This window comes from Arachis hypogaea, chromosome 10 (assembly GCF_003086295.3).
Source record: "Arachis hypogaea cultivar Tifrunner chromosome 10, arahy.Tifrunner.gnm2.J5K5, whole genome shotgun sequence".
In the NCBI taxonomy this organism is placed as follows: domain Eukaryota; kingdom Viridiplantae; phylum Streptophyta; class Magnoliopsida; order Fabales; family Fabaceae; genus Arachis; species Arachis hypogaea.
In genome coordinates this window covers 88135172-88207260 of record NC_092045.1, presented here as the reverse complement: position 1 = coordinate 88207260, position 72089 = coordinate 88135172, and the positions used below count along the sequence as shown (strand labels likewise).

The 72089-nt window shown below is 33.4% G+C and overlaps 3 protein-coding genes and 1 non-coding gene across 4 annotated transcripts; 2 read left to right on the top strand and 2 right to left on the bottom strand.

Annotated features, from left to right (window-relative positions):
- Nucleotides 1–1997: 1997 nt before the first annotated feature.
- On the top strand, nucleotides 1998–9014 carry LOC112715865 (cellulose synthase A catalytic subunit 6 [UDP-forming]). The gene is made up of 14 exons (XM_025767685.2): nucleotides 1998–2921; nucleotides 3675–3870; nucleotides 3952–4166; nucleotides 4277–4379; nucleotides 4473–4656; nucleotides 4955–5221; nucleotides 5365–5710; nucleotides 6127–6264; nucleotides 6356–6481; nucleotides 6594–6806; nucleotides 6889–7147; nucleotides 7241–7437; nucleotides 7540–7890; nucleotides 7984–9014. The coding sequence occupies exons 1-14, from the start codon at nucleotides 2841–2843 to the stop codon at nucleotides 8569–8571; spliced, it is 3264 nt and encodes a 1087-aa protein (XP_025623470.1). The 5' UTR covers nucleotides 1998–2840; the 3' UTR covers nucleotides 8572–9014.
- Nucleotides 9015–28880: 19866 nt separating this feature from the next.
- LOC140175693 (secreted RxLR effector protein 161-like) lies at nucleotides 28881–29582 on the bottom strand. The gene has a single exon (XM_072204227.1). It carries the CDS (start codon nucleotides 29580–29582, stop codon nucleotides 28881–28883), a length of 702 nt encoding a protein of 233 aa, XP_072060328.1.
- A 7767-nt stretch (nucleotides 29583–37349) lies between these two features.
- On the bottom strand, nucleotides 37350–39971 carry LOC140175692 (uncharacterized). The gene is made up of 4 exons (XM_072204226.1): nucleotides 39414–39971; nucleotides 38403–38828; nucleotides 37880–38281; nucleotides 37350–37637 (listed from the first exon to the last, which is right to left on the bottom strand). Exons 1-4 carry the CDS (start codon nucleotides 39969–39971, stop codon nucleotides 37350–37352), a joined length of 1674 nt encoding a protein of 557 aa, XP_072060327.1.
- A 30260-nt stretch (nucleotides 39972–70231) lies between these two features.
- Nucleotides 70232–70335, top strand: LOC112718646 (small nucleolar RNA R71). Its single transcript, XR_003160977.1, has one exon. It is a non-coding gene; the product is annotated as a small nucleolar RNA R71 (small nucleolar RNA).
- Nucleotides 70336–72089: the final 1754 nt, after the last annotated feature.

Sequence of the window (72089 nt, the reverse complement as noted above, 5' to 3'; positions counted from 1 at the left end):
AGTTATTAATCGGCAATCAACGTCATTAATCGGCAACTTACGTTACAACTCAATTTAACGGACTGCTTTCCAAAAGTGAAACGTCTAACCTAACATTTCACCTTTATTATTGCTCTTTAATACAGGCAATAAAGAAGAAGCATAACCGACTTGCACATTTCCACCCATAAAAGGTATTATCTTCCATCCTAAAAGGACACATTGAATTCTCAATACTGACTTAAGTTTCGGAGTGCCTTTGCAGGTACACTCCCCCTTGTTTCTTGCTCAAAGCTCTACGTGATTGAACATCCCCTTGGAGTAAAGCTCGGATTATCATAAAGCTCAAAGGTCGGCACCGAAGATAACAACTCGGCGTCGATTCCCAGAGACCGAGCTCTCCCTCCAGGTATCCATACAAGAACAGGAGGTATGCCCAACCATCTATCATGATGCTCTTATCGATAAGTCTGGTACACGGCTTCACATTCATTGGTTACCCTACGTTGCCAAGCTTGAGGACATGGGTTGGTATAGCTGGGGGTCTGCAGCTCTCTCATGGCTATACCAATGCATGTGTCATGTGGCGAACAGAAATGTCGTCAAGTTAGCTAGTCCATTGCAGTTCCTGCTCTCTCATGGTTTTACCAGAATGTCCTGAGAATTGAGGATTCTAGTTCAAACCTCCAGAACTACATACCACATCCACAAGCTTCGCCAACAACTTTGGGGTCCTCACCTTGGAAAACTGCTAATGACAATGGAACAGAACTTGCAAATCTTCGTCACTGCTTATGACTAATGAATCGTACTTTACATCATCGCGCAACACGGAAATTGGGATTCTATATAATAACTTCTTAACCCGTTTCACGCCATGCAGCCCCCAATTTCTGAAGTATAATATTTTGAAACTCAGTGAAACTCGTCTAAGGTTTAAGGAAAATACTCAACAGGTCCTTATCCGTAAATTTAATTCCCGATCGCATTTTCTTCTTAATCGACCCTATAGTGCACTAGAACTAAAAAACTCTCATTACTAGCAATTGTGAGTTCAACTATAGTAAAAATTCACGTTCAACTCGTATTTATATACGTTAGGATTATACTAAATCGAATTAACCCCTTTCGAATTATACATGTAACGTATTTCATAATAAAATTGAGTCTAATGCCTTCGATTTACCATAAGCCACTAATGTTAGTAAATCAATTTTAGTGGATTCGATTTACTAATGGGGCTAAATCGAATTTGATTGATTCGATTTAGTATTGACTATATAAATCGAAACTTATAACTTCGATTTACTACAAGATGCCTTAATTCGAATTCAATGAATTTGATTTACGTAGAAATATAAATGAAGATAATTACATAGTATTTTTGGATTTGGGAATTCAGGTAATTTTAAAGTTGTTTTGGTTTATAAATGTGAATTACCCGAAAAAAAACATATTTTACTCTAATTTATATATATGTTCGAAGATAATTATGACATAATATTTACTATTTTTTAGTTATTTAAGTTAATATATTTTTGAAGTTAATGATATATTTTAAAATTTATTGTGGCTTATTAAGACAAACCGACAAAGTAAAAAATATTATTTTAAAAGAAAAAAGAATTTAATTTGTATGTATTTTAGAATTTAAAAGAGAACTAAATTCATAAATTTAATCAAATAATTATATATAGTCACCAAAAAAAAATCAAATAATTATATAAAATTAGTCATACTCTGAATTCATTAAAATTAAAGTCAACAAAAAATCAGGAATTTAATCACAAGTTCTATCTAATTATGTAATGATCTATTAGTCACCAAAAAAAAAAAAGAATGATCTATTAATGATCTGTGGTTTAAAAGAGTTTCAACTAGTAGATATGAAGCTGCAGATCTGGAAAGCAGAAAGGGAGCTAATCACATTGGGCGATTAATGAATGAATAATGAATGAATAATATAGTAGATTAGTAGTAGTAATTAGTAAAGGCAAAGCACAGAGGCACAGTCAACAGAGTCCAGCTGTGGTCCGCACACCTCCCCTATCCTATTGGTTTCTGAATTGTGAAGTAGTAATGAAATGTTCATCTATAGAAGGCGCGTGAGATGGAGGGGGTGAAGGTAATTTTCACAATATTTGAAAGGCCATGAATCTACGCCGTGGGAGCAGAACATACTTCCTTTCCCTTTCATTCCAACTCCCTCTCTCTCAATAAACCCACTCACTCTTTTACATTTCATACCTCTCAAACGGGAAAACATAATTAATTTTGATCTGGAGTAGAAAGGTTTTCACCCAACTCCGGTGGGGCGATACAGCCCAGCGCCACCACCATCGCCCGGGCCCCACTTTACATCACTCACACACACTCTCTCTCTAATTTTTTTTCCTCTTCCCCTTGTATAATACTCGCTCTCTCTCTCTCTCTCTCTCTCTCTCTCTCTCTCTCTCTCTCTCTCTATACCTTCTCTGTTACGCGTATTCGCAACCTTCCACATAAACACTATCTATACTTTGTTTTACTCCTCTTTATTTCTTTCTTTTCTTTTTCCTTCTATCCCTCTTTCTCTCTCTGGCATAGATTGCGAACAGCCTGGTTACAGCTTCAAGAGGGAACTTGGCTTCTCAAGGAATCAAAGTACACTCACACACCAACTCCAAAAGCCTTGCCTTTCTTTCGCTCATTTATGTTACTTTTTTCGTCTTAGCCTCCAGAGTCACTTGCATCGAACGAAGAAATAGTCCATTTTGGTTTTCATGTATGCGTGTCTTCTAGGATCTTCTCTCAGAGCGAGTAGTGATAGCAGCATTGGGTGATTTTGGTGTTGATCTAAACAACATTGACTGGTAATAGTGATGCACACTGGTGGTAGACTCGTTGCTGGTTCCCACAACAGGAACGAGTTCGTCCTCATCAATGCCGATGACAATGCAAGAGTAAGCTCTCCCATTCAATTGCAATTAATTTTTCATCTGTTCTTTCTCATTTCCATCTCAATAAAGCATTTTTTTTCGTTCTCTTCTGGGTTTGTTGGCTGCTTCAATAATAGGGTTTGATAACTTTTTATGCAACTAATCTCTGCGTATTTTTCTTCTAATTCTTTGGCTATACACGCATATTTTACATATATTATTGTTTGCTTTATTTTATTATTCTGTTCTTCTAAACTGTCGGTGGGATATGAAGTACATGATTTCGCGTTTGGGTTTTCTTCGATGAATCAATGACAACGTGTACTTCTGACAAAACGCTTAGTTTTGATGAGGTTCTGTGCTAACCTTGGCCATTTTTGTCTCTATGCCTTCATTCATTGGTTGAGGATAAGGGTCCCGTTCCGTTTTGGTAGCTAGGAGCTAACCTTGATAAACTTTTCAAGTATTGAATTCCTATTCTTGTTTAACCCCCTAAATTGTTGGTCATAAACCAATTTGCTTGTGAGTTTCTGGTATTGGGAGTTCAGGATTGTGGGTTCTCTTGGGGTTTAAAATCAGATTAGATTGGTTTGTGGCAAAGTTGGACTCTTAGATCGTGTCAGGTTCACAAAAATGTTTAAACATTCATGGGAATTATTAGTTTAATGTAGATACTAAGATGCCAATAGGAATGGATCTTTCAATTTTCTAAAATATTGTACAACTGAAGAACTCAAAGCTAGTTACACCTTTTTTGTCTGCATTTGTTCTTATCAGATTAAGTCTGTCCAAGAATTGAGTGGACAGAAATGTCAGATATGTGGGGATGAGATAGAAATCACAGAGGACGGGGAGCCGTTTGTTGCGTGCAATGAGTGTGCATTCCCCGTTTGTCGGCCTTGCTATGAGTACGAGAGACGAGAAGGGAATCAAGCATGTCCACAGTGTAAAACCAGATACAAACGCATCAAAGGTGAAATTGTTGCTATGTTATTATCTCTCCTTGACAACTTAGTTTTACTGTGCCGAATACTAATTAATCAATGAATTGCAGGTAGTCCCAGGGTTGAAGGTGATGAAGATGAGGATGATATTGATGATTTAGACAATGAGTTTGAGTATGGGCATCATGATGCCTTTGGAACCACTTCGGATGCAGTGTCTTCCGGACATTATGCTAATTCTAATATTGCTGGCAACCCTGCAAATTTTGAACATGACTCGGCTCCTCTCAATTCTGAGATCCCACTTTTGACATATGGGGAAGAGGTGCATTTGCAAATTATCCTTTTGATGATTTTTAGATTTTACTTGAATTCAATTTGCACATTAGTACTAAGCTAACAATCTGCATATAATACTGTTTTTATTCTTTATAGGATTCAGAAATATCTTCCGATCGACATGCTCTAATTGTTCCTCCATATATGAATAATGGAAACAGAGTTCATCCCATTCCTTACACTGATCCGTTTAATCCATGTATGTCCTGGGCTACTGCTTCATTGTGCTTTTTTTACATTTCATTTTCATATAGCTGTTCATGTTGTGACTATGGTGCTTCTGTTGTCTCAGTGCAACCAAGACCAATGGTTCCAAAGAAAGATATTGCAGTGTATGGGTATGGAAGTGTGGCTTGGAAGGATAAAATGGAAGAGTGGAAGAAAAGGCAGAATGACAAACTTCAGGTGGTGAAGCATGAAGGGAACGACAATGGTGGAAACTTTGGTGATGATTTGGAGGACCCTGATATGCCCATGTAACTCTCATACTATTACTCCTTGTTCCTTACTAAATTATTCCTTTGCTTGGTTGATTGTAGTGAAATTAAGAGTTTTCATCGCTTTGTTATAATATGGTGGCAATCCATATGTAGTTGGAACATAAATGAATATCTCTTAGCTGAGCAATCTGTGTGACTGCTGTGTTGTTAGATATTGTGGTGGGGTTGTGCATAAGTTTAACTACAAAGAAATTTTGTTTTTAAATCTTGGCCATATAATTTTGTTTTGCTTAGCATTTCTTTAAACATTTCCTCCCTTGTTATGTTCTGTCAGGATGGATGAAGGCAGGCAGCCGCTTTCTCGGAAGTTACCTATCCCTTCAAGCAAGATAAACCCATACAGAATGATTATAATACTCCGTCTTGTAGTTCTTGGGCTTTTCTTTCATTATAGAATTCTCCATCCAGTTAATGATGCATATGGGTTGTGGTTGACTTCAGTCATTTGTGAGGTATGGTTTGCCGTATCATGGATTATGGATCAGTTTCCAAAATGGTACCCAATACAGCGAGAAACATACCTTGATCGTTTATCGCTGAGGTAATTGAGGCTGCTGCAACTGCTGCTTTTTATTTGTTGATCAAGTTTTAGTATAGTTGCTATGATATTGATATCTCATTCTATTTTTGATGCTTAATTTTTGGAGTATATTGCCTCAATATATAATTCATAAACAAATGCAGGTATGAAAAAGAAGGGAAACCATCTGAGTTGTCGAGTGTAGATGTTTTTGTCAGTACAGTTGATCCCATGAAAGAACCTCCTCTGATAACGGCAAACACTGTTCTGTCTATCCTTGCTGTTGATTATCCAGTAGATAAAGTTGCATGCTATGTCTCAGATGACGGTGCTGCCATGCTTACTTTTGAAGCACTTTCTGAAACATCTGAGTTTGCCAGGAGATGGGTACCATTTTGTAAAAAATATAATATTGAGCCCCGTGCCCCAGAATGGTATTTCAACCAGAAGATTGATTATCTAAAAAATAAAGTACATCCAGCATTTGTCCGGGAAAGAAGAGCAATGAAGGTTTTGAATTTTTTTCTTTGCCTACACTTTTTTCACTTTATATTTGTTGGCTATTAGATTTCCTATCCTGCATAATTTATTGGCTACATCCAGTAATGAACCTTAATCCTAATTATTTTGCATATAGTGTGACCTGTTAAATTGAGACTTTTCCTTTCTCAAAGTATGGCATCAATTCTCATTTGACCCTGCTATTTAAAAGAATTGTTTGGATGGAATATTACATTATAGACTGCCCCAATTGTGATTGTTAAAATCAAGGAGACAATTTACAAATTGAAAATTAAAGGGTTTTCTGTAGAAACTACACAGTAAAAGTGTTATGTGCATGCGTGTCTTGGTGAAATTCAGTATGAATAAGTTTGAAAAAAAGTTAAGCAATTAATTGGCCATTTTCCCCCTTTTGCATGTTACAGCGGGATTATGAAGAATTTAAGGTGAGGATTAACAGTTTGGTGGCAACTGCACAAAAGGTTCCTGAGGATGGATGGACCATGCAGGATGGTACTCCATGGCCTGGAAATAATGTGAGGGATCATCCTGGCATGATTCAGGTAAGACTCTGTTTCTCACAAAAGTGGTTTTTCATTTTTTGTGATGCTAAATTAGAAACTTCAACATCTTTGTTTTTATAAAATTTTACAGGTCTTCCTCGGTCAAGATGGTATTCGTGACATTGAAGGGAATGAGTTACCTCGTTTAGTTTATGTTTCTCGAGAGAAGAGACCAGGCTTTGATCACCACAAAAAGGCAGGGGCAATGAATTCTCTGGTAGGCCTCAAGTTACTTTTATTTTGGTTCAGGCTTAACTAAGTCAGCTAATGTTTTCTTGGTCTCAATTCTTTTCTGACATGCATTTTTGTGGTGATAATATTTTCTGAAGGTCCGGGTGTCTGCAATTATCTCAAATGCGCCTTATCTTCTGAATGTTGATTGTGATCACTATATTAACAATAGCAAGGCACTTAGAGAAGCTATGTGTTTTATGATGGACCCTCAAGTTGGGAAGAAAGTTTGCTATGTACAATTTCCTCAAAGATTTGATGGGATTGATAGGCATGATAGATACTCAAACCGGAATGTTGTATTTTTTGATGTAAGTTCTCTATAGCTTGCTTTCTGCCTATATTTCTTATGCTTTCTAATATGATTAGTACTAACTCCCAAATTGTAAACAGATCAACATGAAGGGATTGGACGGAATACAAGGACCTATTTATGTTGGAACTGGGTGTGTTTTTAGAAGGGTAGCACTTTATGGATATGATGCACCTGCCAAGAAGAAGCCCCCAAGCAAAACCTGTAATTGTTGGCCGAAATGGTGCTGTCTGTGCTGTGGATCTCGTAAGAAAAAGAATGGCAACACCAAAAAGAAGGTGAAGCACAGGGAAGCTTCAAAGCAGATACATGCACTTGAAAATATTGAGAAGATTGAAGGTAAGATTTTGTTTCTTTCAACTATTCTTGCAAATTAAAGCACTTTGGGTAATAAAGTTCATGGATAGCTTACATGTTTAGATTTCGTCACAGGATCCATGGCAGAGAAGTCATCAAATCTGAATCAAATGAAGTTGGAGAAGAGGTTTGGGCAGTCTCCTGTATTTGTTGCTTCTACACTTCTGGAAAATGGTGGGGTTCCACAGGATGTGAGCCCTGCCTCTCTTTTAAAAGAAGCCATCCAAGTCATTAGCTGTGGTTATGAAGATAAAACTGAATGGGGAAAAGAAGTAAGTACTAAAGAAAAAACTGCTTTTATTCCTTGAATAATTATTATAGTTATTAGTTCTCACATCTCTTCCCTGTGCTATTAATTTTCTGCTCCTCACCAGGTTGGGTGGATTTATGGTTCTGTGACGGAGGATATCTTGACTGGATTCAAAATGCATTGTCATGGTTGGCGGTCTGTGTATTGCATTCCTAAGAGGCCTGCATTCAAGGGGTCAGCACCAATCAACCTTTCAGATCGTCTGCATCAGGTTCTACGGTGGGCCCTTGGATCTGTTGAGATTTTCATGAGCAAACATTGTCCAATCTGGTATGGCTACGGTGGTGGGTTGAAGTGGTTAGAACGATTTTCATACATAAACAGTGTTGTATACCCTTGGACCTCCATCCCATTGGTTGTCTACTGTACTCTGCCTGCTATATGTCTCTTGACAGGAAAATTTATTGTACCCGAGGTATGCTTTTGTGCATTCTCTTTAAAGTATATCAATGGAAACCAGAGTGTTGTCATGGCTTCTATCATGCACTTATGCTTTCTAAATATGCAGATTAGCAACTATGCAAGTCTTGTATTCATGGCCCTCTTCATATCCATCGCAGCAACGGGTATCCTTGAGATGCAGTGGGGTGGTGTTGGCATAGATGATTGGTGGAGGAACGAACAGTTTTGGGTGATAGGAGGTGTTTCTTCTCATCTGTTTGCCCTTTTCCAGGGTTTGCTGAAGGTCTTGGCTGGAGTCGATACAAATTTCACTGTGACCTCGAAAGCAGCCGATGATGGAGAATTCTCAGAGCTCTATATCTTCAAGTGGACATCGCTATTGATCCCTCCCACAACTCTACTAATCATAAACATTGTTGGGGTTGTGGTTGGTGTCTCGGATGCCATCAACAATGGTTACGACTCATGGGGACCTCTCTTTGGTAGATTGTTCTTTGCATTGTGGGTGATTATCCATCTCTACCCATTCCTCAAAGGGTTACTTGGGAAACAAGATAGAATGCCAACCATTGTTTTGGTTTGGTCAATCCTTTTGGCTTCCATATTGACACTCATGTGGGTTAGGATCAACCCATTTGTGAACAGAGATGGTCCTGTTTTGGAAATTTGTGGATTGAGGTGTGATGACTCGTGAGCCTGGAGGAGTTTTTTTCCATCTATACTTGGGTTGCTTGCATCATGGAAGAAGCAATTTCAATGGATATGACGCGCTCTGCAATGGTTGCACAAAAGTTTTGGACTGTTTTGTATTTTTGGGGTACATAAAGAAGAAAGGAGGTAGGGCTGAACACATTGCTAAATGTAATAGTGGTTTTTTCTTTTATTTTTTTTTCCATCTATTCTTTCATTATTACATTTCTGTGAATTTTAGTGTTATTCTTTTCGTTATGTGTTGATATAAGAAAAGAGCATTGAATGATGAAATTCTTCCCTACACAAAATGAGGGATCATCATCAGAGTGTCAAGAAGTAGCTGTTCTGTCTTTGGACCTTAGGAACATGAGCATGTTAGTTCCTTTTCTGTAATACCAATGATCATGGATATTCTTTTTCTGAGATGTTCTATCTGGCGAAAAATGTTGTGTACTCATTCTTTTTGTACTATACTATTAACCATTTGGACGAAAGTTCACTGTATTGCAGAAAACTAGACCGAAAACCACAATCTAATTTGAAGTCTAAACGAACCCTCAAATTAAGTGATTGAAACTCCCCAACACTGCAATTTCGCTATTTGAAACCGCGTGTACAATAGTCCCGTACCAACTTAAGCTTAAGCCATTCTTTGATTCTTTCATTAGTTTGTCCGAAGTATTGGAATATTTACTTAGCGATTAGAAGGCAAGCGATATTCAAGTTTGGAGCATTACAATTTCTTTTGAGAAGTTAAAAAAAAGATGTTTATATTTATTTGATGATTTTAGAATTGATATTGAACTATTATAAAATTATAACAAAAAAAAAAAAGTTAAAAGAATTTGGAAGTAATTTTAAAAAGAATAAAATAACCCTTTAAACATAATTTTGTTTACTTCTACTAGACATTAAAATATTTAACCAACCTGGGTTGATGAAGTGGCCAGCTCACACGTCCACGTAAATAAGTGTAGTCGGATGTTCGAATCCCATCTTGTGTATCCAGCAACACATTGGCCAGTGACAGATCCTTAAATGGAGTTCAGATCCACAGTAGATTAGTTATTGGCCTCAAATGGAGTTCATATTCGCAGTAGATTAGTTATTGGCCTATCGGATTGAGGGATATCGTGAGAAAAATAAAGAGAAATTAAAAATTTTAATTTTAAAGAAGCTAGTAAACATTACAGATTTAAAATGACCAACATATTTTTTAGGATTAAAGTTGGATAAGAATATTGGAAAGAATAAAGCTTTACATCCAAACAAAATACTTAACCAAGTCTAACCAAGTTGTTATAACAACCTTTTAAATTACACTTTTCCTTCTTCTTCTTTCAAATTCGCACATGTTCTTCTTTTTCCCTTCTTCTCCTCATTCTTTTTCTTTTTCGCAGGTCCTCCTCTTCCTCCTCCTCTTTTTCCAATGTTGCGTCTTTTTCTTTTTCTTTTCCTTTTTCTTTATCGTCATCAACAATAACACCAACATTTTGCTAATATCTTTATTAGTTCTGATTTTCTCTGATGCCATCATTAAATAATTTCGGTTCATTTTTTAGTTTATTTCAGTTCATTTGTGTGTAAATTGAGGTTCACTTGATGCTGGTGATAAGTATTGACCAAATTTTTTATTCTATAAGTAATTTTTTAACTGTTTATTCAAATTTGAATCAAATTCAGTTCATTTGTGAATTGAGTTAGGTTCACTCATAAGCAAAGCTACGTATATTACAGGGGAGATAGTGGCCCTCCCAAAAAAATAATAAAAAATAAAAGAGTGCTCCCTTTAAAAAAAACATATGGCCTCCTCCTTTGAAAAATTATTTTCTTCTCCGTAATGTTCATTCAAACAATAGGTGAAGCAAAAAAAAATTTTAAAGTAGTATATTATTTGGATTATGAATGGGCCATATGTTTAGTTAAAAAAAGCCCTTATCCATATTAGAAGTGAAGAATTTGAAAGGGCAGCAACAAGAAGTCAACAAATCACTTCTTCCATTCTTCTCTCTTCTTTCAATTAGAAAACAAAACATCATTCCATATTTTCATTATCATTACAACTTAAAAGATAGCAAGTAATCTTTGGTCTTCCATTATCATCTCTCATTCTTCTTTCTTTTGTAAGTTATTTCTTTTATTTGTTTTTTGAATAATTTATATATTTATTTATTTATCTAGTTTATAATCTTATAATAATAATTTAGGTTTTAGAAAAAAATTGAAGATGATAATCATGTAATTATAATATTATCCTTGTATTGTTTTTAAATTTTTTTCTCATTATTAATTGTTTGTGACATTGATATTATTGATCTGCAAAAAATAAAATAAATTGAGTTTAGTTAAGTTGCATAATGTTTATCTTATTATCTATGTAAATTCTCAATTGTAAGAATTTAGTTGAATCATGAGCAAGATGAAAATAATAGACACTTTTTTTAAAAAGACTTGCCGGAGGAGTGAAAATGTTTCTAATGTTGTTACATCAACACCAACCTCTTCAATACTTGAGGCATCAAACATGAGTACTTTAGCTCCTCAACAAGATAGTTCAAAGTCAAAGCGCCCACGACTTAATCCTGAACAAATGGAAGTATGTCATTTGGTAAGAGATCCAGGAATTCGACCAATGATTTGGAAGTTTTATCCAAGTAAAAGAGATGAAATTCGTCGATCTTATCTTAAAGCTGGAGCAAATCAACCAATACTTGATAATTATCCTTTCTCGAGCGATACAAGTCACCGTCGTCGTTTTCAAGCTTCTTGGTTTGAATTATACTGTTCATGGTTAGAGTATTCTATTGAAGATGATACTTGATAAATCACTATTTTATGGTTTATCTTGTGCTCAATTGAGTGGATTTTATCAACTCTTTACCCACTTATTCATAATATTTGCATAGGTTTATATTTCCTTCCTGATTTTGTACTATGATTGAAAACGTGCTTCTTTGATCTTATATTTGCTTATTATTAATCCTCTCTTATTACCATTAGATGCCTTGATATGTGTGTTAAGTGATCTCAGAGATTACAGGGCAGGAATGGCTCAGAAGATGGAAAAGAAGCATACAAAAGTGGAAGGAATACAAGAAGTTGGAGAAATTGCTAAGCTGTCCAGCCTGACCTCTTTGCACTCAAACGGCTATAACTTTAGCTACAGAGGTCCAAACGACGCGGTTCCAGTTGCGTTGGAAAGCTAACGTCCGGGGCTTCGATTTGATATATAATTTATCATAGCTGCCCCAACACTAGGCGACGCGAACGCGTGGGTCACGCGGACGCGTGACCTGGCAGGAACACAACCCGCGCGGCCGCGTGAGCCATGCGGCCGCGTCACTTTTCCGTGACCTGTACGGACCAGAAAGCGCTGGAAGTGATTTCTGGGCTGTTTCTGACCCAGTTTTTGGCCCAAGGAACACAGATTAGAGGCTATAAAGTGGAGGAATGCATCCATTCATAAGAGGCTCTCATAATTCACTTTTCATGTTTTAGATGTAGTTTTTAGAGAGAGAGGTTCTCTCCTCTCTCTTAGTATTAGGATTTAGGATTTCTCTTAGTTTTAGGAGTGACTCTCAATCCCAGGTTTAACGTTCTTTTACTTTATATTCCCCTTTTTACTTTCAGATGCTTCAATGCTTGTATTAGATATGTTGCCTATTTGGCTTATGCTACATTCATGTTATGATTTTCTTAATTAATATTATTTAAGGTAATTCAGATTTAAGATTGCTTTGCTCTGTTTAAGATTGCTTTCAATTTAATTTAGATATTTTTCTCCCTTTTGGCCTTGGTTAAATAATTGGTGACTCTTGAGTTATCAAACTCATTGTTGATTGAGAATTGGAATTCTTCAAGAATTAATTCATCCACTTAACTTACCTTCATAGTTAGAGGTTAATAAAGTGGGAGAAAAATCCAATTCTCATTACAATTGATAAGGATAACTGGGATAGGACCTCTAGTCTTCATACCTTGCCAAGAGTTTATTTTACAGTTATTTATTAATTTTTATTGCTTGAAAATATACCTGTGCACATTGCCCAAACTCCAAATTTCTCAAAACCCCAAATTTACAATCTCCATAACCAATAATAAGAATATACCTCCCTGCAATTCCTTGAGAAGACGACCCGAGGTTTGAATACTCGGTTATCAATTTCAAAGGGGTTTGTTACTTGTGACAACCAAAACGTTTGTATGAAAGGACTTTTGAAGGTTTAGAAACTATACTTGCAACGAGGATTTATCCGCGAATTTATAGACCACGCAAAAGTTCTCACGCAAAGGTTTACAATCTCCTTGCGACGCGGACGCGTCGCTGATGCAGTCGCGTCGCGTGCTCGCTTTTTTTTTTTTTTTTTTGCTATCATGAATTCTCACCTCTTTGGCTATGAGTCTGGTTACAATAATGTTGCAGGAAGAAGAAATTACAATGAGAACAGGCATCAAGGTTGGAACAATCAAAGATGGGAGGAGCCACAAGGACTTGATCAATCCTCATGGCAACAACCACCTCCAATGGACTATCAACAACCGCCACCATATGCCTATAAACCCTTTCCTCAACATAACTTTGGACCACCAAACTCACAAGCCCCTTTCCGCCATTCACCTCCATATGACCCTAACCTTCATCCACCATACCAACCACCTTATGAACCAAATGAACCCTCCTATCTACCCCAAACCTCCATGGAGAAAGCACTTGCCGATCTAAACTCTACTATACAAGCTCTCTTCACCCAAATCAGACCACCAATTACCTTTAACAATCAACCATCAAGCTCTAGTGCACTTCCTTGTCAACCACAGAATAATCTCTCCATCCCATCACCACCATCCATGGAAGAGCACCCACATCCATCAATCCAAGAGCAAGATGATCCCAATTATGCTATTGATATGGAACAGGAAAGAAGGAATCATCTTCGCGAATCCATACTTCATAAAGAGCTAGAGGAGGCCCTACGGGTAAGGGTAGGAGAGACCCTTGAAGATGAAAGAATAGTTGAAAGGAGTTGTCATAGAAAGAAAAACATCGAGGATGAGTACGGTTTTATACTTAAACAACTGGACAAAGCAGCAATTATTAAAAAGGAAGAAGTGGCTGCGGACTTAAGAGATGCTGTACCTCCATTGGAAAGTCCAGTCACAGAGCCTCCTTCCACGGTGTTTGATGTTGATGTTGAGAAGAGCGTACAACCTCCAAGGCAAATCATGGTTGAAGATTTTGTAGAGGTTGATCAAGAGGTAGAAGATGTCAAAGAAGAGCACAAGGGAGTGGAGCTTGAAATTACCTTGCCAAAGTTGTTGGAAACCCCTCCCCCTAAGTTGCCATCATCCTTCACAACATTCAAGTGGGTAAAATTCATATCCCTTAGCTTTATAATTCCACTTGAATATGGGCTACTGGAGACGGATGGTCAACTTAGAGCTCTTTGTGGCATTGAGAGTAAGAGGAAGAAGGCCAGTGGTAAGAATTGTCCTGCAAGGTTCATCATGGTTGGTAGCTTTAAGTTTAAGAGTAAAGGTTGGTATAGAGCTCAACTGAATGGGTCTAGGAAGTTGTTTGGCCGCTTACGTGAGAATTCAGACTGCTTGCCACCCGGAGGGAACAATATTGCTCAACCAAAAGATGGGTGCAGAAGCAAGATCTGGGACCCCAGAATCCATTCTATCAATCACCACTCTTGGGGCCTAGTCACTTGCTTTAACTTACTTGAAGGCTTTCTGCGCCTAGTTTGGGACCCCGGAGGTTACTGGAATCACAAACATTGGTGGAGATTCCTGGATGAGTTCAAACACAAGCCATCATAACAGGGAGCTCACCAAATGTCCAACTTAAGGACTTTAACTAAAAGTGCTAGGTGGGAGACAACCCACCATGGTATGATCGTTCTTTTTCAATTTTATTTCGTGTTGTTTATTTCTATTTTATTTTATTATATTGAACCTGGAGTTTTGCATCACATTCATATTAACACCGCATTCTGCATCTTTTCAAATTTAAAAAAAAAAAGCGAGCACGCGACACGACCGCATCAGCGACGCGTCCGCGTCGCAAGGAGATGGAAGACAATATTAATATAAACAGAGAGTTTCGCAGGAGCAGCGCTGGAGGCGTGCCAATGGCACAAATCACCCCACGCGAACGCGTCGCTGACGCGACCGCGTCATATGGGAATAATGGTCTCCCACGCGACCGCGTCACCCACGCGGCCGCGTGACCTGAAATCGGCGTAAAAAAGGTGTATGGCTGAAAGTTGAGCTGGAGTTGGGCTGGACCCGTGCTAGTAGCACAAGCCCTGCCACGCGAACGCGTCACTCATGCGTCCGTATCATATTGGAAATAAGGCCACCCGCACGACCGCGTCGCCAGCGTCGCGCAACCTATCCAGCTTAGTGCCAATTTTCTTCTCTTTTCTCTTCTAATCCTAATTTCTTCCTTCTCCCTCCTTTCTCACTTTCTTTTTTCTACTTCTCATTCTTTTTCACTTTCATTTTATTTTAATTAATTTATTTGCATACTTTCATTCATTGCATATTTTTATTTTTCTAAAGTTATTATTGGTGTTCAAATATTCTTATTCAACTGTTACATCTTTTCTGGTATTTTCTTGATGCTTAGTGACTTGTTTTATTCTGGATAGGTTATATTATTTATATCAATGCCAATCTTTTATACCTGTATTACTTTTTGCATTGACATGAATTTACATTACCTCTCCTTACCCACACTCTCTTCCCTATTGTTGCAAATTTTTGCACCACTGGTATGCCATGGCTTCTATTGTTTTCTCACTTGCATGTTGTAGCCACCATGTAATTGGGACCCTTATTATCTGGCATTAACCAACCCATGTTTTATTTGTTTTTTATCTTTGCTTTGGGTTACTTTCCTTACCTTTTTCTTTTAGGATGGCCACCAGGAAGAGAACCGGAAGACGTTTACATGGGAAGACAAACAAGTCCATCAGCACAATCCTTAAAGAAAAGCATCAGTTGGAACACCCCGTTCACCTGCACATCTCAGCATGCACCGAGGACGGTGCAATCTTTAAGTGTGGGGAGGTCGATACCGATCTCCATGGGTTAGTACTTTCTTGTCTCAAACACCAATGTTTAAATTTTCTTTGTAGATTAGTTTTTGCATTTGCATACTTGTTTGATTTTTGCATATTTTACCACTTGGTTAAAGTAATATTTTCTTTTTCAAGAAACCTTTTAGAGCATTTCACTAATTTAAATAAAATTTAATGTTACACTTGTTTGAAGAAATATTATTTTGGAACATGGTTTAGAGTTCGGACACACAAAACCTGTGAGATTTTGAGCCTATTTGAATTGGTTGCATTTTATCAACCAAAATTTTGTTTTAGTGTGTATTTTTCTCTCTAAAATTGTGATCTTTGTCTTGCTTAATTCTATATTTCCATTATTTGATGTATGCATGCACTTACATGATTGAGGCATTTGTTTCACTGAGCTTACATACCCATATGGCCTTACCTTTCATTATCCCTTGCAAACCAATGTTGAGCCTATTATACCCCTTTATTCTTTACTTTAGCACATCATTAACTCTAAGCGAAAAACAATAATGTCCTTAATTTGAATCCTTGGTTAGCTTAGACTAGTGAAAGTGCTTATGATTTAAGTGTGGGAAAATTGTGTTTGGAAACATTTAGTTTGAGAATTGAGTATGTTAGAAATTTCTGAAAATGTGAAAGAAATATTTAGGACATGTTTATGCATTCAATAATTTAATCATATGCATTGAAAAAAACAAAAGAAAAATAATATAAAAAAAAGAGAGAAAAATAAAAGAAAAAGAAAAGAAAAGAAAAGAAAAAAAAAGAGCAAATAAAAGGGGACAAAATGCCCCAAAGTGAGTGGTGAAAGCAATGCATATGAGTTGTACTTGAAATTAGAATGTATGAATATGTGGAAAACATGGTTAATGGATGGTTAGATGTTGTATTATGATTACATGGATTGTTTAAGTTAGGTGAAAAAGTTTCAGTTAATTAAGGATTCAGATTTTAGTCCACTTGGCCAAATACAATCCTACCTTGACCCTAACCCCATTACAACCCTTAAAAGACCTCTTGATATGTGAATTTATGCATTAAATTTTTGTTGATTGTTAGATGAAGAGCAAGCCTTAGAAAGCAAGGTTAGTAGATAATTGAGAGAGTCGAACCTTAAACACTTGAATGATTAAAGTGTATACACTTCCAATGAGGGTTCGATGCTCGATTCTTTGTTCCCGCCTTTCATGAGCTATTTTCTTCTGCAAGTTTACTTTTACTTCATTTTTATGATTTGAATCAGTGAAATCCAGTTCATATATGTTCTTGAAAGATTTATTTATTTTTAACCAAGTAGGTAGAAACATTCTGCATGTAGTTGCATTCATATAGATAGGATTGCATTTCATATTAATCTACCATTCCTCTTCATCTTTATAGTTTCTCTTGAGCTTAGCATGAGGACATGCTAGTGTTTAAGTGTGGGAAGGTTGATAAATCACTATTTTATGGTTTATCTTGTGCTCAATTGAGTGGATTTTATCAACTCTTTACCCACTTATTCATAATATTTGCATAGTTTTATATTTCCTTCCTGATTTTGTACTATGATTGAAAACGTGCTTCTTTGATCTTATATTTGCTTATTATTAATCCTCTCTTATTACCATTAGATGCCTTGATATGTGTGTTAAGTGGTCTCAGAGATTACAGGGCAGGAATGGCTCAGAGGATGGAAAGGAAGCATGCAAAAGTGGAAGGAATACAAGAAGTTGGAGAAATTGCTAAGCTGTCCAGCCTGACCCCTTTGCACTCAAACGGCTATAACTTTAGCTACAGAGGTTCAAACGACGCGGTTTCAGTTGCGTTGGAAAGCTAACGTCCGGGGCTTCGATTTGATATATAATTTGCCATAGCTGCCCCGACGCCAGGCGACACAAACGCGTGGGTCACACGGACGCGTGACCTGGCAGGAACACAACCCGCGCGGCCGCGTGAGCCATGCGGTCGCGTCACTTTTCCGTGACCTGTACGGACCAGAAAGCGCTGGAAGTGATTTCTGCGCTGTTTCTGACCCAGTTTTCGGCCCAGAGAACACAGATCAGAGGCTATAAAGTGGGGGAATGCATCCATTCATAAGAGGCTCTCATAATTCACTTTTCATGTTTTAGATGTAGTTTTTAGAGAGAGAGAGAGGTTCTCTCCTCTCTCTTAGTATTAGGATTTAGGATTTCTCTTAGTTTTAGGAGTGACTCTCAATCCCAGGTTCAACGTTCTTTTACTTTATATTCCTCTTTTTACTTTCAGATGCTTCAATGCTTGTATTAGATATGTTGCCTATTTGGCTTATGCTACATTCATGTTATGATGTGGATAACTGGGATAAGGACCTCCAGTCTTCATACCTTGCCAAGAGTTTATTTTACAGTTATTTATTAATTTTTATTGCTTGAAAATATACCTGTGCACATTGCCCAAACTCCAAATTTCTCAAAACACCAAATTTATAATCTCCATAACCAATAATAAGAACATACCTCCCTGCAATTTCTTGAGAAGACAACCCGAGGTTTGAATACTTGGTTATCAATTTCAAAGGGGTTTGTTACTTGTGACAACCAAAACGTTTGTATGAAAGGACTTTTGAAGGTTTAGAAACTATACTTGCAACGAGGATTTATCCGCAAATTTCTAGACCACGCAAAAGTTCTCTCATCAATACTGTATATTGTTTACCATACTACCTATTTGCTGTGGAATCTTCAATCAACACAGGTTCAAATGCTTTCGTTGAAAACGGCTTCAGAAATTGGAAGAAGGTAAATAGTGAAAAAGATTGTCCTCTTTTGAACCACATTGGCAAAGGCCCCAATTCGATCCATCATGGGGCAACAAAATCATGTGATGATTTGATGAAGCAATCACAACATGTTGATACACTTATGAAATGACAAACATCAGAGGAAATTGAAAATAATTGACGTAGACTTGGAGCATCTATTGATTGTATTAGATGGTTGACTTTTCAAGGTTACGCTTATAGAGACCATGATGAAAGCTCGAGTTCAGATAATCGAGGTAACTTTATTGAATTAAAGTTTTTGGATTCTTACAATAGTAGTGTTCAGAAGCCTGTTTTAGATTTGCTAAATATACTTCAAGTGATGTTTAGAAAAAAATTCTACATGTTCTTGCTACAATGGTGAGAAACTCAATAAGAAAGGATACTGAAGATGCCAAATTTTGTATTATCATTGATCAAGCTCGTGATGAATCTAAAAAATAGCAAATGGCTATTGTTTTGAGATTTGTTGATGTGGATGGTTTTGTTCATGAACACTTCTTTGATCTTGTACATGCTAGTAATATTAGTGCCTTGACTTTGAAAAAAGAGTTGGTGTCTGTGCTTTTTATTTATAATCTCCAAATTGAAAACATTCGAGATTAGGGGTATGATGGTGCTAGCAGTATGAGAGGAAAATGAAATAGTTTACAAGCTTTATTTCTAAATGATTGCCGACAAGCATATTATGTCCATTGTTTTGCTCATAGATTGCAGTTAGCACTGGTGGCTGCTTCAAGGGAAGTACTTCAAATTCATGAGTTCTTCACACAATTGACTGCTATTGTCAATATTGTTGGTGTATTTTACAAACGACATGATCAACTACAAGAAGATCAAGAAATTGAAAATGCAAAATTGATTGCCAATGATGAGCTAGAAACAAGTCAATGTACAAATCAAATGGGCACTTTACAAAGAGCTGGAGATACAAGATGGAGTTCTCACTTTCATTCTATTTGTAGCTTGATAAGAATATTTGCAGCTACTCATACCGTTCTTAATAACATTATTGATGATGGTACAACTTCTTCTCAAAGAGATGAGGCTTATGGTATCAACAAAGTGTTATCCTCGTTTAAATTTGTTTTTTCATTACATTTGATGAAGAAAATTATGGGAATTACTAATATTTTGTGCCAAGTATTACAACAAAAATCCCAAGATATTTTGAATGCAATGCATGTTGTTTCCACATCAAAACTACTTCTTCAAAAATTGAGGGAAAATGGTTAGTGCAATTCACTTGAGATTGTTAAGAAATTTTGTGAGAAACATAAAATTGACATCTCTGATATGAGTACACAATACACGGTTGGAAGAGGTCGATCTCGTCAACCAAAGATAACAATCGAGCATCATTATCGAGTAGATCTATTTTTGGCAGCAATTGACCCTCAAATTCAAGAGTTAAATAGTAGATTCAATGAGAAAATCATGGAGCTTTTGACTTTAAGTACTGCTTTGAACTCTAAAGATAATTTTAAGTTGTTTAATATTTAGAATATATGGAAGTTAGCTGAAAAGTTTTTTCCTTAAGATTTTTCTGATCATGAAAGGATTCTTTTGAATGCTCAATTGCAACATTACGCATTTGATATGCCGAATCATCTAAAAGATGTTGGGACACTTTTTCAGTTATGTCAAATATCAAAAGAAAAAAGAAAATCAAGAACTTATCATTTGGTTGATAGACTGATTCACAATGTCTTGACTCTTCTAGTATCTACAGCAACAACAGAAAGAGCTTTCTTGGCAATGAAAATTATTGAAATAAGGCTTCAGAGTAAAATGGAAGACGAATTTTCTTGCAGATAATTTAGTCATTTACATTGAAAAAGAAATTGCAGCTACTTTCAGTACATATTCAATAATAGATGACTTTGAATCAAGGAAAAAATGTCGAGCTCAATTGTCTATGTAAGTTACAAATTTTAATTTATTTCAGCTCTAATAATAATATTATTAATTTTTTCATTGCATAAGTTATGGTTGTGATTTGAATTATTTACATGAAGCATAATACATTTTTTAAATAATTTTGCAAGAAATGTCTAAAAAGGAATTAAATAGTATTTGAAGATTCTAAAAGCAAGTATATGACAACCTATATTTCCAATATTTGAAATTAGTTTTGAGATATTTGTGTTTAAGTTTTTTAATATACAATATGTTCAGTTTTCTTATAAAAATTCTAAATTTTAAATCTATTATGGGCACTAAAAACTATTTTATTAAAACAGTTTTTTTGTGAAAACCCCGGTTCTTACATTCTCCCCTCCTAATAAGATTTTCTCCCTCGAAAATTCGAACCGCGTGATATATTCTCTTTTATCCTACCGTGTCGATGTTCTCTCTCGCCTTCCGCTGCGTCACTCTGATTATCGTCCTTAAGAATCCAAAATTTTTTCCTTTAATCCAAATACCGATTTTGTAACATTTTTCCAAAATCTCCAAAACAAGATCAATATCAAACCCCTTTTTCAAAAGACTAAAAAATCATTTATTCTTAAATCAATTACTTTGAACCATAATTTTTTAAATTTATTTAAAATCCTAAAATCATAATTTCAAGTTGAATCCCTTATTGATAAGATAATTATAAACCAAAATCACAAATCAAGAAAATTGTAAAACTCAATTTTTCTGTAAACCATATTATTCAGGCCAAGAGTTTTGATTTAGTTTCAAAAGCAAAAAATTTAAACCAAAAGTTTCAAACTAATTTTCAAAATCGTTTTAAGCTTTAAAACCTTTTTAACAAGAATCCAAGCCATACCATGTAGAAATTGAAAATCTTAAGTAAAAATCGCAAAAGAAACAGTTGGCACTTCTTTTGCCACCAGTGTTGAGCCTCACCCATCAATCAATATGCTGCAATTCCACGAACTGGTTTTCCGGAACATGTTGCGCTCGTAACGCATAGACTAGGTTAGCCATCCCCACTACCTTTTCGTTAACGTGATTGACCTCGTCCGCGAGTTGTCATTCAGGTTTCCTTTCCACACCAAACAATCGATATTAAGGTGATCAGTCTCAATATCTCAAGCTCAGTGCTTCAATTGTCCCCAAAAGCACTTACAAACAAGCATGCTATGCATATCAAACAGATATCCTAAATAGCACGAAAGAAAAATGACCCAGAGTGTGCAACGAAGCACAATCGGTCCATCCGTCAGGCTCACGAGGATGAACCGCTCTGATACCACTAAATGTAACACCCTCATTTCCTTAAGCCTTACCTCTAGCTGTAAAGCAAAGGTTAATCAAATGTTACAACAATTCTAAGGCTTATACATATTTATATAGAAGGAAATAATATATTCTAGAAGCCCGATGAAGGATTAAGCTCAAAAATAGAATTACAAAAGTGCAAAACGTTCACACGAAGCTAACGCACAAGACACAAGGTTTAGATGCAAGAGAATAAAACATATATAGATATAAGAGTATAATAATCATAGGAAACTAGCTGCAGCTTGTGGAGTTTAAGCAGACTAGTTACAAACAGAATAATACAGAGTTTTTGAATTAAAACGACTTATACAACTTATCTCTCAAGTAAGCCTCTAAGGCCATAAAGATAAATATACAAAGAAATGTGAGAGTAGCTATAACAAAGTAAAACAGAAATAAATCAGGAGAAACCATACTTTGCTCTGTCACCATATCCGCAATTTTACCGAGGTGAATTACGACCTGCAACTGAAAACTAACAACAAAGTATGGAATGAGAATCAGAGATTCTCAGTATGGTAACAGTGCCCAATAATGTAAGATGTAAGGCTCCGGGACGCCAAAGGCAATTCTAGAACTTCACATCAAATACAAGATATTCAAGCTTAACATAAAATCAATAAATAAAGAACTTAAACCATAAACTGGGTTATCTAAACTTAGGAAAATTCTAACTAATACTAATCGCACCGCTATATCCCACAGCCTCCTCCAACCTAACCTCTGTGCGATCCCATCGCCACCACCTACCTAACCTCCTCAGCACCAGACAATCATAATTAATGCAAACAAGTAAAACACAAATAATATTCATATATAGCAAGTAGTTCAAGAAGCAAGTAGGCATGTTATACAATTAGGCAAACTCAAGTAATCAAAGCAAACAAGCATGTAGAAGATGCATATGATGAATGTCTATCCTATTAGCTCGTGATATCACTTGTCGATCCGTAAATGCCAACCCGACACATCCTCCCGGATGTAGCCTTTTCTGCCACCCCAGAGATATAGTGTCCTGCACACTCATGCAGCAACGAATGTGCTACGCCAGAGATACAGTGTCCTGCACACCCATATAGTATGGAGTCTACTACGTCAGGGATATAGGCCCCGCACACTTCCTGCAGCAGAGAAGGAAACAACCACAACAAATCATGCAGTAGAAAAACCTGCTACACCAGGGATATAGGCCCCGCACACTCTTAACAACAACCAGTCATACAGTAGAGAAATCTGCTATGCCAGAGATATAGAATCCGCACACTCTCAACAACAACTTCTCATGCAGCACAGAAATCTGCTATGCCAGAGATATAGACTCCGCACACTCTCATATAATCCAATAATTTCATCATTCTTTTCTGAGTCTTCAACTCATCACAACTATCATCAATTCATAATTATCCATTCCGAATTCATCAATTCATCAGTTCTCAATTCGTTGTCAGTAATTACCAAGTTCACTACTCTTCTTTCTCCCTCAACCAAACTCATAATCAATACACCAGAAACCTAAACCTCCGTTCACTAACTTTTTAAAGTAATACCAATCTAAACCTCCTAAGACCTTTCCCATGCTGAAACCCAAAATTAAGTCCAAGAGTCTTAAAATGGTGTCTCAGAAGCTTACAAGTTTGTTGGGAAGGTGAAATAGTTGAAAACAAAGTTTAAATTTGAGAAACAGTGCGTGTGCGTACGCACAGGGGTATGCGTGCGCACGCCCAAAGGGATTTTTAAAAAGTGTGCATACGCATAGGGGTGTGCGTACGCACAGGTACCAATTTTCACAATTCTGTTCACTCGCACAAGGCGTGCTAGCGCCCCCATCAGACTGACCTTCCCAACGTGTGCGTACGCACAGGGCTGTGCGTGCGCACAAGTTGTAAAACTCCATTGGTTTTGTGCACGCACAAGTTGTGCTAGCGCTCGAAACAAAAGCCATTGCCCTATGTGTGTGTATGCACAAGGCTGTGCATACGCACATGTTTAAAATTTCACAGGGGTGTGTGTGCGCACAAGGATGTGCGTGAGCACATACCAGAAATCACAAAATTTTGCAACTTTGCAAAATTTCAGATTTTGACACTAAACTTTGAAAGATCATAACTTCCTCTACGAAAATCCAAATTTTACAAACTTTACATAAATTTGAAGAGTTTTCAATGAACTTTAATTTAAATCAAATTTCAACAAATTTCAAAAACCGAGGCTCAGTTATAATCCGTCAAAGTTCACCAAAAATCTAATTTTTACCAAAAATCTCAAAACCTCAACTTACCAACATTTCCAACCAAAACCAAACCAAAACCACTTCAAACTCCAATGTTTCTCATAACTTACCTTTTGTGTCTCATTTTTATCAATCTTACCAAGTTCCCATTCACATTTCATTATTCTCAACCTCAACATCAACATATCATACTAAACCATTTTCAATCCACACTATCATCCATCGTCATCATATCACTAACAAGCATCATTAATTAACCTCATTCCACCCCAATCATTCTCAATATCAATAACATTACTCATCTACATTCATAATTCATATCATTTATCAATAATCTCAACACTCATCTTCAATTACCAACAACATCAATATTCATCATTACTCATCAACCATATCAACAACCCTCATCAACAACGCCAATCATCAATACTCATTAACACCAACAATACCCAATAATCATCATCAACCACAATAATTCAATATAACCAATAATTACATCAATTCACATATAATTATTTATACACCAATATAATTCAATCCTATCTTAGGGTCAACTAGCCTAAGGGTCCAGAAACATTACATATTACATAAAGAAAATCGAAACCATACTTTGCTCGATTCTCAATATGCACAAACCACCACTTTGAGTCCAAACAAGCTTCCAAAAAGCCAAGCCAACTCCAACAAGCACCAAGGCTCAAACTAACATCATAAAACATACTAACATCAAACCTAAGGTTTACAAAACAACCAAATACAAGGTTTTAGTGAAACCTTACCTTACTCAACAAGATTAGGGATAAAATTCAATAATTACTTGCTACTAGAGATCACTTAAACAAGCAAAATCATAAAACTCACTCAAAAATCAAACCAAAAAACGCACAGAATCTAGGGCAGGAAACTGGGGCACGAGTTGAGAAATATTACCAACAAAACCTAGATGAAAAGAAAGAGTTCGTCAAGAGCTTCGCGTGGCCACAAACGGCTTGTCAATCAGAGTTTCGTAGCTCAAGTTATCGCTCCTGGAAGATGGAGGTGAATAGTGCTCCCATGGTTTCTCTTCTCTCTTCTCTCATAACCGAACTCCCTCTCTCTCTTTAGTGAAAATGAGCTGAAAGCTCATTAAAGGATGCATATATAAGTTGGGCTTGGACCTAACTTGGATCCGGTCCAACCTATTAGCGGTTTTAGCCCGTTTGGCCCACTTTGAGCCAAAACCTTTAAGATTAGTGTCCGATTTTCAATTATAATTTATTTTTATCCTTTCAAAACAATAAATCAATCTTCAAAATATTATTTTCCAAAATATGCGGTACTGGACAAACTAGAGCCTGTACTGCCAGCTTAAGCGCCGTACGCATTTTTACAAAAACTTTTCGAAAGAAATACATTTTCTAACCCAAAAAAATTTGTTGAAATCAAATTTTATCTTTAAATTTTGAAATTAAAACTTTCAAATCTTGAATCTACTCTGGACACTAAAAACTATTTTATTAAAACGGTTTTTCTTGAAAAAACCCGATTCTTACAAAATGAACAAGTACAATGTTAAATAAAATTGTCAAATACTGCTTTAGAATGTAAGTAAATCAGAAGAGTCATAAATTAACTCATAAATTGATAAAAAAATATTTTCCAATAGCAAATATTTACCATAAATGTTAAGCGGACATATTTAAAATGAGCCAAGTCATCATACCAAATGGTATGCTCGAATAACCATCAGCCCAACACACTCTCCTGCAGCTCCAACATTTGGTTGCAAAGAGAACGAGTCAAACACGGTGATGGTACACAACAAGTCACCCAAATTTTTGAACATTTTCTGACACCAAATTTTATTGTGTAGACACAAAAGATAAAATTAAAAAAATCCCTTATCTCCCATATTTTTAGGCCAAAGATCATTTATAAGAATCTAAAAAGAAGCATTTAAACATCTAACCAGCTACCTAATAACCTTGAGCCTGTTCAGTTGGTGCAAATGGGTGAATATCAGTGAAGCTGCGCCATGTTACTGGCATCATCTCAGTTGTTGCACTCAACTTTATAGTACAAGATCCAAGTGGAATCATGCTGTGGCATAACGAGAGATTCTTGAATTGTAACCTATGAATGTACCTGAGTAACTCATACTCAGTATGGTCGTAAGAACTCATGAAAAGCTACTCAAAAAAATTCATTCCAAATATTTCAGCACCTCTAAGTGGTGTTCCCTTTGCAACTGTTGGCCCAATCATATTAATCTTGCATTCTGGACAATACCATGGTCTTTCTGGTATATGCATTTTTATAATACCAATACACCTGGAGTGATAACTCAGAATTGTTTTAATATATAACTATAGTTCCATTATAAGAAGAAAAAAACCAGAAAAATAGAAGAAAAATAGAATCACTAATAAACAATTGAAACAAAGTTTCCTCTAACATATATCAAACACAAATTAAAATTAGACTTTATTCAAATTCACAAAAAACTTGCCATAGAAAAATTAATAAAACAAAATAAAGTAAATATCTGAGTTTGGAAAGAAGCAATAAAATATATCATATACAAGAGATAGGATGAAAACGACACCTAATAAAAAAGTGGGTTGCACGGCGGCAGCAGACTCGGGTTGCATGGCGAAGATGAGCGGATGAGAGAGACGGCAAAGGGAGAGGAAGAGACAATAGCAATAGTGATTGAAAGCTGGGCAAAACCCTATTAGAGCAAATGTTCATTAATTTAAATCTGGGATCAAAATAAAAAGGGAAAAAAAGTTTAATAAGAATAAATATAGGGATTATTTTTTAATTATTATTTTTTTCAAAAATAAAAAATAGGGTTCAATTTATAATTATTTTTAGGTAGGTTAACAATACTCCTACATAAAATATGGAGTAAAGAATCCGTGGTAAAAAAAATAACTGATAATTAATTAAAAAAAGGTAATTTACTAGAGTTATGTCAGAGTGTTTATTGTCTCATTAACTTATCTACTCTTTGCAAGTGTAAGTGTGCTAAAAAAATTCATCCATATATATATATATATATATATATATATATATATATATATATATATATATATATATATATTGTAATCAATGTAAGACTAAGTAAATAAAATTGGAGGATGCTCTCATAAAGACGCGTAAAATATCTTTTTGTAAAGACACTTATGTGTCGCATGCATTATTATTAGACGTATTAATGAACCAGTTATTTTTGAATTTCTTAACAAACTAAAATAAAATTGATTTTTTATAACAATAACAATAAACCTAATTGTTATCAGATCCGGTTAAACCAACTAATTTACATAACCTACTGGATCATGGTTTTTTTAAACAAAAATCAGGGATATATTTGTCTTTTTATCAAAAAATTTAAACATGATTTTGTTTAGACTGTGTAAATCGATCGGATCAAATTGGGTCTAATAATTATAATGTGGGCAATTAGATTTATTATTGTTGCTATAATAAACCAATTTTGTTCTGGTTTATTAAAAAATAAATTATTAACCAATTTAATAAAGATGTCCAATAATATAATGACACATGTAAACATCTTTAAAAAAAGACATTTTTAGTGTCTTTAATGAAGTGGTCTCCAATAAAATTTACCTTTGACTTTGAGAATCATATTTTTCGAATATCGTCTTCTGTCTTATCAAAACCCAATCAATACTTGTAGTTTTCCTTGAAAACTTTAGTAATGTGTTTGGAGCCAGGCTTAGGTGGGAATCAAATACATCACAGACAAAAAAATGGTATTACAAATAAAAGATATCAATAAAGTTTATATAAAATATAAAATAAGGCAAAGACATATTATTTAGTAATAGTGAGACTTGCTATTTATAAAATTTAAATTAAGTAAATGACATTATTTGGCACTATCATATCTAAGCTTGAGAGTGTTCGTGGTAAAATAGCTACCAGAAGATGTGATGATTTTGATTAGTGAAGGTTGAATTACTTTCACAATAAAATGGTTGAGTATATGAAGATTGTAAGATGACAAAATCTTATATTTGTGTAGTGGTTTTAAGGCACGATTAGATCGCTTTCTTTAGAGAGATATTTGTCCCCACACTTAGTTGTTATAAGATTGATGACAATACTCTCCCAGGATACAATAAAACCTAAGAATTTCTTAATTAGCAATAGTAAAAAATTCTCAACTCTCTTGAACAAAGAAAACCTCTTAATAATTAATTAAAATGTACACTTAGTACTTGTGTTTCTGAAATGGTGGATAAGGACTTATTTATACATATTGCACGTAGCAATTATGATTAATTACGTATACAAATGGTTGTCTTTTCTTCTATTGCCAATAGATACAATGTTTTGAATATACACAATCCTTAAAAGATTGTGTCCCTTCAACCAAATGGTATTAAACGGTTAGTGACCGTTTATTAATATTATTAATAATAATATCAATAATATTAATAATATTAATTAATCAAATTTGTAATTACCCTTCAATCCCCCACTATTTACAAAATTTAAATGTCATACAAGCATATGGATAAAGAATGTGTCACTAAGATTAAACATTCTTTTAGCATAAATTTTAAAGTTCTAACGAAGTAATAGGTGTCTAATCGATTAAACCTATACTCTATATGCTAGTATAAAAAATCACACATATTACTTATACCCTCCAAGTTCAAGAGTTTATAATTTTAAGTACTTATATGGCCTTGTGCACATCCTGGTTTCATGAATATTTACGAGATTAAAACCTCTAAAATTCTCGATTAGAGCGGCACCACTCTTATATTCATATAGGTGGAATCTTTTGATAAATAATATTATCATTCCATTAAGAGTTTTAACTCACCCTCCTAATTTATGGTAAATAACACTAAATCCTATACCTTAGTGCTCCAATTGCTAAATAACTTGTTATTACCTATTAAACCTTGAAACTAGTGGTCTACTAGAATAAGGTTGGGTTCCCATCATTTAGCAATAATAGGTTTTAATTCCATTTTAGCAGTAGTCTCTTTGATTTTATCCCTTGACAAACCTTTAGTCAAAGGGTCTACTAAATTTCCTTGAGATCTTACATAAGTGATGGTAATTACACCATCATCTATTAGTTGTCTCACAAACTCATGTCTCAAACTTATATGTCTAGACTTTCCATTATAAACCTTATTATATGCTCGAGACATGGTTGATTCACTATCACAGAAGATTGAAATGGCTGTCGTCTGTTGTGGCCATAGCTTTATATCATATAACAAATTTCTTAACCATTCCGCTACTTTACCTACGGCTGATAAAGCTACAAACTCAGCCTCTATAGTAGAATGTGTAATACATGTTTGTTTCTTTGAGGCCCAAATTATTGCTCCACCACCTATGGTGAAAATCCATCTTGAAGTGGATTTGTTGTCACTAAGATTTGTAATCCAACTTGCGTTGGAATAACCTTCTAAAACTGCGGGATAATCACTATAGTGTAATCCTAAGTTTATGGTTTTCTTGAGATAACCAAGAACTCTGATTATAGCTTTCCAATGTTGATTGCTAGGCTTTCCTGTAAACCTTGATAATTTGCACACAGCAAATGCTATATGAGGTCTAGTATAATGCATTGCATACATTAAACTTCCTATAGCACTAGCATATTCTAATTGTGCTATAGGTCTTCCCATCTTTCCTTCTAATTTAAGATTAGGATCTTAGGGTGTATTGGATTCTTTAATTGTGAGATGATCAAACTTTTTCAATACCTTTTTGATATAATGAGATTGACTTAAAGTAAAGCCAATTTCATTCTTATGCACCTTTATACGTAATTTTGTATCTACTTCATTCAAATCCTTCATATTGAATTTAGAAGTTAAATATTTTTTTGTTACACGAATTCTTTCTAAATTTGTTCCGATGATTAACATATCATCAACATATAAACAAATGATTACTCCATAATTTTTGTAAATTTTGAGTAAATACATTTATTCGCACTATTATGTGAGAAGTCATTTGATAACACCACTGAATCAAACTTCTCATGCCATTGTTTAGGGGCTTGTTTTAGTCCATACAAAGACTTAATTAATTTGCAAACCTTCTTTTCATTTCCGGATAGCACATAGCCTTTCGATTGCTCCATATAAATTTTTTCATTAAGATCTCCATTTAGAAAAGCCGTTTTAACATTCATTTGATGTATATGAAGCTTACGTATGGATGTTAATGCTATAAGAGTCCTAATATAATTCATTCTTGCCACAGGTGCGTAGGCATCAGAATAGTCTAGACCTTCTTGTTGTCTAAACCCCTTGGCCACTAACCTTACTTTAAAGGTTTGTAATGAACCATCAATGTTATACTTTCTTCTAAATACCCACTTACATCCTACAGGCTTTGATCCTGGAGGCAAATCAACCAAGAACCAAGTATTGTTAGATAATATTGAGTCCATTTCATCATTTATTGCTTCTTTCCAAAAAGAAGAATCCCTCGAAGCCATAGCCTTTTTGAATGTTTGAGGATCACCCTTTATGTTCATAACAATAGGAATCTTGTTTGTTATAGAATTCCTAGTTTCTTCTACCGAAAAGGTGATAGCCTGAGAAGAAATAAAATCTGGACCCAAGTCATTTTCTTTTCTTACTCTAAAGCTCTTCCTTGGTTCAATAAACTCTTTTTTGTTTAGACGTTTATTGTTTTGATTATTTATTTCTTGTGAAATATTAGTATCATTTTGGGGATACTCTGAATTAGAAGTTGAATCATTGATAAATTTACTGTCAATAAATTCTACTTCTCTTAATTCAACAACTACGTTAGACATTAAGTCTAATATTCTATATGCTTTAGAATTTTGAGCATATCCTATAAAAGTGCATGTTATGGTTATTGGCCCCAATTTGGTTCTCTTTTAATCAGGAACTCGATAAAAGGTTAAACACCCCCACACTTTAAGATAACTTAAATTAGGTTTCCTTCCTTTTCGAATTTCATAAGGAGAAACTTTTCTATGTCTTGATGGTATCCTATTATGGATATGACATAATGTCAATAATACTTCACCTCACAAATTGTAAGGCAATTTTACATTTAGTAACATTGAATTAACCATATCCACTAAGGTACGATTTTTCCTTTCTGCCAAACCATTTTGTTGCGGAGTATATGGAGCGGAAGATTCATGCACAATACCATATAATTCACAAAAGTGATCAAATTCATTAGAAAAATATTCTCCGTCTCGATCACTACGAAGAACTTTTATCTTCTTATCATGCATATTTTCTACTTCTATTTTATATTTCTTAAACATTTCAAAAGCTTCATCTTTATTTCTAAGCAAATACACATAAGTAAATCTAGAACAATCATCAATAAAAGTTATAAAATATCTCTTTTTTCCTTTAGTAATATTGCCATTTAGTTCACAAATATCACTATGAATCAACTCCAATAAATGTGTATTTCTTTAAACTTTAGGAAAATGTTTCTTAGTAATTTTGGATTGTATGAAAATATCATATTTCTTATTAAAATCTTTGTTACTAAGATCAATATAGTTATTCTTTTGCATATATTCAATTGATTTGTAATTTAAGTGTGCTAATCTACTATTCCATAAATCACAAGAATCAACAACATACAATGAAATATTCACTTTATTAATACTAAGTTTAAGCATGCCTTTAGTACAATATCATTTTCCTACGAATACATCATTCTTATGCAAGATCACTTTATCGGATTCCATTACAACTTTGAATCCTTTCTTACACAAGAGACAATAGAAACTAAATTTTTTCTCAAATCTGAAACATGAAGTACATTTATTAAACTTAATTTCTTTCCAAATGTAAATTCAATTCCACAGTTCCTTGACCACAAAATTTGGCTGAGTTATCATTACCCATTAATACCTCTCTATTGTTCACTTCTTCATATGTTTTGAATTGGTTGCGATCATTGCAAACGTGAACAGTAGCCCCTGAATCTAACCACAACTCAAGTGATTTTCCTTGTGTTGCTATGTTAACTTCTGAAACCATGCCAATATGCATGTTTTGTACTTTTTCTGCAACCATAGCAATAAAATCCTTCTCTTTCACTAAGTTGGTCTTTGTTTTTAGAAGTCTACATTCTTTGATATAGTGTCCTATCTTGTGACAATGATAACACTCTCTTTGTCTCTTATTATCTTACTTTGAATCTTTAAAGAACTTTCTTTTCTTCTTATTGGTGTTGTTTTTACCAATATGATTCGCTTTAGAACTTTGAGAAAGATACACAACATCACGTTTTCGAGTTTCCTCTTCTATATGTATATATCTTAGTAATTTCTCAATTATGAAGTCTTCACCAAGATGTAAAAATTTCTTCCTATAACCATTCCAAGATGAAGGCAATTTTGAAATAATTGTTCTAACTTGTAATGATTCAGAGATCACCACTTGTAGATCTCGAAGTCTACTTACAAGGATTTGTAATTCATGAATTTGATCCATGACAGGCATAGTATTATTCATAATAAATTCAAAATATTTCATCATAATAAACTTATCTGTTCCTTGTCGTTCGGTATTGTACTTTTCTTCCAAAGATTTTCAAATCTCTAATGGTGATTGAATTAACATGTAGAGATCATAGAGTCGGTCGGATAAAGTATTGAGAATATGACCTCGACATGCAAAATCATCTTCATCACGTTTCTTCTTCAATTGAACAATCTTTTCTTTCTCTTTCAGAGTTTCAATGTGGAATTTTCAGCGGCATCAGCAATTAGTGTAGTCTTTGGGTCAATCACATATGCAAGATTGAGAACTAAAAGAAGAAACGTCATCTTGTCTTTCCAACGGTTGAAGTTCGTTCCATCAAAACGATCTAATTTGACAAACTCTTGGTTCATGACCTTGAACGTAGTGTTTTGATCTTGTGCCATCTTCAAGAAATATCTCTCTAAAATTGTTGGGTATATGAAGATTGTAAGATGACAAAATCTTATATTTGTGTAGTGGTTTCAAGGCATGATTAGATCATTTTCTTTAGAGAGATATTTGTCCCCACACTTAGTTGCTATAGGGTTGATGACAATACTCTCTCAAGATACAATGAAACCTAAAAATTTCTTAATTAGCAATAATAAGAAATTCTCAACTTTCTTGAACAAAGAAAATCTGTTAATAGTTGATTAAAATGTACACTTAGTACTTGTGTTTCTGAAATGATGGACAAGGACTTATTTATACATATTACACGTAGCAATTATGATTAGTTACATATACAAATGGTTGTGTCTTTTCTATTGCCAATAAATACAATATTTTGAACATACATAATTCTTATAGAGTTGTGTCTCTTTAGCCAATAAACATAATATTTTGAACATACACAATACTTAAAAAGTTGTATCCTTTCAATCAAAGGGTACTAAACGGTTAGTAACCGTTTATTAATATTAATAATATTAATTAATCAAATTTGTAAATACCCTTCACCAATTACAATTAGTAGCACCACAAACTGAATCTGAACCAGCATTGGAACCATCAATAAATCCTCCACCTATAGAAGTTGAAGTTGGTAATCTATCACCAATAGAGGATATAACTATTTAAGAGGGGCACATGAAGGTCAGAAAAGTATACAAAAATGGGAGTTGACTCGTACTTTTTTTTAATTAAGAACAAAGAAATTTAAAAGACTTTTCATCATCATCAACATCATCATCAATAATAACAATAACAACAACAATACAACAACAACAATAATAATATAGTGAAAAAAAAACTAAGAAACGTACATATATAGGATTGTTATTATATTTAACAAATCCTTTTATTAACCATGTGTTAAATATTGAATGGTTAATTAACAATAATGTTTCATATATAACTGAATTTTTATTTCAATTTTTGAAATATTTTTAGTTATTTTTTGTTTTCATTGCAATAAAAAACTTTCTTTCTTCCCAAGTGCTGCAGGAGAAGATTTACTAATAAATCAATCCTTTGACATCTCCCACTTCATCAACCAAAAATTCTTCAGGAATAACCCAAAAATTAATCCTCGGGGATACAATTTTACAGCTTGGTATCAACATCTTGAACCTACTAAAAGTGCTGACTGGAAAGCTTTAGGAATCCATGAACTACTAAGACTCTCCCACTTTTCACTTACCATATACCCTTCGATGATTGGGGCCGTGACTTGTTTCTGGAATAGGACAACCAACAACTTCCACCTCCCATCTGGAATGATCGGAATGTCTCTTCTTGATTTAGCTGCAATTACAAGGCTTCCAATCAATTCACTAGACTGTACCCCTGACATGCAATCCAAGCGTCAATACAATGTGATTTTAACCAACTCTTACAGCTACTTTATCGCCCACAACATGGGTGCAGAAGGTACAAAAATCACTAAAAACGAACATGTTGCCTTCCAGTTTTATTGGTTAAATGCAATCCTATTCTGTTCTCGAAGTATCCAAATGTCGAAACTCTACCTTCCTTTAGCTACTCTTCTCCAAGAAAGAAAATCCCTAAATTTGGCAAAGTTTCTTTTAGGACATATTTTCGAAGAGCTCGATCAATTTGTTTGTGACCTTCGAGACAACAAAATAATCAGTGCAAGGGGCCCTCTATGGCTTAATGCCATTTTTGAAAATATCATGACAAAACCTGAAAGTGGTAGTACTGATAAGCAATACATTGAAGGTTTTCGACTGTCTGAATTCAAACCCAATTTTCTGGACACCGAATTAGATGAAGATAGATTCTGGGTTGTTCTCTCTCTTTTCCATTTTGCAAAGATTTCAAAAATGATCAACTTAATTTTACTCCTTTCTTGCGTCGCAATCGCAGTCCTACCTGGCTGGATCGTTTACTCTTCCCTGATACTAATGAAGAAAATGAACTTGCAAATCGAAGTTGGGTGAATATGCTGGCTGTTCAAGTAATTCCAATAGGGCTACCTTTACATAAGAAAGAAAGGTTCAAAATTACCCTGTATGCTCCTCATTTTACAGCCAGACAATTGGGATTTTCCCAAGCCATCCCAACACCACAACCTCGAAATGATGATCCTTTCTGCCACATTGCTTTGACTACTGAAAAAGATTTTAATTCTTGCCACTTAAAGAATCAACAACGCAGGGATCATTTCAATTTCATGGTGTATGATCGCAGCTTCTATATTACCAAATCCTGTTTCGAATGGTGGCCGCTTATTACTCTAGGTACACTCGAACCTTAGAAGAAATTCAACAAACCACAATTCAAACTATCCCTGTTGCTGAGAGTTCTCCAAAAAGAACTCACAAAAGGAAAGCTGAAACTGCTCGACTACCATCGTCCAAAAGTAGAAGAACTCCTACCAGAACTTCTCGAAAGGTAATCATTCCTTATAGTTCTCCCTTTTGACTTAGGATGTACTTCGACTTATATTTTCTTATCCATACTCAACTCTGAATTTCTTATCAGTTGATACTGCTATCATCAACTGAAAGTTCTAATAAGAGTGAACCAACCAACAAGAACACTCTTGCTGCCTCCTCTGAATCAGAAGATGCAACCGATTCTGACCATAGTTCTCAGCTAGTACCAAGATCCAGACTTTCTCAGGTAACACAATTACTTCTACACACACAACATGCTTTCATTTAAAAATAAATTTTAAACTAATAACTGTGTACCTTCTGTACTAGCCTGTCAATGTTGCCCACTCGACTTCAGCTACTGGGGATCTTGACCAACTAATTCTGCCGCAACAACTTGGTCAAGAACAATCCACATCACATGACTCAATTCAATTCACAAGACCCACTCAACCAATTCCATCCGCTTTTCCACCTGTTCTTCATACAACGCAGGTGATTAATTCAACAACAAATCCCTTATAAAACTCTCCAGAAGAAACCCATAGACTTGAATCGACTTCACCAAACAATCAAGCTGCCTTCTCTGAAGAGAACCAAGCGGTCCCAGACTCCGATTCTGCTTCTAAAGCTGCTGACACCACCAATTCATATTCTTCTCGATCCAAGGTTTTAGAGACCCCTCCAGAATTGCAACCTGATCCTTCACTCCAGACACCTCCAAGACCAAGACCAGGGACATCAAACATTCTTACAACTCCAACTAGTGCTACCTTGGATGACTTGATTTATGTTTTGAATAAAGTTATCCAAGAAAACAAAGTACCAGTACCTGTACCAGCAATCTCAAGACCCACTACATCAAGGCCTTCAATCGAATTATATTCTGTCACTCGGGAACAACTTCGATCACTCATCAAACTCTTAGATCATCCACCTACCACATGGGTCAATGATCCAATTCTCAATAAACTCTTGGAAGATTGTTTGAATTCCACTTTTGAATTCCCAACCAACACACCACATTCTGCTTCAATCCAAGAATTTAAACAACTTCTCAATGAGAGCATTACATCTCAGTTTCAACTCCAAGAAACTAAAAATGAAGAAGTTACAGCCAAATCTAAAATAGAAAATTGTCTTGCAATTGCTCAACCAATCCAAGTCTCACGTGAGGAGTTTGATATGAGGATCTCCCATGCTATTTCTATTCAAGCTTTTCATGATCAAGAAGAAGCAAGACTCGAAGCAGAGTTAGCTCAGATTCAGGAACAACTTGCCACCATACGCCAAAATCGAGCCACCATAGCCAAACCACTGGCCGCAGCCCAACAAGAGCAACATCTCCTTATTCAGAAACTTGTCTCAGTCGACACCGAGCGAGGAGAATATGAAAAGAAACTTGAGAAAATTCAAGCTAACAAGTTCAAGCAGATTGAAGTGCTTTCAATTCTAGAAAACAAAAGGACAAAGCTGCGCTCCGATTTGGCAAAACTATTGGCATCTTGAAACTCCTTTTTTACTTCTAATTTTATTTTTGTAGTAATTTCCATCTTTTTTGAACTTTAATATATGTTGAACTTCTATGTTTGCCAACAATAGAAAAGTTTCAAGTATTTCCCATTAATCGAATTAATCCCTTTTCCTGACTCGATATCTTTAATCTGATAGGCATTTCCATAATATATCCTTGTTACTTGGAAAGGACCTTCCCAACTATGGGACCATTTACCTAAAAATCTTGATTTCTTTTCCATCGGTAAAATGACTTTTAAAACTAACTCGCCTATCCTGAAAGACTTTTCTTTAATTCGATGATTGTAACTTCGAGAAACACTTTCTTTTTGTCGAATCACATTATCAAGTGCCAGGATTCGCTTTGAATCTAATTCATTTAATTTATCAAACATTGCATTTCAATAATCATCAAATGGCAAATCATTCTGTCTTGATACTCTTAAAGTATTCAAATTAATTTCCAATGGTAATACTGTATCATGGCCATATACTAATTTATAAGGTGAAGTTCCTGTTGATCCTCTTGGCGAATTTTGATAAGCCCATAACACTTGGCTTAAAGTTTCATGCCATGTTCGAGGCTTATTTCCGATGTGCTTTTAATCAGACTTATCAGGATTTTATTCGCTGCTTCTACTTGCCCATTAGCCTGTGCATAGTAAGGAGTTGAAGTAACCATATTAATACTCCTCGATGCCGTAAAATTTTTAACTCTTTGACTAGTAAACATGGTTCTTTGATCAGTACTTAACGTTTGAGGAATTTCAAATCGATGGGTAATATGTTCTTCGACAAAGTCTATTATTTCACTTTGGCCAACTTCTATTAGGGGAACTGCTTCAACCTATTTAGTGAAATAATCAATAGCTACTAAAATAAACTTGTGTTGTTTTGATGAAGGGGGTGAATCAACCCAATCAAATCCAGAGCCCAACCTCTAAAGGGCCATGGCTTTATTATTGAATGCAATTCAGCAGTTGGAATTTGTTGTATCGAACCATGTTTCTGACATTCCTAACATGCCTTCACATAATCAATACAATCCTTAATCATGGATGGCTAATAAACATGATTTCGATATAATACCCATCTCATCTTCTTTCTTGCCTGATGAGCACCACATATTCCATTATGGACTTCACCTATGGCGATATTTTGATCATCTCGACTTAAGCATCTTAACAAACTTTCATCGATCCCTTTTTTATACAAATCATCAGCCAATAAAACAAAATTCATTGATTGTAACTTTATCTTTCTATCCACTACAATATTGGGATCCTTTAAATAAAGAGCAATAGGCTTTCTCCAATCAGAATCCTCCCATTTATCCATACACAAAACCTCTCTTTCATTTGCTGGTACTAAAATTTGATGGATACCAGATAATTTTTTCAAAGTCTCTGGACCAACCCGATACCTCGAAGCAATTTGGGCTAACTCATTAGCAATTTCATTATGAATTCTAGGAATATGCATCAAGGAAACCTTCGAAAAACGTTAATAATTTCCAAGCAGTTACTAAATATTTTTGTAACGTCTCATTATTACACTTATATTATTTCGACAACTGCTTTAAAACTAATTGTGAATTCCCTAAAATCTGAACCTCTAAAGCTCCTTTATCAATTAAAATTTCAAGACCCAAAATCAGAGCCTCATATTCGGCCACATTATTGAAACAAGGATACTTTAACTCGAACCAGAATTCTGATGGAATACCCTCTGGTGAAATAATGAGGATTCTAACCCCTGCACCATCTTTATGCTTAGATCCATCAAAATATAATTTCCAATAGTTGATTTCTACATCAACTATATTTGCCCTCTGGTCATTTAGACCTTTCAAATTACCCATAAGAAAGTCTGCAATGACCTGTCCTTTCACAGCCTTGGTTGGAACATATTGTAAATCAAATTCTGTTAATGCCAACATCCATTTTCCCAAACGTCCCCTTAACATAGGGAAACTCAACTTATATTTTACAAGATCGGTTTGTGCTATAAATTTCACGGATTTAGCCACCATATAACACTTTAATTTCATACAAGCATGATATAGAGATAAGCTAAATTTCTCAATCAGGGAGTATCTCATTTCAATGTCAGTTAAGACTCGACTAAGATAGTAAACTGTTCGTTCATTCCCATTTTCATCATCTTAGGCTAACATACATCCTATAGTATCTCCAATTGCTGCAATATATAATTTCAAAGGTTCAAAGGGTCGAACATTTGCCATAATCGGGGCTTGAGACAAATAAGTTTTAATCGAATCGAATGCCAATTGATGGTCTGCGATCCATTCGAAATGTGAATTATTTTTCAATTTTACTAAAGGTGCAAATACTCTAGTTTGATCCAAAAGATTCGAAATGAATCTTCAAAGATAATTTACTTTACCCAAAAACAATTGTACTTCTTTCTTCGATTTGGGTGCAGACAATGCTAATATTGCATTTGCTTTATTTTTATCGATAGCTATCCCTTTTTTATGAACAACAAAGCCTAAAAAATTTCCAGCCGATGCTTAAAAAGCACACTTCAAAGGATTCATTTTTAATTCTTTCTTCCTCATAGTAAAGAACGCCTTTCTTAAATGGTCAATATGTTGACCTACAGAAATCGATTTGACCATTACGTCATCGATATATACTTCCATGAACGTTCCAATAAATTCATGGAAAATAGCATTCATTGCTCGCTGATATGTTGCTCCAGCATTCTTTAAACCAGAAGGCATAACTACCCATTCATATGTACCTAGTGCCCCAGGACAACGGAAAGCAGTTTTAGCCACATCATCTTCCGTAATGAAAATTTGGTTATATCCAGAATAACCGTCCATGAAACTAAGAATTTCATTTTCCGCTGCAGAATTGATCAACATATCCGCAATTGGCATGAAATATTCATCCTTTAGGCTAGCATTATTTAAATCGCGAAAATCGATACATACTCTTAATTTCCCATTTTTCTTCATCACTGGGACAATATTCAATACCCACTCCACATAACTAGCAGTTCGAATAGATTTTGCCTTGATCAAACATTCTATTTCTTCTTTAATTTTAACATTAATTTTAGGAGCAAAATGTCTTGGAGTTTGTTTCATAGGTCGAGCATTAAGCTTCAATGCTAATCGATGTTCCATTAGTGAACGATCGAGACCAGGCATCTCATGATAGTTCCACGCAAAACAATCTTTAAACTCATGTAAAATATTAAAGAGCTCAGTCCGAAAAGGATCAACAAGATCTTTAAAAATATATGTAATTTGAACATCATCGGGAGTTCCCAAATTAATTTCTTTTAAGGGATCTTGAGATTCAAACCCTTTATAATAATCATCATCTTTGACTGAATATTTTTCAAACCCCAAAGGTTTTAAATCATATATACAATCAAAAGTAAAATTAATAGAATCATTGGAAATAAAAGGAACTTGATCTTTGATTAAAACATCACTACTTTTATTTTCTACACAATTAGCCTCTGCTATTAAATCAGCAGTTCGACTCGCATCATTAGTTTCATTACAACGAAAAGGAAAATCATAACTAAATTCGAATGGAAGTGTCGAATCGAACACATTACAATTAGTAAACGTACTAACCCTATCTAATTCAACTTTATCAGAAGAATCATCTTTATTTTCTAAGAACTGAAAATTACTTAAATAATTATACAAAGTTACCAGGTAGTTGGAAACTTCCTCCCCCTGGTCCATAGCACAGTTTGTGAGATCTTCATGAAAGACAGTCCCAACCAGTCGGCTCAAAATCCAAGTCAGGGTAACGCAACTTCACCGATAGGCCTTCCGAAGTCAGATAACACCCTTCACAATTGAAAGAATTCTGAGATCGATCAAAATTTAAAGGCTTTAATTTACGGTTATATATCCTAAAATTGACATGCATTTGTTCGACGTATAAACTCGAATATGCTTTGACAATTTCAAATTTGCCCTCCTTAGTCCATAGAAGTACGCTCTGATGCACTGTAGAAGGTACTGCACCTACACCATGGATCCAATCTCTACCCAACAAGGCATTATAACTGGCTTTTGATGGCACCACTACAAACACATAATGCCTTTTTGATGACCTCACTTTTATAATCAAAGTGACCAGCCCTTTTGCTGGCGTAGAAGTTCCACTAAAGTCAGTCACAACAATGTTTGTAAGGACCAGATCATCAGGATGCTTTCCTACTTTTTCCAACATCCTTTCCAGCAGAAGACTAATCGCTGCCCCACCATCGATATAGCAATGATATGAAGAGGGCGTAAATGAGACATTTTCCTTTCAATAGGCCGAGGAAAATATCCTGGCTCATCTTCAATATGAATAAAGGAGAAAGCTCCCTCACCCTCCTGATCATAATCCTCATCTGGATTACCTTCACATTCTCCAAGATATCAGTTGGAATGATTGAGATCATTCCCACCATGTCATCGTCCCCTACATCGAAATATTCCTCATCAACGTCAACATCCTTATTTTTGTCGACTCCAGAAGACTGAGCAACTGCTTTGCCTTTCTCCATCTTTATAAGTGATGGAATCTCTTTAGAATAAGTCTCCCAGTCAGAAGAAAAGACAATTCGAGAATGCACAGAGGGCGTTGCCCCCTTGCTTGCTTCCTTACCTGTCTCTATCTGAAGTTTCTTACTTTGATTGAAACTCCTTCTTCCACCTCTTCCTCTTGGGTAACTCTTGGCTCCTCCTCGATAGAAGGCATATTGATTTCGAGACGGAGCTCGGTGCCCACACTGAGGATTGCGTCGATACAGATGATCACGTTTTTAGAATTCTTGACAATTTCTAATCCACTGAACACTTATAGCCTGAGATTGACTCAAAGGTGCAGGCACATCATGCTGAGAGATCTTTGAACTAGAACCCTCTATACGTTGAATTGGCTGCCTCTGGCACGCTTGCTCTTCCCTATGAGCCAATTCCTTTTTCATCCTTTCTTTTTCAAAGATTGCCGCCGCCTCAGCATTAAAGACAGCATTACACCGAGGACACAAAGATACGTCCCAGTCTTTGATCTTTTGTTGAACTAAAACGTCCAGTAAGCCATCTCCTTTCCTGGGGTACACAGACTTTACTTGTGACTTAAAATCATCTAAAGCCACATCAAAGTCATAAGTCATGCCAACCATGTTCACCCCTAGGCAAGGTTCGACGCAACTGGCATCAACTTCGAAGGGATCTACATCAACCGTCATTTCCTTCTTACCATCAACAAATTTCAACCGTCCTTCCATGATTGCTTCTTGAATCAAGTCCCTAAAATGAACACAACTGTTAGTCGAATGACTTGTTGCTTGATGAAACTTACAGTAAGGCTTTCTTTTTAAATCTTTCACAGAAAGCAAAGTTCTACCCTCAACCAAGACTAGTTGTTTATCTTTAACAACACATCAAAGATCTGATCAGATTTTGAAATATCAAAACTATATTTCTTTCCACTTTTTAGTTTTGAAACATTCGACTTTTCATTGCTAGAAAGCTTCTTTAACAAAGAATACACATATAGAGGACCTTTCTTAAGTTCAGCCAAATTGACTTCTATTTCGAAATCGACTTCCTCCTCTGAGGATTCCATGGTTACATAAGCAACCTTTTTTTTGAGTAAATGGTTTACTCTTTGACCTCTGCTCATTTCTATATTTTTCTTTCTCCTTTTTCATGATTTCGGTCTGTCCGACATTTTCAGCCAAATGAGTCAGATAAGGAACATGCACATTAAGCAGCTTCCTGCACATATAAAATCCCAACCCGATAATTGCTATTTTCACTATCTCATTTTCAGGTAATGTCACATAGCATCTACTTCTAGCATTTTTGAAATGTATTAAATAATCATCGATGGTTTCACCATCTTCACGTTTCAAAGCCACTAGACCAGTAACTGCTACGTTCATTTCACCTCGATAAAACTAAGCATGAAAAGCAGTTTCTAACTGATTCCATGTCGTAACCGAATTTGGTCTGAGATTTGAAAACCAAGTAAATGCATTCTTCGTCAATGACTAAGAAAAAATTTCATTTTCAAATTCTCATCATTAGCAAGATTTCTGATCTCGACCAAATAACGAGCAACATATTCAGTAGTTAATTCTCCAACTTCTCCAGCAAATTTTGCGGCTATCTTCGAAATTTTCACCCCGCTTGACACTTCAGCCATTTGGACCACTTGAGGAAAAGCGGACACAAAATATGGTTGATTCATAAAACCAACATTCAGCCCAACCCGATTTAACACCTCTTCTACAATCCAAGTGATCTGATAACGATTACCACGCAATCCGGCTAAATAATCATCAGCATTTTGACCTCGGGGAACCACGTGTGGGATTTCTCGATTTGGATTATTATTTTCATTTTGAAAAATATTTTTCATCCCCTCGTTATTTCCCTAGACATTATGCCTTTCACCTTCATCATAATTGACGATTCGAGCAATCCTCTCGACTTGTCTAGCAAGACGCTCAAATCTCGATTCATGATCAGCCATAATGGGATTCAGAATTGTAGTCATTTGCTAAGTCAATAAATTGACCAAGTCATGGTGACTTTTCTCCACTTGTTGTCGATATACTGCCATTGAATTTGTAGCATACGAAGTGGAGCCCACATGATAATCGCGAGAATACTCGGAGTGTTGTTGTGGGTTTTGAACATTATTCACTCCATTTACATTCCCAAAACAGACATGCGGAACAAAACCACCCACCGGTGGAGTATAACCAAGAGGAAGACCATAAAGGGGCCAACCAGCGGTTAATGGAGGTTGATATGGTGGCACAGGGTCACGTGGACGAACATTGCGTCCAACATTTCCAGTTTGAATAGTCGTAACGACTATACTTTCAGTTCTAATTGCACCTTCCAAACATGAAGACACGTCGGCTTGCTGCACCGATACTAGTATGCTTTCATTAGTGGATGAATCACCATTCATAATTGACATCTCATCAGCCATGTGAATGATTTTCCCACTTCGCAATCGCATACACTAAGTAATACTGGATTTGACACACTTCGATTTAAAACTGTTCCACCAGGCGTGCCAATTTGTTTTGTCATTTTTTGGCAAATCGATGGTGGTTCGATATCTAGTGGTCTGGGAGCAAAACCTACTCCTCTGTGCGAGTACTAATTTTCTAGAAGTGCATCAAAGTGTCCTCGATTAGACAAATATTGAAAAATAAAGATAAAGAAAATTCGTAAATTGATAAATAAAATTTAGAAATTAAAGTTTTCAAAAACTAAATGCATGGTAAATGAAAAGATTTGCATCAAAATTGAAAGAAAACAATAAAAATGCCTTTAATTAAATCAAAGGACTGTTAACATAAGTGATAAAATGAAGAAGGATAAATTAAACAAAGAAAGTAGAAAAATTATATAATATTTTTTATATTATATAATATTTTTTTAGTATTTTATTTTTGTATGTTATAATCTTTTACTATTATAATAAAAATTAATATTTATTTATTAACTTAAAAATAACATATAAAAATTGATAATTTTTAAGTATTTTTTATAATAAAAATTAATATTTATTTATTAAGTTAAAAATAACATATAAAATAACAAATTTTAGTAGTTTTTCATGTACTCTTAATAATCTTATTTTTATTATTGTTATGTATGATTAATTTTTTATTTATTTTGTCTAAAAAGGTCAAAAATTCATATTATAACAAAATTATAATAATAAATTTAATAAAAAATTTAAAATTAAAATATTAAAAAGAGTACTAACAATTATAAAAAAATTTAAAATATTTGAAGTGAGTTTGAAACAAATCTGAATATTTTTATGGAGAGAATTATTGGAATCAATCAAAATTAAAAAAATCAAATGTAAAGCACGTTAGTGAACATAAAAGTTACAACTTTTTGTTTTAAGTGAAAGCGCGTTTAGGATGAAAACAGAATACTACAAAATTTGTTAGTTAAATTGAAGTATATTTATATAAATTGATACAGTGGATTTACTAGGATGCAATTTAAATTTATCTAATTCGAATTATTTTGAGCCAAAATCATGTACTAAATCGTAGACCTCTTATAATTTACTGTGGACAAATTCAAATCGTGTGTATTTTTTATTTAATCAATTTACTCTTTTTAAAATCATCTTACATCATAGTAAATCAAATCACCTTAATCTAATTTATTATTATAATTTATAATTTAAATTTGACTCATTTTATTTATACAGTACATATATAGAGACATTTATGTAAAATTTTTTATTTTCAATAATTTATATAATATTGAGATGATTTTAGTTTATTTGAGTGTTTTATCTCTTTAATTATGTATCTAAATTATTTTTTAATTAAAATTTATATATTTATATAAAAATATATGTAGTGAAGTTTTTTGTACCCAAAATTTAAATTCTTAGCATGCACTTAAAGAAAAATGCGCAACCACACTCCCTATCCTACTCCAATTCACCCAAGCTTATTTACTGCACGACTTCTTCTAACAAACCTTGAATGTATCAAAGGTGGACCGGACTCCCTTGGTCAAACCAGACGAATAAGAACATACATAATAAAAATTTGACGAAATATGAAATCCAAATAAGTTAATTATATACTCTTGTATGTATGTGTGTCACAGATTTCACGTCACTACTTTTTTTTTTGGGAAATTATATAATTTAGCCAGAAAAGAAGGAGTTATTTTGTATTTAGCTATTTTTTATTGCAAGAGCACATGCTAAAAGTATAATAAAAAAATTTTTAAAATTTTATTTTTATGTATTTAATTAATATATTAAAAATATAAAAAAGATTTTCAACAATTTTTAATAAAATATTTTTATATTATTTTTAAATAGTTTAATTTTGATATATTAACAGTGTAACAGTTGTGAAATTACATTCGTCTTTTGAATAAACATTCATGTTATTAATATAAAAAAATAATTATTTTTATTGATTTGATGTTAGTAATTAAATTTATATCATAGTGTATCAAAAATTAAATTTTTATCTTGCACCTTTAAAACAAATATTAACATAAGACTCAAATAATTTTACCTTTATAATTTTTATGAAATATAAGAATTATGTTAATTTTACTTTTGGAGTTGACAACAAATAGAACACATTCATTACATAAATTTATAATATATTTGCCTCCACTGTCGTGTTAAGTTTCCTTTTATTTTTTAAAAAATATTTTCTAAATAAAAATAGAATAAACACTTAAAATTAATTTTTAAAAAATTTTTTATTAGCCATTTAGTTCTAACAAATTTTTATTTTTTAAAAGCTTTCAAAAATTATTTTTGTAAGACAAAAAGTTAGTCTTCCGTTTTAATCAAATTTTTAGTATGCGTGTTGGACAAATAAATTTTTAATAAATTATATTATATAAAAATTATGTCTTAAAAATTTTTTTAAGATAAATTATTCTAGTTCAAAATGACAAAATGACTAATCTATTCTATGAAATTAGTTTTCGATGATTTTTGAAGAATAAAAATTTATTGTAAATCAAAGTAGTTGATTTAAAATTTTTTGAGAACTAATTTTGATATTTATTAAAAAAGTATAATATAAATAAATAGAAGTATATGCTATTTTTATTGTTCTCATTAGAGATAAACTACATGTATATTATAAAAAAAAAGAGCATATAATAATAATACAGATAAATGCGGTGTGATGACCCATTAAATTAAATTGATGGCTAAACGGATACTTAAGTCAACGATGAGATTTTCCAATTAATACAACAGGAAACAATAGTTTATAAAAGAAAAGAAAAACAAAAAAGAAACGCTATAAATAGAAGGAACATTTTGGAGATGAGAGGACATGTTCAATTCTTCATAGAACCAACCTGGCACTTTCATTCTCTCTCTCTCACACGCAAAACGCACCGTGAAAACGCGCTCTACTCCAAACACATAACATACTAACCAACACTCGTTGCAAACAAAGATTGAGATCGAGAGGGTTCTGAATTTTCTAATGGAAGAAGCGCCTACTCCTCTTGAGAAGAACAATAAGGAGACGAAGAACTTGGTGGTCACTGACTCTGACATGGAAGCCGCGGCGCACCTTATTCAACTTAGCGATGAAGATAGCAGCATCATCAACAACAAGAGGAGAAGAAGAACAATCGTCAATGATGAAGAAGAGGTTGATCAAAGGATAATAAGCCATGTCACTTGGGAGAAAATTCGAGAGATTTTCGGAGAAGACGAGGTTTCTAATCAGCCAAAGAAGCAGAGGAGAAGATATCGTTCTCTCGTCAGTATTTACATGGCCACAACACCATTGAAATAGGAACAACAGTACTCATCAACTGAGGTTAGTGATCAGGGGAAAAAAAGGAATTGAAGAATGAAATTAGAAACCCTAAATTCAGTGTAGAAAGTAGGAACTACTAGGTAGGAATGATACAGTAGTTGATCTTAATAATTTTAATTTTGGTATGTGTAAAGAATTTTCTCGGCTACTTCCTCTCTTTTTTTTTCTTTCTCTGCGCGAAGAAAATTGTGACATACGCAGCGTTTAGTTTACGGTGAAACGACATTGCTTTATTTGGATGTTGTCAACCTGTAGAGATCAATTTCATCCATTTATTTATTTGCTTTATTTGGTCTAAAATACAATTTTATGAAACCCACTTGCTATAGATAGATCAATTTTCAATATATTTCTTAGGGGGTTAAGGTAATATTGTTTCCTTATTACTTATTAGCTTAATTATTCTGGCAAATATGCAATTTTATGCTGAAGCTAATAAGGAAGTAAGGAACTTGTTTCTATTTCTTCAAGAGAAGAATTTTATCCGAAAAGTATAAAAGAAACTTCACTTAAGCATAAAAGCTTAACATTGTGTGTATACGTGCAATTGCAACTGTAGTATATTGCAATTCTTTTGTCAAGTTTGGCATTTGAATTGCAGCCAAAATGTATGCAAATATTATTACTAAGTTGCTGTACAGCATTTCGAGGTTCCAATATCTACAAGTACCAATTAAGCCAAAACTAACTTTGATACATGTTGGTATAGAAAGAGCTTTATATATTTTCATTCAATTATATACCTTTTAACTGTAAGAAGACTTGAGAAAAAGTAAGTGGTTACGTGAAGAAGTTTTTAATTTTTTTTCAATGATAATTTTATGCTGGTAATCTGTTAATTAAAACTAAATAACAAGAATAGAAATTTGTTTCGGATACCAAATTTTATGTTGCAGCCGTGGGAGGGTATAGTCCAATAAGTGACGTAGATAGCATCAACATGCCCCATCATAATTGACTATAGTGTGCATGGAAACACAGTGGCGGCTGAAATGACACAAAGCCAAAGTGGTGGGGGACATAGAGAGGAGCATGATTAAGATTTAAGAAGAAGAAGTTGAAGATAGAAGAAAAAGAATTCAAAGGGAGAAAAAACAACAAGAGGGTCGATAAGGGCACTTTGGTTGGTCCATGTCCATGTAGTACGGTAGAGGGTAGACCCATACTTAATGCCTGTGATTGACCGGCTGCTATACCGTACCCTATCATCATCATTACAAATATATGATTGATTATTTGATTTATATATCAGCGCAGCACCTCTAACTCTATCTTCCATCCACTTGCAAGGTTGTTCTTCGACATGTTTTAATGTGATGGGAATTTGAACTTTTCTGGTAGAGTCTGTGGAAGCAATTTCAATCGAGCTTCACGGTTGCATTGGAGACATTATTATTTTATGAGAGTTAGGTAGTGTAACTAACTACACTTCTCTAGTCATCTTGTTCCTCTTTTAATTTCTTTCTAATCATTGCTTAAATTAATATATATTTAAGTTACTGACATTTTCTTTTCTTTTCTTTTTTTACTAAAGAAAGAAATTATCCTTATTAATAATGTCTTTATACTAAAGTAATTTTTAAAGTTGTATTTGTTTGTTGAGATATGGATATTAATGGTTAGATATGGTGATACATGTTTATTGTTTGATTGTCGAATTACAGAGTTAAATAGATAGTATGGTATATAGATACACACAAAATATATGTATTTAATTTTTTTTAAAATTTGGACATGAAGATATAATGCATAGGACACAAAATTTGATTTTTCTATTCTTAATTAAAGAGGTTAACTTTTAAAGAGTGCTGCACTCTCTACTTTACTTGGAGTGCACTAGTCTGAAAGGCGCATCCTTAAATGCTTCTTGCTAAGTATGGAGTGCTGCACACCTTGTTAATTCGCAAAATGTGAACTCTTCATTTATTATATTTTATTTGAATGGTTTGAATTTGAAAAAGTAACCTGTTAATCAAGTTAACTATTTTTTTTTATAAATTTTAGATTTTTTTATAAGTTTCAGATATTGAGCTAAAGTCCAAAACAAAAACAAATAGTATATAAATATTAAAAACAACATCTCTGTATAACAAAAAAAATTACTGGACTTTAGAATTAAAATAAATAATACATAAAAAGTAAGTTAAAAATTCATGTACTAAATTAAAAAATATATATTAGAATCTTAAAAAAATAATATTAAATATATATTATGCATATAATATTAAATTTTAAATAAATTTTGTTTTGTGTAAAGCAAAATTATAATATTAAATATAAACACAATAATAAAAAATTTCCTGTTATATAAATTTAATTAATACACACATATATATAATTTTATTTTGTGTGAAACAAAATTATAACATTAAATATGAAGTGAATAATAAAAGATTTTGTATTATATAAATTTAATTTAAAAAACATATATACAATGTAAGAAGTAAACAAACATATAATAATTTTATTTTGTGAGAAATAAAAATTCATATAAAAAAATATTTATATAATTTTTTATTAACAATTTTTTTATTGAAATATATTACTTTACTATATTTAAAATATATTATTTAAAATAATTATATTATTTTAGTTAATATATATTATTTAAAAGAATATTTAAAATTTATTATTTTGTATTAAAAAAATTATTAAAAATATATTATTAGTTTTTCTTAAAATAACTTTTTTTTGTTCAAATACTATGACAAAAAAATTTTATGTAACTGCGACTATTCAATAAATATTATATAAGTTAATAAAAGAAAGAAGTACTCATTTTTTTTTTACCGAAAATAGGAAGATTTAAACCCGTGCCCTTTTAGGTGAGTATGAGAAGACTATGTCATTTGAATTATAACTCACTGGTAAAGAAAGTTAATTATATATTAAATAGAATAATTATTTATTAGGCTCATTCTTATACAAATAAAAATTTCTTAGTTTTATATCTGTAATATTTTATACTAATTAGCTTTAAAGTTTAATTATTTTTTAATAAATTAATAAAAAGGTAATACAAATAATTATTTAAATATAATTGTATTTTAATTTTTCATTCTATTACGTACACGTCGAGACTAATTTGAAATAAAAAGTAATAGACTTATTGTAACAGCCATGTATTTTGTGTCGTCATATGAGAATTATGGCACTTTCATGGAGATCGGGGTTCTTCTACAGAATCGATTTTGTTTGGAATTAGACAACCAGCAGCTGTAACAGACAAGCTTCTTCCTCTTTTATGGTAGCGATTTTTCGGGCTTTAAAGGTCATTCATGACAGAGGTGGAAGAGAGTTGGTTCAAGAGCGTCAAAATCCGTGGCTAGCCAAAATGATAGTGGAAGCACTGCCAGCAAACAAAACAGTGAAGATGTTTGAAGACATTGCATCGACAATAACAGAGTAATGGAAGAATTCGATCAAGTTTTCCTAAATGCTTTTGTGGTGCAAACTGTGTTAAACGAGGGAATTAATTTTTTTTGTCGGTATCAATTTTTTTATGGGAAAGTATAGGGAGCCAATGGCTTAACCATACAATGTGTACAATTGAGGTTTAGGAAATATTAGAGATATGACCATTAGTGTTACATTGTCCTGTCAGGTTACTCTTTTGGGATGAGTGAGTTCATGATATGGTATTAGAATTCTAGATTTAAAAGGTCAAGAGTTCAATCCTTGATGAACTTCAAAACCTATAGGTGATGTTCATTTTATTCATAGACCAAAAATTTAGTCCATTGTATAAATTGTACGCTTAGACCATTAGCTCCTTAACAGACACTCTCTACTTTACTTAAAGTGCACTATCTTTTGCCTGAAATTATTCATGCATAAAATATAGAGAATAAAATTGACTTTTAATTTATGCATGTATATTTTATACATTATTATTAAACACATTACAAAATTTATCTATTTTTATATTTATGTATATTTGTGTATTTATGTATGTATTTTAAAGACACTAACTAAACATAACTTTAAAAAATCAATGATATATTTTTACCTTTTTTTTTGTAATAATAATGATATGTGAACTACTCTATTTCACACAACTATAGTACACATGTATAATGGTATAGAAAGAGAAAAAAATTTAGAGAAGTAATAGTACAGTAAATTTTGTGTTTTACAGCTATTAAGTTGTAATTAGTAATGTTTTTAATTAGTAATGTTTTTAATGGTGTAAAATTTCATTCAATAATATAAAATTATTCACTTTTATTTTATTGATTATATTTGACCAAAATTTAATAAAAATACTGGCTTAGACTTTTCCAAAAATTTATTCATAAAAAAATCATAAAAGAAGTTATTCCAATATAACTCCCTGACTCTCGGTCTTTCTCTCCCCTCACTTTATCCCCAATTCCAATCTTCATCCTTGGTTGAAAGTTAGTTTCAACTTTTATTTTTTCTCTTATCTAAGATATCTCCATTTTCCTAACTTATGTATTTTTCTCTTTTCTCTTAGACCTTTCAATTTGAACACATGATCGTAACTCATTTTAGGCACAATTAAAGATATAATTGTTTATATTTTTTTATCAACTTAAATTTTAAAAAAATATTATGAATATGACATTAGAAAAGTTTATGTTTAAAAAACCTAAAATTTGATTTTTGGTGAATCTTAAAAGTAAAAAAATAAAATAAAACAAATAAAAAAGTGATATTATCATTATTATGACAAACACCATCTTCTTGTCACAAGGCTCATTCACATTGACGCTTTCTTAACACTCCCACAAATATTAATGCTTTTGATGGAATCAGTTTGTGTGTGCTTACTGGAATTAAGTACTAACATGGAAGAAAAGTTATTAAAGTGCAAGGCCGAAGGTCCGAATAATTCTGTAAATGTTGGTAACCACTACGTTAAAGAGACATACAGATATAGCTACCAATTAGTTGTAATTAGTATGATTAATTAAAGAAATATAATTTGTTTATAAGTATTAAGTATTAACAAATAATTGACAAGAAAGGCAAAATTTTTGAGTCAATTCATCACCAGGCCTATAACTCTCTCTCTCTCTATATATATAATAAGGGTACCGATACAAAAGTTAAATTATCCAAATGTTGTTTTGAATGTCGGTAAAGAATTCGAGGATGTTTGACCTATTAAATGATTTTATAACAAAATATATTTTTTAAAATTTTTGAATAATTATTAAATAGTTTTTATTTAATTTTAATTATAAATTAATTTTTTATATATTATTTAATTATAAAATTTATTTTTTATTTTATAAATTATTATTTTATTATTCATCTATTATATTTATTAACGATTAGACATAAAAGTAACAACGAATCATGATTTTTATAAATATTTTGACAATGCGAATCAATGATGTTTTTTTATTTTGATCCGTTACATCTGTAAACGCGAGAAAAATCGTGTTTTTTGGTAATTCAAACGATTAGACTTATTACAACGTAATCGATTGAATTTCGCACGGAAATATGGTTACCCAATCTATCAGTAGTGTTACCAATCGTTTGAATTTCGCAAAGCAACAATGGTATTTTCTTGGCGATTGAATAAGAAAATATCCTTATTAACTCTACTAATGGATTAAATAAGAAAAAACTCACATTCCATAGTGCAATTCAATCGTGTTGAGTTAAGAAATTAACTAAATTAATTAATGATGACAAACATTATTTTTGGATAAATTATCTAACTAATATTAAATATTCATGATTAAATGTTGTAGGCCAAAATGAATATACAAAACAGCAGCCCAAATTGAATGAAAAATATAAACAAGAATGATAGGCTACAAAAACAACAACAACCCAAAGAAATGAAGTCAAATGGACCAAGGACATCAATCGGGTTGCTTGAATGAGAACCCGATCCAAACCCAGTTATCTCTCTCAGTTCAAACTCTTTTCATGTGCTTTAACCAAAGCAACGTACACCTTTACTGTCTCAATCAGAACTCAGAGAAAGAAAGAGAGAAAGCTTAGTCCCTAAGTTGTTCACAGAAGAAGAACGAAAGAGAAGGTTAGACAAGAAAGTTTGAGGTCAAATCAGCAAAATCAAACCAAATCAAGCTTACGCAAAGGTTAAAGGTAACCCATTTCCTATTACATGCATATTGCTTTCTCCTCTTCTTCCCAACTCTCTGCCACTTCGAAAATGGTATACAAGAAAAAGTTGTTTTCTGCTCTAATCTGCTGTGAATCTACGGTCACAAATGAATCTTGGGGACCAAGTAGCTTCTCAATGGCCAAGATTTGGATTTATCATTGAGGATATCTGTTTTCTGCTTTCCTATGACTTTCGGTCAACAAGAGAAGGTCAGAGCAAAGTTTCTATTCTCATGATTAATGGGAAAAAGGGAGATAATGGGTTGGTGAAGCACAAAGCTCAAAAAGTTGACCTAGGAAGAAGAATACAACAACATGCAAGGAGATAAAAGAAGTTTGGTGTACATTCAGAAGCTAAGGAGAGACAACCAGAGTTTGGTGAGTTGTGTTTTGAGAAGAGTTCCCTGAAGAAGTTCCTCTAATTGGACAATGCTTTCTTTCAAAGAAGCATTCCGCAAAAAATGAAGAACTGAATCAGAGACATGCAAATCTGGTTTATTACATAGCAAAGAGGCTGTTGAAGAGTCAATCTCCTTCATGTTTTACAGATTGTAATTTACTTTTCAATGTTTATCTTTCTGTAATTTTTTGAGGTAAAAGACTGAATGAGAGAGTCATTAAAAGAGTCTAAGAGAAGAAAAAGGCAGAGAGATACACATTTGTGAAAAGTCTAGAGTTATTTTAGATTTTTTTATGTTGATTAAGTGTCTTGTATCTTGTACCAGTGAGGTATCCCTTTCTTAGTTGGGTTAGTACTAAGAGTGAAATAGTTAGGTATTAGCATAACCAAGTCAAGTTAGGTTAGAACTTGAGTGTAAAAAGATTATGTCAATCATGTGGAATTGGTGTATGTAATACTTTAACTATAGTGGAAATTCCACCACTGTTGTGGTGGAGACTGGATGTAGGTTGCATTGCACAAGGCAACTGAACCAGGATACATGATGGTGTCAGCTTCTCTCTTCTCTGCTCTGTTCAATTTTCTGATATTCATGAGACAAAAATAAATTGTCTTATAAATTTCCGCTGCTGAGTTCAAATAGAATCAGAATTGAAAGTTTGTTTTAAAGGATTATTTCAATAATAAAAGAAAGGCATAGATTTAATCCCATTCTCTAAGTTTACTATAACTTTCAAATCGATTGTGTAACAATTCCAATCCTCCAATCGATTGAATTTTGACAAAATTCATATTGTGGCAATGACATTCAATCGATTGTGTTGTACATCCAATCAATTGACCAAGAAACACGGTTTTTGTGGCGATTAGATATGTAACAGATCAAGAATAAAAAATTCGTTAATTTGTATTATCAAAATATTCATGAAGGTCATAATTAATGGAAGATCTATTTCCTTAATATTTTTGTTATTAATAATGAACATGATAAATAAATAATAAAATAATAATTTATAAAATAAAAAATGAATTTTATAATTAAATAATATATAAAAATTTAAATTATAAATAAAATTAAATAAAAATTATTTAATAATCCAAATATTAGGAGACCATGGAATCTTATGCCTTGAATATCCAAACTATTTTGAAAGAGTTCCTATCCCAATTCAAATTATTTAAATGCTACTTATAACCAAATTATGTTATTCTATCTCTCACTTAGGCAATCTTATTCATTCCCTAACTCTAAATGACCTTTTACAGTTTCAACATATTTTGGATGAGGTAACTTAATTAATTTTCATTTTTTCATAAACAGTACTAATTAATTTTTTTCCTAAATAAAAACTATTCCAGAAGTTAAAATATAGGCACTTCTAACAAAAGATTTCCACGTTTGCTTATTATAAAGTTAACAAAATAGTTATGTATATTTAAAAGTGTTTGCTTCGATACAATCACTAATTTATATATATTGAATAATTACTGATTCGATAAAAATGAAGATAAGTAAATAGACTGACATGTGAATTATATTCTCTGTATCGTTATTTATTTTTAAAGTATATATTATGAAATATATACGAAATGGCTCTTACCATTAATTATGACATGAAGAGAATATCTTTTTTGGCTAATTTTATAAAAGGACAAATATTTTTTAAGTTTTTCACAAACTTTTTTTTAATTCATTTTGTAGAAATACAAAAATAACCTTCTAGTTAATTTTTCTTTAATTTTAAGATTAATATTGTTTAATTATATTATATATTATACATTTACTTCTAAAATAACTAATAATATACTCTTTTAGTAAATGATAAGACTAAAATATCCCTTTATGCATTCAATTAAAAAGACTAAAACATTCCTTAAAGGATTAACTTGAAAAATACTAAAATAACCTTTTACCTTTTAGGATTAATTTTGTTTATTTTTATTATAAATACATTTGAATTTAATTTTGACAAGACTAAGATACCCTTTTGTTAATTTTAAAATGACTAAACTATCCTTTTGGAATTAAAATTCTGAAACTGAATTGGAAATTAAAATTTGATTTATAAGAGTAAAATGATTTTTTTATTGATGTTAAAAAGATAAAAATCCCTTTTAGCACTAAATACAAAAGACTAAAATACCCTTTTAAAATTGAGATTATTTAATTTGTATTATTAGAAATTAAAAATTTGAATTTTACTTTGAAAAGAATAAAATAACTTTTTAGTTAATTTTAAAAGCTAAGGAACAAAAATGTCTTTTTAGAATTAAGATTGTCTAATAGTATAAGACATAAAAAAAATTGGATTTGACTTTAAAAATTTGAAATACAAGTTTAGTTAATTTTAAAAAAACTAAAATATCCTATTTATGATTTATTTTAAAGACTAAATGTCCTTTTAGTATTAAGGTGTTCAATTGAATTAGAAAACAAAAATTTGAGTTTTATTTCAAACGACTAAAATATCCCTTTAAACAATAAGTTTGTTTAATTTTTATTATAAATAAATTTGAATTCAATTTTAAAATGACTAAACTATTTTTTTTTGTTAATTTAAAAAGACTAAAATAACCCTTTTAGAATTACGATTCCTTAATTATATTGGAAATTAAAATTTTGATTATAAAAAGAGTAAAATAACTTTTGGGTTTATTTTAAAGTGATAAAAATACCTTTATAGAATTAATTATAAAAAGATGAAAATAGCCTTTTAGAATTAATATTGTTTAATTTGTATTAGAAAATTTTAAAGGATAAAGTACCCTTTTAATTAACATTGAGAAGACTAAAGTACCCTTTAGTTCATTTTAAAGGCCAAAATTGCCCTTATAACATTAGGATTGTTTAATTGTTATGACGATTGGAAATTCGAATTTGATTTTGGTGTAATTAGTTTTAGGCGGCATAACACTAGATGAAAAATAAATAACTTTCAAAAACAAATAATAATCAACACTCAAATTAGTTTTTAAAAAGGATTAATCTCTACATACAAGTGATTTTACTATACAAGTCTTATAAATCCTCTAATTACTATTACGCTTATAATTAAACGTACTTGTTATGCACATATGTTTCACGCGCCACTAATAGATTTTTAATTTTTGAAAGGATTCCGTTTGCTTTTTCGAATTTTTTGTCTTCTCTCTTCGATCTCTTTCGTTAGTTTTTTTATGCCTTCTCTTTCGTCATTTACGTGTGTTTCTCTCTGCTTTCTCCTTCATTTACATGCTTTTCTCTCTCTATTCTCTTTTTTCATTATTCTCGATTTTCATTGTTTTTTGACACCAAGCTCTTAAATCATTTTTGAAGATAATGGATAATTAAACTTCAGATTGTCAGATGAACCAGTGCGTGAATCTTGCCTGTGAAATTTGCTGTAAATTCTTCCTTATTTGAATTGAATCTAATATACTAGTTCTGATTAGAATTAATATAATCTTGTCCATTTTATATCAGACGTTCGGGTGTAGATCAGGAATATTTGGGTGTATTTTAAAAAAGTTTGGGTGTATTTACAGTTTATCACTTTTCATCTGACGGAGGGTGAATTGTCTTATTCTTTTAGTTGAATTATTTTAATTTCTATTTAGTTATGATTCATGAATCTGGTTTTTGTTATTTTTTATGATGGTTTTATAGTTGTATTTTCATTCTATAGTTTATGCTTGTTTTAATATGGTGTATTTTGGGTGTATTTTGCAGCCCTTCTGTGGTTTATTTTGGGTGTATTTACAGCCCTTACTGACTTTGGTGGCTGATTTTACTGTACACGTAACATAACTCATTTCTGTATCTGCAGCAAATTTGGGTGTAAAATGAAGATATTTAGGTGTAATACGAAGATATTTGGATGTAAAATGAAGATATTTGGGTGTATTTTTATTCTGATGAGTTCTGCATAATTCAAAACTCTTCCTCTTCCTCATCCTCATCTTCTGCTGCTGCTTCTTCTTCTTCTTCTTCTTATTTCATATTCTCATAATTTTTTTTGGGAGGAAAAAATCAAACAAAGAAGAAAAAATACATAATGTTACAAAATTAGAAGAAAAAGGAGGAGAAACACGACAATGAAGATGAAACACGCGAAGAAAAAGGAGGAGAAATACAAAGAAGGAGGAGAAGAAGAAGGAAGAAGAGGAGGAGGAGGAGAAACGCGAAGAAAAATGATAGTTATGGTTTTCATCGAGGAAGAAGAAGAAGAGTCATTCATAATGGTGAGTAGCGCGCTTTGGAAACAGGAAGCGGTTGAGTAACGTGCGTATATTTACTCTTGAATGTGGGAGTAATATGCGTATATTTTGTTGGACTTGTGCCAACTTGTAAGACTTATAAGGCAAAAAGACTTGTAAGGCAAAAAGACTTGTATGTGTAGCATACCTATTTTAAAAAATTTTAGATAGAACATTTTAGTCTTTAACAAATTTTTATTCTCTAAAAGTCCTTAAAAGTTACTCTCTTTAATAGATTGGTCTCTCGGTTAATTTTAATTAATTTTTTAATATGTACTAAATAAATAAATCTCTAAAAGTTATTATAAAATAATTAAGGTTCAAAATATATCATTACAAAATATATAAATTAGTTCATTTTCAAAATAATGAAAGGGCCTAATATATCTAATTGGAATAATTTTTAAATTTGTTTGGAATAAAAATATTCAATCTTAAATTTCTTGTGAACCAATTTGAATATTGTCTAAAAAAAAATCAACGAAGTATACAGTTTGCATTTTAGTCTCTCTATTATTGAGCTTATACATATGAAAAGTTTTATTTATTCAACGGTATAAATCCTATCATTTATTAGTTCCACTCTTTTCTTTTCCGCTTTTATTTATTAAAATTTATTGAAATAAATGAATGATGAGATTTCTCCATAGAGGATAAAGGTTTTCTTTCTGTAGAAGCATAAAAAAATATATCCATATACATCACTCATCCTGAATAGAAGCATTGCATAATAAGAACATTACTCTTCTATCTTCAGTCAATGGAAACACCCGGAACGATGCCTTGGATGATGATCATGGTCATGGGGATGTTGAGAGCAACAGTAAGAGGGAGAGAGCCTCATCAAGCAGTGAATAGTTTGATGATCATGAAGGATTACTATGTGTTCATAACACGCAGCGGAAGAAAAGAAAGTAATCCTTAAAGATCTATTTTGTGCGTAAACTTTATTCCTATAATATAATATAATAGTAGATCAGATTTAAATACCTGAGTACACTAGTAAAAATCTTTTTCTCTTTCGATGGTACGAAGGCACTATGCGTATCCACACCAAGACCAACATTTGCTGTCAACCCTTTGACCAATGGACATCTGATCTAAATTGAGAAATCTCTTGCAACTCTTTGCACACCATAAAATTATTCTCTAAGAATTAGTCTCACATACATTTATGTGCATAGAGGTAAAGGAATAACAACCCTTGTTATTCTCTCTGTCTTTCTCATATCTTCCTCTACTCTTGGCATACCTATATATAGTATGAGATTTGTTGTTGATTTTAAATTTGAATCTCAATTCAAATTTGAATCATATCTTACTATTTTAATTTGAATCTTTCAAATTTATGAATCATATTATAACTCGATTTGAAACAGAATCAGTTAGGATCTCATCCAACTTTATAATTCAAATTTAGAAATAGAATAACTAATTATTCTCAAATCTCATTTAATATTCTCAATTATCATACTATTATTATATTTTTGGTGCTAGCAAAAAATATAATAATATTCCATTTGAATTAATATAATTATTTATTTGATCAAATCAAAATAATAATTAAATAATTCTATAGTAAATATTAGAACACTCATTAGTGTGTGACCCCATAGGTTCAATACTAAGCGGGTAGTAAATTAGTCATACTAAATTTACTAATCAAGGTTGGCATCTAGCAACACTCCTCAACGACCCGATAGTATGAAGTAATATATTTTTACTAAGAACCTTAGAAGAACAAAGTATAATTCCTTCCATCTTTCCAGCTCTTGGTTAACCCTTAGAGTATGGTTTAATTGTCAAACTCTAACTTGTTACCATTATTATAATGAACTGTGAATGACCTAAGAAACTCATTTCTTCATTCATTCAATCTCCTTGGCCAAGGTTTTATTCATCTCAGTCATTATAATCATAGAGCTCAAACTCTTTACCGAGAGTTGATAGATTCCCTATTGACTAATCATTAATTCTACAAGTATTTAAATTATACCCAATATTCATTCAACTAGCACCCTAAGGTATTAGGTGTCCGGAATCAAAGTATAATAAATACATTGTTAATTACTATGACAGTCGCAGGTCAAAGGAAACTCTATTACTATGTTCATATTGAGAATATCCTATTGACAAATATACGGTAATTATAACCATTAGGAATTTTCAAAGTGAGTCAGTTCAATGGTCATATCTCTATATGCACCATCTATATATATAATTTAATAAATGAGATCTATTACTCTTCATCCAATGAAGACCATTATATATATATATATATATATATATATATATATATATATATATATATATATATATATATATATATATATATATATATATATATATATATTGATCTTTCTGGATTATTAATGTCCTTTTTAATAATCCTATGACCAAGAACAATTTTGATTAAATTATAAAAGATTTATCTCTCAATATTATGATCACTATCACAATGATAAATCTCTAAATTTAATCAAGGACCTTATTATATTAACATTTTAATATAATGACAATAACAAATTATTTGACACGTGATTGATTGGATTGTGATCATACTACTTATTCCCATCAGATTAAAAGCTAAATGATGCTGCTATTGCAAGTTTGCAACCATGGTTTGAAAGATATTTGGGAATAAGAGTGATGAGGAAGTAACTTCGCCAAAAAAAAAGGAGAAACGATATCGCTCTTTGGACATTAATATATGTGACGGTTAATGTTAGGTGTATATTAAAATGATTTATTAACATAGAATATATGTCATAATACAAAATATATATTAAAAATGAACTAAACAATATATGTATTTATAAATATTAAATAAATATGTAGTAGTGGATGATTTGTGTTAACATAATATTTTTTACATGTGACTACAATAGCCCCTATCTTTCTATTTTATGACGGTTAGGGTTGTGGTTTTGAGAAGAGTAGCTGAATGATTCTAATTTTGTGATAATTTGCATAGAACTCGCCGCTAATATGATTTTTTAATCCATCAAGAGTTCGGCTTCAACTTGATCTAATGTCCTTGTCTATTTAATTCTATTTTTCACTTTCACCCATTGTATCTACTCACGAGTTCTTTTACCATTGTTCTTGATTGTTATCTCCTTAGTCTTTTGTCTCTGAACGTTTGTCGATGTTGCTTCTACGTCTGCCGATGTTGTACTCCTCTGTTTCATATCTTCCTCCGAATCTGCCCGTCGTCTCATTCTACATGTGCGTTATTTGAGTCTGCTGCAGCTACACGAGCATCCTACTTGTGTCGCCTCTAGTCTCTGTCGCAGCTAGCTTTTACTGTCACCATCCATTATTGGTTCTGCTCCTTCTTTTTGCCTTTTTTTATTTGGATATTTGTGTTCTTTTTTTCTTTTTTTCCTAGGTCTTTTGATTCCATTTCTTACATTGCTAGAGTAGCTAAAACAAAGTGAATGATTTTAGATTTGTCACTAATTATAATTGATGGTTTATCAGTGGCTAAGAGAAGGGGGGTTGAATCTTAGCCCCCTTTTTTCGCTTAGTAACTCTTACTGTTCTTTAGAACACTTGAGGAGATATTTCTTTTTTTTGTCTCATGCCAAGTCACGAGACTTTTTTGTTTTGTCTCGTGATCAGCCAGGAGATATTTTTCAGTTTTGTCTCCTATGCAGCAGAATAAAAAATGGAGTAGGAGAAAGAAAAAATTACACCAAGATATATCCTGATTAAACTGCTAAGTGCAATGCAGCCTACATCCAGTCTCCATCACAACAATGATGGAATTTTATTATAATCATCTTTGATTACAAACACCAATTCTCCCTAGGAACAACCCTTCCTATTTGGGATAAGTTCAGAATCTAACCCCAATCCTGAACTTGACTTGGTAACCCACCAAGCTTTCAACTGCTAAGTGCTAACCCAACTTGCAAGGGGATTCCCACAGAATCATGAAACACAACACAGATGTGCAAAGGACCTCTAAGGACATCTATGGCTTTTTCTTTTAATTTTGTGCACTCTGCCTTTTTCTGCTCTATGACTTTTTCTTACAAACCTCACTGTTTGCCTTTTTTCATAAGACTCAAGACAGACAAAACTAAACAGAAAATTACAAAATGAAGAACATCGAAGGAGAAGAACTACTGTTAGCTGGGGTAGCTATAGGAACGCTGTACTTTCACTCTTTTCCTTGCTTCAAGCCCTGGCTGTTCTCCCTTATTTATAGAAGGGGAAGCCTCCACGGTTGAAACTATTGAACCAAGCTAAACTTCTTCTTCTTCATGCAAAAACCGATTCGGCCAGAGAGAGAGGAGAGATAACCGAATGTAAAACCCAACACGCAATTACCTTTGTGTCTTCCCTTGGTCACCAATCTTCATCAATCCGAGCCATCCATCTTGACTTGCACTACAAGAAGGATTCCTAACCCTTGATGAGTTCTTGATAATGACAGCTTTATCTGCTCAAACTTCTGCATCCTCCATCACATAGCCACTGTAGCTACCTCCTGTGGTGGTTGATCAAATGCAGAGACAAGTCATGCCTCCAAGGATCTTCTTCTTCTGACCGAGATCATCTTCTTCCTTTTTAGGGTATGGAGAGCTTAAGATTACTTCACCACATCTTACCTTTTGTGGTAAAGATCTTAGCCACAACATACTTCAGATTTTCTTTTTCTTGATGCCATTATTACAATGGCCTTACCACTAGCTTCTTCTTCTTTCAGATGGTAGCTTAAAATTTCTTCCATAGTTGCTGTGAAGTGACCGAAATCAAGAAGAGAGATGAGAGAAAAGAGAGAAGACTTTCAATGTGATTTGAATGAAGAAACAAAAGTGAATTAATTTTGCTTCTCTCTTGCTTAGTGGCGTGGATCAGCATTCAATGCCATCAAATCAAAATCTCTTTCTCTTTCATGTTTCCAATGCTTGCATTAAAACCAAGTTAATAAAAATTTGAATTCCATAACCCATGTGAGTGGGTAACCGAACTCATCAAGAAATTCCCCCTTTCCTTTTAATTTCAATTCGGACCAAGTTCTTGGTCTTTCACCCAAAAGTGATTTGGGCTAATAATCATTAAATCTGTCCAACTAAAATAATAATTCAGCCATAACTTTTAAAGCATTTTTGAAACCAAGGCTGAATTTCTTCAATCAGATTGGGCTTGCCATTTTTCTTTTTGGCCCAAGTCAAAATCTGCACAGCAAAATTATTTAATTAACACATGTGAACCAAAATCAAATTAATAATTTTGTAATTAATCATATTAATAATGTTTGATCATCACTAATTTTAATTTAAAATTTTCCAAACTTATCAATAATACTTGTGTTTGTTACAAGTCCAATTTCTATTTTAGCTAAATGATTGTTGTGTTGAAATCTGTTGGGATATGATTGTGTTAAAAGAATATTTTTTCTCAACTAATGTTTGATGAAATGCTTCAATATTATTATATTTTATAATATTTGTGTGCCTCATTTTCTTCCTTTCATTTTCTACTTTCAGTCTTAAGATTAAAACACTTGTAATATATTTAGTTGAAGCTAAGGTTTGTAAAACCTAATAAATATTTTGTTAAGAGCTCTTAGAAAAGGATGAGTGTGATCTTGTTGTTCGAAGTTATATATGTCAAATACTACTATACTTTATGACAGAAAATCAAGTGAGGTTTTTTTATTTTATTTTTTTATAGAGACGTGTTTATCTTGCTTCTTTTAATAAGTATGTAAATTTAATTTGTAGCAAATGTATCAAGTCAGAATGTGACTGAAGTATCTTAAAATAAACATTTTCATTTATTTTATTTGTAATTTTATTTATAAATATTTTAGATTTTTCATCATGTTTTCTGCAGCATATGGCCCATGTAATATTTTATCTTTGGAATTGTTGTAGGCTCTAGATCACATGTATAATGTTGCTACATATAATGATAAATATTAGTATACTAGTACTTTTTTGTTTGTATTCCTTGTCTCTTTTATACTTTGTTCATCAGAGAAAGAAGTCAATTTAGATTCATAAAGGTGAGAACTATTTGTGTACGCAATTAGTGCGATTAACATAATTATGTTTAATTTGGTTATATGTCCTTGATTCTACACTACAAAAAATTAACAGAATAGCAACTGATTTTAGCAACAAAAAAACGTGATTGTTAATAGTGATTGATTTAACTACTGATATAGAATTTGTAATATTAGAAAAAAATCAGTCGCTAAAATTATATTCAGTGACCGATTTTAGTGACCAAAGAAATCGATCACTAATAGCGACTGATTTACCGAACGATAAGTTTGTTATACGAATAACACAATATTGGTCGCTAAAATGGTCACTATTTTTTAACTTAGCAAGCGAATTAGCAACCGAATTGAGGAAGTAACCCTTGAAATTGTTGGTCACAAAATTGGTTGCTACTTTTTTGTTTAGCGACCGATTTTGCAACCAATAAAAAATGAAGCTAAAAATGGTTGGTCGCTAATTCGATTGCTAAGCCAGTGGACACTAAATTGGTTGCTAATAGTTAAACTAGCGATCGATTTAGCAACCAAATATAAATACTGATTTAAAGCGATTGGTTGCAAAATCGGTCGCTATTTAAAAACCGATAAAATAAATAAGGTGGAAGAATTTGGTTGCTAATTCGGTCACTAAATCGTATTTACTATAATGGTTGAAAATTTTTTAATCCATCCTCTCTGACACTAATTCACCCACAACACTCTCTTCTTCTCACACAGTTATTGATGTAACCACCGCCAGAAGCACATCTCCTCGCAGGTTTTCATTATCCACTGTGTTCGCTGCGCTGCCGCCTTCATCTTTGAGAACTCGGCACCGTCGTCGTTGCCTTCTGCGCCGTCACCTTCACGTTGTCTTCTGCGCCGTCGTCGCCATCGTCTTTAGCTCGTGGTGCCATTGCCATCGTCTATCTCGGCACTGTCGCGATTGTCTTCATCAATTTCTCAAGCAAGTACTCTTCTCTATTCCAGATTCCGATCAATTTCATCTACTCTGTTAGGGCTTTTCACCTATTATGATCAATTTAATCTATTCTAAACAAATTGAAAAATTGGAGCTTGGAGGTAATAATTGCTTCTTTGCTCTGCTTTCTCTTGTTTGTGGTTCTGCTCTCAGAGTCGCCGTTGTGCCTCTTCTCTACTGTCTCTCTCTGTCATTGATGTTCTAGACAGGTACGTTCTAAAAATCTCCTTAAAATTTATATTTTTAAAGGTTGATACATATTTGATGCTCACAACCCATCTTTTGGTTTCTTATATCACCAGATCTAGATCCAGAACAAGAAATTAAAATTGAAATTTCGTCATTATTATCACTCACTGCATCAAGTTGGTTCTTGTTGTCAGCTTGAGTAGAAGCATTAGCAGCGTTGGTGCATGCGTTTGTGGTGCACGAAATTGTGATCATCAACAATGGCTCCAATAACTTGGTAGTGCTCTCAAACGTGAATCACACTTAGTCACAACTCCGCACAACTAACCAGCAAGTGCACTGAGTCGTCCAAGTAATACCTTACATGAGTAAGGGTCGATCCCACGGAGATTATTGGTATGAAGCAAGCTATGGTCATCTTGTAAATCTCAGTTAGGCGGATAACAAATGTTATGGAGTTTTCGAATAGTAAATAAATAAAACAGAAAATAAAGATAGAGTTACTCATGTAATTCAATGGTGGGAATTTCAGATAAGTGTATGGAGATGCTTGTCCCTGTTGGATCTCTGCTTACCTACTGCCTTCCTTCAATCCTTCTTATTCCTTTCCATGGCAAGCTGTATGTAGGGCATCACTGTTGTCAATGGCTACATCCCATCCTCTCAGTGAAAATGGTCCAAATGCTCTGTCACAGCACGGCTAATCATCTGTCGGTTCTCGATCATGTTGGAATAGAATCTCTTGATTCTTTTGCGTTTGTCATCACGCCCAACAATCGCGAGTTTGAAACTCGTCACAGTCATTCAATCTCGGAATCCTACTTGGAATACCACAGACAAGGTTAGACTTTCCGGATTCCCATGAATGCCACCATCAATTCTAGCTTATACCACGAAGATTCTGATTAAGGAATCCAAGAGATATGTGCCCGGTCTAAGGTAGAACGAAAGTGGTTGTCAGTCACGCGTTCATAGGTGAGAATGATGATGAGTGTCACGGATCATCACATTCATCATGTTGAAGTGCAACAAATATCTTACAATAAGAACAAGCAGAATTGAATAGAAAATAGTAGTAATTGCATTGAAACTTGAGGTACAGCAGAGCTCCACACCCTTAATCTATGGTGTGTAGAAACTCCACCGTTGAAAATACATAAGTGAATTTTACATAAAAACTAATGAAAACATCCCTAAAAGTAGCTAGATCCTACTAAAAACTATCTAAAAATAATGCCAAAAAGCGTATAAATTATCCGCTCATCACAACACCAAACTTAAATTGTTGCTTATCCTCAAGAAACTGAAAATAAATTAGGATAAAAAGAAGAGAATATACTATAAATCCCAAAATATCAATGAATATTAATTCTAATTAGATGAGCGGGACTTGTAGCTTTTTGCCTTTGAACAGTTTTGGCATCTCACATTTTCCCTTGAAGTTTAGAATGATTGGCATCTCTAGGGACTTAGAATTTCAAATAATGTTATTGATTCTCCTAGTTAAGTTTGTTGATTCTTGAACACAGCTACTTTTATGAGTCTTGGCTGTGGCCCTAAGCATTTTGTTTTCCAGTATTACCACCGGATACATAAATGCCACAGACACATAATTGGGTGAACCTTTTCAGATTGTGACTCAACGTTGCTAAAGCCCCCAATTAGAGGTGTCCAGAGCTCTTAAGCACACTCTTTTTGCTTTGGATCACGACTTTAACCACTCAGTCTCAAGCTTTTCACTTGGACCTACATGCCACAAGCACATGGTTAGGGACGACTTGATTTAGCCGCTTAGGCCTGGATTTTATTTCCTTGGCCCTCCTATCGATTGATGCTCAAAGCCTTGGATCCTTTTTACCCTTGCCTTTTGGTTTTAAGGGCTATTGGCTTTTTCTGCTTGCTTTTTCTTTTTTTTTCTTTCTATTATTATTATTATTATTTTTCGCCACTTTTTTTCGCAAGCTTTTGCTTTTTCACTGCTTTTTCTTGCTTTAAGAATCAATTTTCATGATTTTTCAGATTGTCAATAACATTTCTCTTTGTTCATCATTCTTTCAAGAGCCAACAATTTTAACATTCATAAACAACAAGATCAAAATTATGCACTGTTCAAGCATTCATTCAGAAAACAGAAAGTATTGTCACCACATCAATATAGTTAAACTAAATTCAAGGATAATTTCAAAATTCATGTACTTCTTGTTCTTTTGAATTAGAAACATTTTTCATTTAAGAGAGGTGAAGGATTTATGGAATTATTCATATCCTTAAGACGTAGTTACTAAATACTAATGATCATGAAGTAGAGACACAAAACATAGATAAACATGTAACATAAAAAACCAAAAAATAGAGAGATAAGAACAAGGAAATTAAGGAATGAGTCCACCTTAGTGAGGGTGGCGCCTTTTAAAGGACCAATGGTGCTTTTTGAGATCCTTTATGTCTCTTCCTTGCTTCTGTTGCATGATCCCTAGTGATTTTGGTGTTCCTATCCTTAGTTGCTCCCAATAATTATGTGGAGGAACATGTGTCCCCTGAGGTATCTCAGAGATTTCTTGATGAGGGAATTCCTCATGCTCTCTTGATGTGCAGTCAAATGCTCTATTACTGAGCTATGGATCCTTGAGATGAATCTCTCCATCTCCCATGACTCAGAGGTGGAAGTTTTTGTTGTCTTCTCTTTTCTCTTCTCCTTCTTTTCTTTTTTTTTTTTGAGGTTTCTCTGGCCTTAGGTGCCATCAATGGTTATGGAAAAGCAAGAAAAGCAAAGAAGTTATGCTTTTACCACACCAAACTTAGAATGTTGCTCGCCCTCGAGCAAAAGAAGAAAGAATAGAAGAAGGAGAAGAAGATATGGGGGAGAGGGAGAGATGTGTATGTTTCGGTCATATGGGTGGGATTGGGTGGGGAGGAGATGGATGGAGGTGATTGGTGAATAAGAGAGAAGGTGGGTTGAGGTAGGTGGGGATCCTGTGGGGTCCACAGATCCTGAGATGATCCTGTGGGGTCCACAGATCCTAAGGTGTCAAGGATTTACATCCCTGCACCAATGAGGCGTGTAAAATGCCCTCTGCATGCAATCCTGGCGTTTAACGCCAGATTGGTGCTTGTTTTTGGCGTTAAACGCCAGCTCTGCAGCATGTTTCCGGCGTTGAATGCCAGCTTTCCTCAGTGTGCATTCCTGGCGTTTGAACGCCAGGGTGTTGCTTGTTTCTGGCGTTCAACGCCAGATCCATGCTCTATTCTGGCGTTGAACGCCAGTCAGATGCACCTTACTGGCGTTTAAACGCCAATAAGTCCTTCCTCCAGGGTGTGATTTTTCTTCTGCTATTTTTGATTCTGTTTTTAATTTTAATATTTTTTCGTGACTCCACATGATCATGAACCTAATAAAACATAAAAGAACAATAAAATAAAATTAGATAAATAAAAATTGGGTTGCCTCCCAATAAGCACTTCTTTAATGTCAATAGCTTGACAGTGGGCTCTCATGGAGCCACACAGGTGATCAGGTCAATGTTGTATAGTCCCAACACCAAACTTAGAGTTTGGTTGTGGCCTCCCAACACCAAACTTAGAGTTTGATTGTGGGGGCTTTGTTTGACTCTGTACTGAGAGAAGCTTTTCATGCTTCCTCTCATTTGTTAAAGAAGAAGATCCTTGAGCCTTAAACACAAGGTAGTCCTCATTCAATTGAAGGACTAATTCTCCTCTGTTAACATCTATCACTGCTCCTGCTGTGGCTAGGAAAGGTCTTCCAAGGATGATGCATTCATCCTCCTCCTTCCTAGTGTCTAAGATTATGAAATCAGCAGGGATGTAAAGGCCTTCAACCTTTACCAACACGTCCTCTACCAATCCATAAGCTTGTCTTACTGACTTGTCTGCTAATTGTAATGAAAATATGGTAGGCTGTACCTCAATGATCCCTAGCTTCTCTATTATAGAGAGTGGCATAAGATTTATGCTTGACCCAGGTCACACAGAGCCTTTTCAAAGGTCATGGTGCCTATGGTACAGGGTATTAAGAATTTGCCAGGATCTTGTCTCTTTTGAGGTAAGGTTTGCTGAACACATGTATCTAGTTCACTGATGAGCAAAGGAGGTTCACCTTCCCAAGTCTCATTACCAAATAACTTGGCATTCAGCTTCATGATAGCTCCTAGATATTGAGCAACTTGCTCTCCAGTTACATCTTCATCCTCTTCAGAGGAAGAATAGTCTTCAGAGCTCATGAATGGCAGAAGGAGGTTTAATGGAATCTCTATGGTATCTATATGAGCCTCAGATTCTTTTGGGTCCTTAATTGGGAACTCCTTCTTGCTTGAGAGACGTTCCATGAGGTCTTCCTCATTGGGATTCACGTCCTCTCCTTCCTCTCTAGGTTTGGCCATATTGATTATATCAATGGCCTTGCACTCTCTTTTTGGATTTTCTTCAGTATTTCTTGGGAGAGTACTAGGAGGAGTTTCAGTGATTTTCTTACTCAGTTGGCCCACTTGTGCCTCCAGATTTCTGATGGAGGACCTTGTTTCACTCATGAAACTTAAAGTGGCCTTAGACAGATCAGAGACTAAATTTGCTAAGTTAGAGGTACTCTGTTCATAATTCTCTGTCTATTGCTAAGAAGATGATGGATAAGGCTTGATATTGCTGAGCCTATTTCTTCCACCATTATTAAAGCCTTGTTGAGGATTTTGTTGATCCTTCCATGAGAAATTTGGATGATTTCTCCATGATGAATTATAGGTGTTTCCATAAGGTTCACCCATATAATTTACCTCTGCTATTGCAGGGTTATCAGGATCATAAGCTTCTTCTTCAGAAGATGCCTCTTTAGTACTGTTGGATGCATTTTGCCATCCATTCAGACTTTGGGAAATCATGTTGACTTGCTGAGTCAACATTTTGTTCTGAGCCAATATGGCATTCAGAGCATCAATCTTAAGAATTCCCTTCCTCTGAGGCGTCCCATTATTCACGAAATTCCTCTCAGAAGTGTACATGAACTGGTTATTTGCAACCATGTCAATAAGTTCTTGAGCTTCTGCAGGCGTTTTCTTTAGTTGAATGGATCCACCTGCAGAATGGTCCAATGACATCTTAGAGAACTTAGATAGACCATAATAGAATATATCTATCATGGTCCATTCTGAAAACATGTCAGAAGGACATCTTTTGGTCATCTGTTTGTATCTTTCCCAAGCTTCATAGAGGGATTCACCATCTTTTTGTTTGAAGGTCTGAACATCCACTCTAAGCTTGCTCAGCTTTTGAGGAGGAAAGAATTTAGCCAAGAAGGTCGTGACTAGCTTATCCCAAGAGTCCAGGCTATCCTTAGGTTGTGAATCCAACCATGTTCTAGCTTTGTCTCTTACAGCAAAAGGGAAAAGCATGAGCTTGTAGAATTTAGGATCTACTCCATTAGTCTTAACAGTCTCACAGATCTGCAAGAACTCAGTCAAGAACTGATAGGGATCTTCTAATGGAAGTCCATGAAACTTGCAGTTCTGTTGCATTAGAGCAACTAATTGAGGTTTCAGCTCAAAATTGTTTGCTCCAATAGCAGGAACTGAGATGCTTCTTCCATCAAACTTGAAAGTAGGTGTAGTATAATCACCAAGCATCCTCCTTGCATTATTGTTGTTGGGTTCGGCTACCATCTCCTTTTCTTGTTCGAAAATTTCAGCAAGGTTGTCTCTGGATTGTTGTAATTTAGCTTCTCTTAATTTTCTCTTCAGAGTCCTTTCAGGTTCTGGATCAGCTTCAACAAGAATGCCTTTTTCCTTGTTCCTGCTCATATGAAAGAGAAGAGAACAGAAAAAGAAGAGAAATCCTCTATGTCACGGTAAAGAGGTTACTTATTGTTAGTAGAAGAAGAAAGGGAATAAAGAAAGAAAAATTCAAACACAAAAGTGAGGATAGGGGCAGAGATTTGAGATGAAGAGAAGTGTTAGTGAATAAATAAATAAATAGAATAAGATGAGAGACAGAAGTTTTCAAAAATAATTTTGAAAAGGAGTTAATGATTTTCGAAAATTAAGATAAGAAATAAAATTAGAATTAAAATTTAAAACAATTAATTAATTAAAAAGAATTTTTGAAAAAAGAGGGAGGTATTTTCGAAAATTAGAGAGAGAAAAGTTGTTAGGTGGTTTTGAAAAAGATAAGAAACAAACAAAAATTCAAATAGTTAGTTGAAAAATATTTGAAAATCAAATTTGAAAAGATAAGAAGATAAGAAGATAAGAAGTTAGAAAAGATATTTTAAAATCAAATTTTTGTAAAAAGATAAAATTTTGAAAAAGATATGATATAAAAGATAAGATAAAAAGATATGATATAAAAGATAAGATAAAAAGATATGATTAAAAAGATATGGTTAGAAAAGATTTAATTTTTAAAATTAAAATGAATTACTTGACTAACAAGAAACTAAAAAATATGATTCTAGAATTTAAAGATTGAACCTTTCTTAACAAGAAAATAACAAATTTCAAATTTTTGAATCAATCATATTAATTGTTAGCATAATTTTCGAAAATAAAGATAAAATTAAGAAAAAGATTTTTGAAAAATAATTTAAAAAATAAATTTTGAAAATTAGTAAAAAAAATGAAAAAGATTTGATTTTTGAAAAAGTTTTGAAAAGATAAGATTTTTAAATTTGAAAATTTGACTTGACTTGTAAGAAACAACTAATTTTAGAATTTTTTTTACTAAGTCAACTCAAATTTTCAAAATTTTGAGAGAAAAAAGGAAAAGATATTTTTTTGAATTTTGAATTTTTAATGATGAGAGAGAAAAACATAAAAATGACCTAAAACATGAAAATTTTGGATCAAAACACATTATGCATGCAAGAACACTATGAATGTCAAGATGAACACCAAGAACACTTTGAAGATCATGATGAACATCAAGAACATATTTTTGAAAAAAAATTTGATGTAAAGAAAACATGCAAGACACCAAACTTAGAAATCTTTAATGCTTAGATACCATGAATGAAAAAATG

Bases quoted from the DNA above. Each gene is read 5' to 3' on its own strand.
- LOC112715865 (XM_025767685.2), top strand. From the start codon at position 2,841: ATGCACACTGGTGGTAGACTCGTTGCTGGTTCCCACAACAGGAACGAG. The intron at 4,167-4,276 runs GTGCATTTGCAA...TATTCTTTATAG, and splicing joins TTTTGACATATGGGGAAGAG to GATTCAGAAATATCTTCCGA. The intron at 5,222-5,364 runs GTAATTGAGGCT...AAACAAATGCAG, and splicing joins CTTGATCGTTTATCGCTGAG to GTATGAAAAAGAAGGGAAAC.
- LOC140175693 (XM_072204227.1), bottom strand. From the start codon at position 29,582: ATGGGAAGACCTATAGCACAATTAGAATATGCTAGTGCTATAGGAAGT.
- LOC140175692 (XM_072204226.1), bottom strand. From the start codon at position 39,971: ATGCCTGGTCTCGATCGTTCACTAATGGAACATCGATTAGCATTGAAG. The intron at 38,829-39,413 runs GTAGGTCAACAT...ATGAAATTAAAG, and splicing joins TAATGGTCAAATCGATTTCT to TGTTATATGGTGGCTAAATC. The intron at 38,282-38,402 runs GTTCAGATTTTA...CGTTTTTCGAAG, and splicing joins TTGATAAAGGAGCTTTAGAG to GTTTCCTTGATGCATATTCC.